This window comes from Chionomys nivalis, chromosome 16 (genome assembly GCF_950005125.1).
Source record: "Chionomys nivalis chromosome 16, mChiNiv1.1, whole genome shotgun sequence".
Taxonomy (NCBI): Eukaryota; Metazoa; Chordata; class Mammalia; order Rodentia; family Cricetidae; genus Chionomys; species Chionomys nivalis.
Genome location: NC_080101.1, coordinates 12,014,962 through 12,078,373, shown reverse-complemented (window position 1 = coordinate 12,078,373; position 63,412 = coordinate 12,014,962). Strand labels below are relative to the sequence as shown.

At 42.1% G+C, this 63,412-nt stretch overlaps 2 protein-coding genes and 1 pseudogene across 2 annotated transcripts; 1 reads left to right on the top strand and 2 right to left on the bottom strand.

Annotated features, from left to right (window-relative positions):
• Positions 1–2,864: 2,864 nt before the first annotated feature.
• Lypla1 (lysophospholipase 1) lies at positions 2,865–29,814 on the bottom strand. Its single transcript, XM_057791125.1, has 9 exons — positions 29,626–29,814; positions 29,096–29,127; positions 15,228–15,293; positions 13,706–13,753; positions 13,011–13,081; positions 10,530–10,603; positions 7,639–7,740; positions 6,269–6,445; positions 2,865–4,675 (listed from the first exon to the last, which is right to left on the bottom strand). Exons 1-9 carry the CDS (start codon positions 29,692–29,694, stop codon positions 4,622–4,624), a joined length of 693 nt encoding a protein of 230 aa, XP_057647108.1. The 5' UTR covers positions 29,695–29,814; the 3' UTR covers positions 2,865–4,621.
• Positions 29,815–32,850: 3,036 nt separating this feature from the next.
• On the bottom strand, positions 32,851–39,145 carry LOC130888249 (39S ribosomal protein L19, mitochondrial-like; annotated as a pseudogene).
• Positions 39,056–47,152, top strand: Mrpl15 (mitochondrial ribosomal protein L15). Its single transcript, XM_057790570.1, has 5 exons — positions 39,056–39,248; positions 40,533–40,687; positions 41,291–41,456; positions 43,791–43,914; positions 44,455–47,152. The coding sequence occupies exons 1-5, from the start codon at positions 39,144–39,146 to the stop codon at positions 44,790–44,792; spliced, it is 888 nt and encodes a 295-aa protein (XP_057646553.1). The 5' UTR covers positions 39,056–39,143; the 3' UTR covers positions 44,793–47,152.
• Positions 47,153–63,412: the final 16,260 nt, after the last annotated feature.

Sequence of the window (63,412 nt, the reverse complement as noted above, 5' to 3'; positions counted from 1 at the left end):
TTCTCTACTGAGATCTTTCATTGGAGTGGCTGATTTTCATCCCTCCTCTCCCAAATCTGAATTCTAATGCTGTTTCTAACATTCTCATAACATTGTCCCCAGACTCTTTCTTCAAGGTCCTGGGTGTAATCATCTTCTACTCTTCATCACTGTGCTCACTCTGGCAGGTTGTTGGTTTGGGACGCTCACTTCTCATAGGGCTAAACATACGGATGGAACTCAACACAAATCATCTTTAAATGTCTACTTCCACATGCCCTAGTGGCAGGGCTGACTCAGGGACATTCTCAATATTAATTTATGCTTATACATTGCTAATCCACATATGTATGTATTGTATATATTTGATATATTTATATCATATATAATATGTCATATGTTATGTTCACCTGTGTGCACCCCCAGAAGGATTATATTTTATAGTGGTAGATTATTTCCACATCTTTCCTCATCTGAGCCTAAAGTTAAATGTACCACTCGAGCTGTCTCATTAATTTTCCCCGGCTCTGGAGATTCCAGTTTCTTCATGGTACGTTGATTTGCATCATAATCTGACTCAGCGTTTTTAAGGTGCTTTGTAGTATAGGAAATATTTTTGTTTAAAACATAATTACCCTACAGGGGCACAGAGTGGAATGGTAATGAACATGGAATTAGGCAAGTTAATGTGAATCCCAACAAGTCTAGTCCTAGACATAGTTTACCTCTGCTGTTTCCTCTTTCAGTTTTAGGAACTTGTACAAGAGTAAAATGCTCTTTTGAGTATGGCAAGGATTGCATTTATCTATAACAAGTTCTACGTACAGCAACAACAGGCAAAATTCTGTTATTTATGACTACAATTAATTAAGCATGCACTGGATTTTTTTAAAATACAAAACTGATGAAACAGACAACACCTGAAGCTAGGGTTACTACTCAGCACGCTGTCTAGTACATATACAAGAACCTAGGTGTGATCCTAAACATCGCATGAACTGGGGATGGTGTCCCACACCTACAAGTCTCATATTTTGGAAACTGAGGCAGGAGGACTGCTGTGAATTCCAGGACAGCCAGGTCTAAATTACAAGATCCTACCCTGACTGACAAATGAAAACAACAGGGAGGTGGTTCTGCTTTGCAGGTTAAATCTGCAAGAGTAGATGTTAGAAATACCTGTTTTTATTACACACCTTTAAACAGTCCATCTTAGTAGGAAGACATGGCAGCATCAGTGGGCCTGGTGGCAAGAGTTGGAAGCTGAGAGGTCACATCTCAGCCATAAGCTTGAAGCAGAGAAAGCAAACTGGAAGTAGGACAAGGTTTTAAACTCTTAAAGCCTGACTGTAAGCCCCTCCCCCAACTGCTAGGTTCCACCCACAGAATACTTTATCTGCCTTAACTGCTGGACCCTGTCCCCACCCTACAGAATAAAAAGCTCAATATCCGGATGTGAAATCTCACCAGTCTACATCCTGAAAAGCTTCACGCCGTTCCCAAGAAACCGTAAGTCCTGTATCCTGGGTCAGTTTGCTGTTGTTTTTCCCCCAAGCAGAGGTACCCACCCTCCTGGTTTTTCCCACCCAATAAATCTCTTGTGTGAGGTTTCTTGTGCTAACTGACTTCGTGGTACTCCTTGGTTCCCTGCTATTAGTATACCTTTCTCTCCATCTGAGCTGCAGTGCTTACACTGACCACAGTGACGCCTTCTTCCAGCAAGCCTGCCCCTCCACAAACCTCCAGACAGCACCATCAACTGGAGACAGTGCCTATGGGGGACGCTTCTTATTCAAACCATCACAAAATCTCTTGCCACTAGGATTATGCCAAACTCAAACAAGCTGGTCAACTTTAAGTATTCAAAAGCAGAAACAGAAAGACTAACACAAAAGGATAGATCCCTGTACCAGCAAAAGTTAGAACTCAATAATGAAATACTGGGAAAAAAATACTTGGATAACTGACATAAGATACTTATTAAAAATTCCTTGCCGGGTGGTGGTGGCGCACGCCTTTAATCCCAGCACTTGGGAGGCAGAGGCAGGCGGATCTCTGTGAGTTCGAGACCAGCCTGGTCTACAAGAGCTAGTTCCAGGACAGGCTCCAAAACCACAGAGAAACCCTGTACCGAAAAAGCAAAATAAATAAATAAATAAATATTAAATAAAAATAAAAATTCCTAGTGATAACTACAAGAGATGGCTCAAGAGCACTGGCTGCTTTTCCAGAGGTCCTGAGTTCAATTCCCAGCAACCACACAGTGGCTCATAATCATCTATAATGAGATCTGGTGCCCCATCTGGTATACAGGCATACATGGAGGCAGAACACTATACATAATAAAGAAATCTTAAAAAGATGAAAACAATAAAGTCTCTTAAATAGTTTAAGACACTGAAAATGAAGTTTTTAGCAGATTAAAATTAAGTGAAATTTTCCCTCATGGTTAGTTCAATTCCAAGCTAATATCACATGAAAAATTTTTATCCCAGTGCATTTTCTCATGAATACATTTTTGTATCCTCCCTTTCAACATTGATGGCCATTCTGACACCTGTAATTCTAGCACTCGGGAGACAGAGGCAGGAGGATTGATAACTTTGAGGCCACACTGGGCTGGCTATAAGGGAGACCTTACCTTAAAAAACAATATAAAAGCTTGGGAAAACAAGCAGGTCATGGGAGTCCATCCTATAATATCAGCACTTGGGAGGCAAAGGCAGGTGAGTCCATGACTTCCAGACCAGCACGATTAATTACTCTGCTGTCACTGTGATACAACACCATGACCAAAAGCAACCGAGAGTTAGGCAAGTCCCTAAGAGCCTGGGCTTTGTACTAAGACTCTGTCTTAAAACATGAAACAATGCTTCATAAAACAATCCAAGAAAGCCAGAATTAAGTTTTATTTCACATTAATAGAAACTATGAAAAACATGACATTTTCCCACATTACAGCATAAGAATTCAATGAAATATTTCTTACCACAAATAAAATTTTACTGATGGTACAGCTGAAGCAAGTTTATGTTCTTAAAGCAAAATAGTAAATGATTGAAATTGTTTTAAATCTAGACATAAGTGTATGGCTTCATTATTAACATCCTATCTAGTCCATACCAAATGATCTCCATAGTAGTTAGCACCTGTTTATAATGATGCTTCTGAGCATGGTCGTGGTCAGTTGGAAACAGCAGGAAAAGTAACAGTTCAGAAATGACCATAATTTTTGCAACATATTCAACTGTTTATATATAGATATATATAGATTCTAATCAGTCTTTATTACCCATAAATTAATTTAATTTTCACCAGTATTCTGGACATGTTGATGATTTAAAACCAAATGATTGCTATTTTAAGGTTTGCACAGGAGACTAACTCTCAAAAACTAAGATGAAAATTCAAATTAGTTTGTTACCAGATAAAAATAAGTTTCTGATTGCTCATCTTGAACAGTATTTGGTTTCAAGCATAACATATGTACAGAAAATGTAAACTTTAAACTTCGCTATAACATGTAACTGTTTTAGAAATTAGACTTCAAAGCTGGTCTTAAATACTTATTTCTGAACATGCCAAGATATTATTTACCCTTTAACTTTTTTACAGAAAGATAAAAACCACAGAATTATTAGGACAGAAGATTCTGGCAACTCTACAGTCTAAAGATGGACTAAGGTGCAGTTATTTGAGTATGTAAGACTAAGTAATGTTTGATTTTTTTTCAGATTACTTAGATTTGAAATACTGTATGTCTGTGATTCAGAGTGTCAGATTATAGTATATATCGACAGGTTTTTATGGCAGAGGCAATATTGGTCTTCTATAAAAAAAAACAAGGAACAAAAACTTTTTTGTTTCTTGAGAGGAGAAAAATTAAGTAGAAGGAAAAGAACAGCCTGGTTCCCCAATAAAAAGGCCATTAATTGAGAAGAGCAGTATTACTTTCCTGACACTTGCTAGCATTGTCCCTGGTATCAGGGAGAATGTAATACCATCTAATTCTTTTTTTTTTTTTGGTTTTTCGAGACAGGATTTCTCTGTGGTTTTGGAGCCTGTCCTGGAACTAGCTCTTGTAGACCAGGCTGGTCTCGAACTCACAGAGATCCGCCTGCCTCTGCCTCCCGAGTGCTGGGATTAAAGGCGTGCGCCACCACCACCCGGCTAACCATCTAATTCTTATGTGTTCCAGTCACATATACGTGAATACACCTATAAAATACAGACCCTGCACGGCGACTAAACAGTGTGGAGTGGAGCCATGGTCACTCACAGCATAACAAGTCACATACAGATATCTCAGCAGCTTGTTAGACCTCAACAGATTTTTCAGGAGCACACTAGTCATTTTCAAATGACGTAATAAAACTCTGGTTGTGGTATTTTATTTTGCTAGCTGCATCTCTTCATCTACTTTAATCCCAGTATATTCTGGATTGTATAAAACAGATGTATGTATAGAAACTTAAAAGGATCATTTCCCATGAGGGAGACATCATTTAGTCTGGATCATTGGTATATATTTGAAAAACATTTTAATACTGCAAACATTAGAAGCTTTACGATCAGGCAAGGGAAGGGTTCATACTCTACTACAGTGCTGCTGGTGAGCGTCTACACAAGGCTCTTAGTGACGTCAATCAACTGGAGGTAGGAGTTTATCAATGAACTGCTTGACATCCATCATTTCCTATTTGGAAAAAAAATGATTTAATAAACAGCTACATAAGTCAGAAATTACAATTCCAAGATGCCAGTAATAAAACCCATGTAGGTGAGGATGTTTTACTATTACAAGTAAAAGGGCATATAAGAAAAATGAGGCTCCAAATGAAATTTGGGAATATTTCTTAGGATTATTATTATACACGCAAATAAAACACTGGGGAGTCAGGAAGTTCAGAATGACAATACCTATACAGAGAAGTTTAGTACTGTCTACTTACTAACAGTGGAGCATCAGGGAGTTTCCTTGTTGAAATGAATCCCTTTCATAAAGAATTACATACAGCTACTCATTTGAAAGAATGTATGTATGGAAACCACCTATGTCTAAACTCATTTTCTTCGTTTTCTCAAGTCCCTGGCCCTCACTGGTCAACCAGCTTAGCTATGTAGTGAACTTCCAACCTTGTAGTGCATCACTGAGAAGAGGTAGGGCATGAGAGAGGTCTATTTTGAGCACTCTAAAGCCCTACCTCATAGTTCCTTTAATATTGCACACCCATCCTCTCACCCATGCTGATCAGCCTCAGTCAAAGGTCCTCATATGCCAGCACACTCATTTTTATGTGTTTTACTCAAGATGTTTAGCGTCTTCAGCTACTCCTAAGTCTCCAGGGTTCTGTGACTCCCTACTCTTCTAGATTCAACATCTCCTTTCAGGGTGTGGGCAATGGAGGGCTGTCTAGGATCCCAAGCATGTTGGCCTTTTTTTTTTTTTTTTTTTGGTTTTTCGAGACAGGGTTTCTCTGTGGCTTTGGAGCCTGTCCTGGAACTAGCTCTGTAGACCAGGCTGGTCTCGAACTCACAGAGATCCGCCTGCCTCTGCCTCCCGAGTGCTGGGATTAAAGGCGTGCGGCACCATCGCCCGGCCATGTTGGCCTTTTTGTGTACATCATATTACTACCCACTTCCTTTGTACCTAAAGCAAATGATTTAACTGTGCTCAATGGTTATACAACAGCGTTAGCTTGGACTACCCCAGCGATTGGCTATTCAAATTTTATTCTAGGCCATTACAAGCACCACCAAACCCATCCAGGTCTTTCTCTAAGTAACTATATCTCCTACTTCATCAAGAAGACAAAGGGCATGTAAGCTCCCAAGAGCCCTGCTCTCTCTCTCTCAACATCTCCTACTAATACTCACCTAATCCTGTTCTATCTTGATTCAAATGGTTTTCTCTTTTAAGGTAACACAATCCAACTATGGCCCCAGATGATCATATGATCTGTTATCCCTTCAGCAAATATCTTTACCTACTCATAGATGTCTTTCTTCCATTTCATTAAAGAAGGCTCTCACTTTTTATAACTTAAATTTTACTAAATAAAAAGGTATACTTATAAATTGGCCTTTGGATTATATACAATGCTCATTTGTAAAAGGTAACAGATTTTTAAAATTCAGTTGAATAAGCTACCATTGAAAACTGTGTTAAATTGATTCAATTTTGAATTCATTTTAAATCACCAAAATCCAAGTGTTATTTATTTGTATTGAAAATACAACATGGAAGATATGGAAGTAGTGGCTATTGTCACTGCTTCCAGACACCTACCTGCTGACATGAGCTGTGCATCATGCCTTCATAGATTTTGAAGGTTACATTGGATGGATTTACCAATGCTTTTAGTTTCTCAACAGTAAGAGAACCAAACATTAGGGGAACTAAAGGGTCACAATCTCCATGGCACTGTAGAATAGAAATGTCTCTATTAGCACTATTGATAGGACCCTGCAAAACAAATATAAAAGGAATGTTATTTATCAAATATATAAAACACTGTTCCAGACTCCTAAAAAGTACAGATATACATGCATATGCTATTTACTCATAAGGCAGTCAAGGATTTTAGTCAAGTAAACCCTCTATCCTTACATTCTTCTAACATCTTTAATTTAAGCTTTTAGGAGATACATGATTATTTTGTCATGTACTGTAATACACGTTTCCAATGAATCAGTTTCTTTAATTACATATTGATTCATCTTTTATTTTCAGTATGTTTACATGAGAGGTAATCAATAACTATTAGCACACATTAGGTTAAGTCATGTTCTCCTCAACTTAATTAACTGAATTAAGAATTAGCAATCTATTATACACTCAAAAGTTACTACATCACAAAAAGACTGAACTCTAGAATAGAAAAGGAGTTTGGCAAATTAGTACACCTGCAATCCCAGAACTTGGGAGGCTGAGATAAGAGGATCAGAGATTTATGGTCAGCCTGGTCTATATACCGTCTCAGGAAAAAACATAAGAGCTACTTGAACACAGCAGTAATGAACTTGACTAAATGTTCAAGGCTCAGTGATTAATTCCCAGTACCGAAAACAAAACATAAAGTAAAATAGAATCTGAGAATAATCTCCATATCTCTGATAGTACACAACATATTATGCCACTGTTAAAATAATTTACAGTTTTATAGTAAAATTCTGCAAATGACTATACTAAAAATTTTAGTTAAAAATGTGTATGTGAATATGTATCTTAAGATGTATCAAATAACTAAATGTAAGACAGACAATAAGCTTCTTAGTCTGCGTATGTAAACCACAGGAAGGATATACAGATCAAGTGTAGTACTACACCACAAAGGACTAAAGAAATACTTTAAAAATAAGTTACTGTTGTAAGCCGTGAACTTTGGGTAGTAATGTGTTTCAGTGTAGGCTCACTAACTGGAGCAAAGGTACCGCTATAGTGTGCGATGTCTACTGTAAGGGAGGCTGTGTGTAAAGCAGAAAGGAGGAATAAGAGAACTTATTTCCCACTCAATTTTATTTCCCACTCAATTTTCTATAAACCTAAAACTCTAAAAAAGATAAAAAGCTGATTAAAAGAAAAGATGACTTGCTCCTAAACATTGTCTGCTATCTCCTAAGATCTATAATCTCGTTTATTCGCCCCACACAAGCTACCTGTGGAAATGAAGCCCGAAGTGGAAGCCAACAACTGAGCGCAGTGACGCCGGCCAGTTTCTGTTGTGTAGTAAGAGCAGTATACAAAGATAAAGCGCCTCCCTGGAACAGAAGCAGGGAGTTAAATGGAGCATATGAGAGAATTTTTTAAAATATTTATTTATTTATTATATATACAATATTCTGTCTGTGTGTATGTCTGCAGGCCAGAAGAGGACACCAGACCTCATTACAGATGGTTGTGAGCCACCATGTGGTTGCCGGGAATTGAACTCAGGACCTTTGGAAGAGCAGGCAATGCTCTTAACCACTGAGCCATCTCTCCAGCCCCAAGAGAATTCTTATTACTAATGTTTATAAGAATATATACTAAAAAAAAAAAAAAAGAATATATACTATGTGAAATCAAACCAGGTTAAGATGGGCATGGTGGCACACTTGGGAGGCAGAGGCAGGTGGATCTCTAAATTTGAGGCCAGCCTGGTTTATATAGAGAGAGTTCCAGGACAGTCAGGGCTATACAGAGAAACCTTGTCTTGAAAAACCTAAGGGGAAAAGAAAACCAAATCAAGTAAAGAATGAAAATATATTATCATGTCGTGATATTTTAACAAATAAAGCTTGCCTGAAGATCAGAGTGCAGAGCTGAGCCACTAGAGGTCAGGGAGTGGTGGCACACACCTTTAATCCCAGGTCTTGGGAGACAGGCAGAGGGGGATATCTGTTAGTTCAAGGCCTCCCTGGGCTACAAAAGATTGAATCTGTCTAAAAGAGAAACAGCTCACACAAAGGTAATCCCAGCACTTGGGATCACACGCTTTTAATCCCAGCATTTGGGATTACACACTTTAATCCCGGTACTAAGGAGGCGGAGACAGGAGTGATACGGCTACTCAGTTGCAGTCTGAGGATGAAGTCTGAGGAGACAATCTGAGAACAGAATTGCTTCTTTGGTCTGAGCATTGGTAGAAGTAAAAGAACGCTCTAGTGGCTGGACACTTTGCTTCTCGAATCTTCAGCATTAACCCCTATATCTGACTCTTTTTATTATTAATACCAACTGGAATCCATGCTATATACTCATGATAGATAAATCTCTACCTCCAAGAAAACCCACTAATACAAGATCTCCACTTGCAGCATGGCTGAAGAACCGTCTGAATTTAATGTTCTCATTTTCCTCTCTGAATAGTATTAGATATAAACTCCAAGTGAGATTTAAACTATTTTTCCAAAACAGGAATTTAAGATAATACAGATAGAATACCAGATATCTTTAGAGATTTGCCCACCTAACGCAGAACATGCCACGTGCTAGGAACAATAATTCTGTCATCCATCTAAATGCCACCACCCTGTTCAGGCCTGTACCACATGGGGACATGAGAGACTTTCTGGTCCCAGGTAGAGATGTTCTTTCTCTCAGGACTGTGGGACTGAAATTAAGTTACTTTCAGGCTATCTCCATATGGTCGGAAATGCTTAATTAAAGTATAATGTGCACATTAATTTTTGGCGGCCTTATGCTTGTGTGAGTATGTATGTTTTGTATTATTTAAACAAAAACCACATATCAATAATCCTTTTTAAAAGTTTTTTGTTTTGGTTTTTAAAATAGTTTGTCTGTGTACCTCTGGCCATGCTGGAACTTGCTCTGTAGACTAGAGAGAACTCAGAGATCAGACTGCCTCTGCCTTCCAAGTGCTGAGATTAAAGGCATGCATTGCTGTTTTGTCTACATGTATGTCTGTGTGAAGGTGTCAGATTCCTGGAGGTAGAGTTGCAGGCAGTTGTGACCTGCCATATGGGTGCTGGGAACTGAACCTGGGTCCTCTAGAAGAGCATGTGCTCTTAACTGCTGTGCTAACTCTTCAGCTCCCATCAATAACACCCTTTCATGTACTATATTAACCACATTGCCATATATAGCATATTCGATTGAGTTTTATTGTCTCAACTGATTCCAGAATTCTGACATTTCTCACAGTTACTGACTGAGGAAACTAGAAGCTAGAGCATTCTGGGAACAGGTTACTTGGAAACTGGTTAGGTAGAAACCTAAGTTCAAGGTGGGGATGTAGCTCAGTGATAAAGAGCTTATTCAGCTTGTGTTAGGACCTGGGGCAATCACTAGTACCATGACACAAACAAGACGGATGTAAGGTCAACATAAGAGCTGGGCATGGAGAAAATATCAGACTGAAGAACAAACCCCAAGTAATACCACACTCATATCTGAGAAGCCTAGGCACTTACCCTGTTCCCTTACAGTCCTGTTTCACTAAAAGAAGCCTAATTAGTGTATTGTGTTTACTTTAAGAAAATATATTCTAGCCGGGCAGTGGTGATGTACACCTTTGATCCCAGCAGATCTCTGTCCAGCAGATGCAGGTAAATCTCTGAGTTTGAGGCCAGCCTGATCTACAGAGTAAGTTCTAGGACAGCCAGGGCTACACAGAGAAACCCTGTCTCAAAAAACAAAACAAATAATAATAGTACATTCTAGGTTCCAACACTCGCCAAGACAGGGTTTCTCTGTAGCTTTGACTCCTGTCCTGGAACTTGCTCTGTAAACCAGGATGGCCTCGAACTTAAGAGAGATCCGCCTGCCTCTGCGTTCTTGAGTGCTGGGATTAAAGGCGGGCGCCACACCAGGCTGTTCAAAGGCAATGTAAAAAAAAAAAAATGACTGTGATAGGAAACTAGAAAATAAACAAATAAATGAAAGTGCATGAGGCAGAAGTTCTGTCCAGTCCAATCCAACTGTTACTCAGCACTGTATCATCTAAGATTCCCTTAACAGCTCTAAACAAGGGGCTCTTCCAAAGGAACACAACTGAAGGTAGACTTGTAGATTAATATGCTGATAGTATGAACACGCCCAAACTCACCTGAGAAAATCCTCCCAAAATAATTCTGTTAGAGGGAATGCCATTCTTCACCTCTTGCTCTATTAAAGCTTTTACTAAAAACAAGAAAAATATCATCAACAATATTAAGTCTACTGAGGTAACTAAAGATCCAAGAAAAATAGCAGACACAGGGTATATTAAAGACAAAGGAATGAAACCTTGAAGCACCCTTTTTAACACAGTGGCATTGTCTCCAGACGTGACTCCTCAGTGCAGAGCTCAACACTTCTACGGCTTCCTGCTACAGACTTTCTCGTACAGAGACCTCTATGTCCTTCTGTGTATGGTTACTTCTAGTGTACATTCTATATTTTTGTCCAACAAACTAAACAGAAATGAGGTACAATTTGTCATTTTGAAACAGAATACATTTAAAGATTATGTAATTTGTAGTTTGCAGTGTCTAACACCATTAGTCATGGTTTTAAAAAGGGCTGTATTACTTTTTCCTGTAATTCAAATGACTACAATTCTGTTTAAATAGAAACAGTAAATGATGGAGGAGTCATTTGAAATTCTGTGTGTACCTGTGTGTGTCTGGTAAAAGAGAAAAGGCAGTCCAACCAGTGTGAACAGTGTAAGACACCACGAAGTGAAAAACTATTATAGAGACAAATGATTGGAGGGACAGAGACAGGTCAGCTGTCAGCAAGGAGGAGGCAGCTGCGGGAATTTTAACTTCATCCAGACCAGGACCCTGAGATTATTTAGCTTTAATTTCTGGATTTCACAACTGAAGTATAATCCACATGATATAAAACAAAAATGTCTTAACAAAGCAGGGAAAACAGCCACTTTTAGGGCAGTGGGTTTCAAACTCGCTCACATTCTACCTAAGAGCATGATGCCCTCCCAGAAGGCAATCTGATGGTATCAGCAGCCTGTCTGTTTTTTCTACCCTTGTCTTCCTAGCCGGCTCTCACCTTCATTCCCTTTAGCATTCATTTTGGGGGGAAGTAATAGCCACCTCTATTGTTAAAAGAGAATCTTTTACTCAGGGGCAGGGTAACCAGGACACTTATACCCAAATAACACACTTATACCCAAATAAATATTTTTCTCATTTAATCTTTTTTTTTTTTTTTTTTTTTTTTTTGGTTTTTCGAGACAGGGTTTCTCTGTGGCTTTGGAGCCTGTCCTGGAACTAGCTCTTGTAGACCAGGCTGGCCTCGAACTCACAGAGATCCGCCTGCCTCTGCCTCCCGAGTGCTGGGATTAAAGGCGTGCGCCACCATCGCCCGGCTCTCATTTAATCTTAAGACAAAACCTTAGCTCTAGGATTCTGGCATTAATACATTCTGATCATCTAAAGAGTCACTGGTCAGATTTCATATCCCCTGATAGTTACTGTGTTTCGGATGTATTTTATCTCAAAGATTTCAAGTTATTTTTATAAAGAATAAAAGGATTTCTCTGTTTTTTTTTTTTTTTTTTTTTTTTTTTTTTCCATTTTGGAAAACTTCAAATATACAGATAGAAAGAGCAGCCCATGTATACTGCTCTAAGACTGCAATCACCAATTCTCAGCTGGGCTGGTTCCTTCTCATGTCACCTACAAACAGAAGTCACCACACTGACTAGTCTAAAGCCACTGTCAATCACTGCATTACATGAAAACCAAAGATACTCTAACTCCAACATGCACATAAAAGAAAGGTTTCTTAAAAACTACATCTCTCAGTAAGTTAATCTGCTTTCACTCACAAAACAGTGCTTATAAAGGAGAATGGAATAATAACTTCACAGGACCATTTGTTAAGTGAGCCAGTCTATAAGAAATGACCAGCTGGTAAGAAGCTAAGTGATAAATCAGTGGTCTCTATCAATATTTCACTAATATTAACCACTCCTATCGCTTTTAGTGGTAGGTATCTTTATGTCATTATCATTACTTCAAGTCTCTTTAATAACTATATACAACTATTAAAGTACTATTTTCTGCATTGCCTAAGCATATTTGTTTTGTGACAGGGTTTGCTGTGCAATCCAGGCTGGATGTCTCTCACAGCAATCCTCTTACCTCAGCCTTCCAAAGCTGGGATTATAGATGGGCACCACAGTGCGTAGTTTTGCTCATGCCAATCAAAACCACCTTTCAAACAAATGCTGCTCCTTTCCATTTGCATGGCTGCCACTGACTATAGATAAGAGAGCATATGAAGGTGTGGTGGCAAAGGAGAGTTATAAGAATGGAGACAGTATGCTTGTCTAGTATTTGTGAGGCCCTAGGCTAGTCCCTAGCATGGCAAAGGGAGGAAGGGAGGGGGAAGAGGAAGAGGAAGGTGGGAAGCAAGGGAAAGGGACGAAGAGATTAGTTCCTGAAAACACCTAATTACGTTACACTGAGTCAAAATTTAAGTATTGAAATACTAAAAACAACATTTCATCAAACTTCAACTACTAAATCCACTAAAAACACTCATGAATGTGTTTACCTTTATAAACACGTTTGGTACTCACCATTTTCTGCTGCCTGTTTAATTCCAGATTCATCCTCCTGAGAATCTGGTGAAAGTCCAATAATATCAAACCTACAAAATAAGGCCAAAAGAAAAGAACTATTAAATTCTAAAAGCCCATAGCTGGCAGATACATTTACTAACTTCAAGTTAGTCTGTGGAGAAATGGGCCTCACTAACTCTTCTTTCTGGCTGTGAAGGGCATGGCAGGCATCTTGAGAGGGCTGCAAGGGAAACGGCATCCAACCTGCCAGTCAGGAAGGCAAGCAGTGGGCAGAACTAAGACGCTGTGGTGTAATCAATGTGCATGTCTCATGATTCAAATGTATGAATAATGTACCCAACAAACACCAGCAAGACAGATTTCTCTTTATTATTCACTCTTGGTTTTCTACCTTTTGTATAGCTTCTTAAGTTAACTCACAGTTATAAAAGTATCGATACTGGAATAAAAGTTAAGCTTAGATGTTCTCTTGCAATGCTTTTCTGAAAAGAGTAAATGTTTGTTTGTTTGTTCGTCGAGATAGGGTTTCCCCATGTAGCCCTGGCTGTACTGGAACTCACTCTGTAGACCAGACTGGCTTCTAACTCATAGAGATTTGCCTGCCTCTGCCTCTTAGGTGCTAGGACTGAAGGGATGCCCCAGCACTGCCTGGTGACTCACAGGTTCTTATGAGTAAGTAAACTCTTACTTACCAGGAAGGCATTGCCATATTCATATTTAATGTAACAGGCATGATGGGTCTGTGTGGGAAAGAAACACAGCACATCAGGATACCAGAGTCAAGGGGCATACATGGCTTTAACATGCAGTGCATCTCGCGTCTCCACCTGCGCAGCTCTGTTCCCTTTGTCCCACAGCCGCTCTCTGAAGACAGAGCAGCTGTTGCAGAGGACTAACTTGGTTCAGGACTAAGCAAGTACTTTTTGTCTCAATGGTCTTAATGGGAAATATATATATGAGACTCTTGAAAGAGCAACTTATTGCTAACTACTGTACCATTAATCTCCATATACCCAGATTACATTTTGCTTTTTCCCTCGTTACATGCTTGCTTGATTAAGAGACTTATAAATAAATGTAAATTCTACCCTAGTGTTCATTATGTCCAACTCAAATCTGGAATGAGCAATCAAAAAAGTCTGGTACTAGAGGAAAGAAACATGAATATACTCTTAATTACCAACACCAACCTCCTCCTGATTCATAAATCAAACCAATTCAACATTTTAGGAAAACATAATCTTCCCAAGATTAGTATACAGCCTTAGAGCAATTCAATCTAGGGACAAATATATTGGAAATGCAAATAATCAAAATTCTGTCCCTTGCTTGGGCTGGCCACACTAGCCCAAGCATTCAGCTGCAGACTACACAGTCAGACTCTGCTGCCAGACAAGGAACTCTCAGACTGTACTCTCCTTTCCATGGTCATCTCAGTTGTCATTTCTGAGGAGTAAGCACTAACCTACTGGCATGGCCCAACGCTTTTAGCTTCCCCCTGGATGTTCTTAGTAACCTTTTACCTCAAATTAGCCAAGCTTATTGATTTTCTGAGTTGTTCAAAATTTGCGAGGTCTCTAACAGCAGTAAACACTTTCAGAGCAGGTAGAGACCTTGTCCAGAGAGTCTATCACATTGCCTCTGATTAATAAAATCTGAGTGTTTTCAATTGAATGAAAATTTCTCACAAATATAGCAGGTAGCCTGTTTATAGATGACATATGGTCCCTTTGGAACTCTGCAGGTATTTAGATATCTAAAAGAATTTTGTGGCTTTAAGTTCATCTGACCTCTAGAAGAATTATCTCAAATTTCAAAAAAAAAAGGATTTTTTTTTAAAATTTTTTACCATCTCCGTAATTTTTTTTAAAGATTTATTTATTTATTAAGCATCCAATGTACTGCTGGCAAAGAAGGCACCAGGTCTCATTACAGATGGTTGTGAGCCACCATGTGGTTGCTGGGAATTGAACTCGGGACCTCTGGCAGAGCAGCCAGTGCTCTTACCCTCTAAGCCATCTCTCCAGCCCCCCAAAAAAGGATTTTGATTTCAACTTAACCAAGAGAATATTCTAATTTTAAGGAGTGTTACTTGTCCTTTTTACCTAAGAGAGAAACAATTATATTCGAATATTTTTTCTGGAAAAGCAAAGCTATTACAATTTGTTCCAAATTCTGAAGAAAAAAGAAACCCTAAATATTAGAAATACTCACGCATGTGGACAGATGTATTTGATGTGGGAACTTCTGATACCTGCAAAGGCTTCTGCCCATCCATGCCTGGTAGAAAATTATTAAAATCATCCTATTAATGACTGTTTTAAATTCTAGTAAACTGATACAGAACAGTACTTAAAAACAGGTCAAAGGTTAGCTTCTTAAAGTACTGAAGAGTGAGGGGATTGTGCTATTTAGCATCACTGCTGACCTGGGAGCAATGGCCGTCCCATTTGCTTACACAGAGAAATATGCTCTCGTGAGTTCTGACTGTCAACAGATGCTGCTGTTAGATTATACAATTTGATACATAAAAAACTTTTAAAAACTCCAGGAAAGTAGCTTTATACAAAATTAACACTAAAGTTCATAGCCTTCCTATGTACAAATGATTAATATACTCAGAAAGAAATCAGGGAAACAGTACCTTTCACAACTGCCTCAAATTATATATATTCTAAATATTCAAAATAGTTATTTTAATATATTGACATGTTTTAAAACTGAAAGAAATGAAAGACCTGTATAATAACAATTTTAAGACGCCAAAGAAGGAAACTGAAGAAGATACCAGAAGATGGAATAATAACCTCCCATACCCATAAGTTGGTAGAAGTAACACTGTGAAATGGTCATCTTATCAAAAGCAATCTACAGATTAAATGCAATTCCCAACAAAATCCCAACACACACATACACACACATGCCGTTTAGAATACCCAGAGGTTAGGGAATTGGGGAGGGGTTCCTCCAAGGAAAGGAATATAGAATATTGAGTTATGAAGGGGAAATTAGAGCAGGAGGCTCAAATGTGGGATGGCAATGCAGGGTAGAGGGAATATGGTGAGGGTTAACAGCTCTGAAAACCCATATGGAGACCTTCCTAAAACAAGTACATATAGAAAAGGAATTTAAATTGATGTACATTATAATGGGGGACAACACCCCAACTAGTCACAATATGCTACCAAATAAAACCTCCAACAACATGAATGGTTACATCTTTTTGAGGTGTTGGCCAAAAGGGTCCTAGAGACTGCCCTCTTGCAATGCTACTGGATTTCCTCTACAACTTGATGGGAAGACCTTATTGTTGAAGACAACAAATTCATTAAACGTGGAGAAATCGAGCAGGTGCCCAGCTGGAAGTGTAGCCAACTTTCTTGGACCGCCAGTCCCCAAATAATGAGATAGACACTTATTACTCCATTTTTGTTCTGTGTGCTACCTCATCTACATACTGTCTATCCTGCTTTCCTGCTTCCTCCAAGTCTGGCTGGTCCCCAGCTGCCTGGCTCCCCTTAGCCCACCTGTCTCTCCTCTGCCTACCTATTGGCCATTCAGCTTTTTATAAGAGCAATCAGGTGGCGTAGGCAGGCGAGGTAAAACACCTATTTAAACAAATGCCACAAAAACAAAAGCAACGCAAATTTACATAATTAAACAAATGCGGCATAAACAAATGCAACACATCTTTACAGAGGGAAACAATTATTCTAAATACAAACAAATACAACACATCTTTACATAAGTAAATATTGTATTCTACAACATAGAAGCTTCATTCGCACTGATTGATGTTAATAGTGGTGACTGTGAGAAAACCCCAAGTAAACAAGAGTTTCTTCAGTGTTTTCCTGCCCCTCCCAGGTGAGGACAGGAGAGCATTTACTTCAGGTCACTCATCACTATTGTCATTTGTTAATATGCCTCTATGGCAGGACGGGATTTTGCTACATGTGGCTTACCTGCCACGTGTGGCTTGTCCTTGTGACTGAATACTCTAGTCACGTGGCTCTTCTTAACCCTCAGTATAAATTGTCTGATGCTCTGAATAAAGATGGCGATTGTGCTTCAAGAAAGTGAAGACAATCTACAGAACTAAAAATTATGTGCACATTGTTTAATAATACCCATCTACAATATATATAGAACAGTTATAGCCAAGTGACCACTCAATTTACAAATGGGCAAAGGACATTCTACAAAGTAAGTATTAAAACAGTCAATAAATACAAGGACACACGCTCGCCGTCATTAGTCATTAAGGAAAGAAACACAAGTCAAAACCACACTCAGGCCTGTCATCCCAGGAGGCTGAGGCAGGAAGAGCATGGAGTTCAAAGGTAGCCTGTGCTGCAGTTAGACCCTGTCATGAAACCCACACATATGCAGCAAGCACTCAGTGAGATTCATACCCACTAAGATGGCTGTAAACCTGGGGGTGCTATTTGTTGAGACAGTGTCACACTCTGTAACTGGATGGTTTGGTATTCACTAAGTAGCCCAAGCTGTCCTCAGACTCATGGCCATCGTCCTGCCTCAGCCTCTGAGTACTGGGTTTACACGGGCATGTGAAACAAAGTACACAGTAGGAACCTTTCTGCAATGTTGATATGTGCCTGCCTTCCAGATTATCTGACCAAGCAGACATTATCTGGTAATCAAGGCAATCCTTGACTCTAAGCGTTAAGCAGAGAGGTCTTTCTTCTTTTTTTAAAAAAAAAAAAAAATTTTTAAAGATTTATTTATTATGTATACAGTATTCTCAGTATTCTAAGTATTATGCCTGCAGGCCAGAAGAGGGCACCAGATCTCATTACAGATGGTTGTGAGCCACCATGTGGTTGCTGGTAATTGAACTCAGAACCTTTGGAAGAGCAGTCAGTGCTCTTAACCACGAAGCCATCTCTCCAGCCCCAGAGAGGTGGGTCTTTCAAGCCATCTGACCGAATATTTAAAATATAATGTAGATTTTCCCAGCTTCTTTATGTAGGCATTTATTGCTATGAACTTTCCTCTTAACATTGCTTTTGTTGTGTCCCATAAGTTTGGGTATGTTGTATGGTCATTTTCACTGATTTTTAGAAAGACTTTAACTTCTTTATTTCTTCCTTGACCCAATGGTAGTTCAAGTAAGCACTGTTCAACTTCCATGTGTTTGTGTGCTTTCTGAAATTAGTGTTGGTGTTGAATTCCAACTTTAAGCCGTGGTGATCTGATAAGATACATGGGTTATTCCAATTCTTTTGTATCTGTTGAGGTTTGCTTTGTTACCAAGTATGTGGTCACTTTTTGAGAAGGTTCCATGGGGTGCTGAGAAGAAGATATATTCTTCTATGTTTGAGTGAGGTATCCCAGACGCAGAAAGACAAATATAATATATATTCACTCATAAGTGCTTTCTAAACATAAAGCAAAGAAAAACCAACCTACAGTCCATAACCCCAGACAGCCTAGACAACAAAGAGGACGCTAGGAGAGACATATATGGATCTACATAGGAAGGAGAAAAAGACAAGATCTCCTGAGTAAATTGGGAGGGAGCATGGAGGTCACAGGAGAGAGTAGAAGGGGAGGGAAATAAAGGGAGAGAAGTAGAGAAAAGTATATAGCTCAATGAAAACAATAAACTAAAACTTGCACATAAAAACACATCATGTAGAACTGGAGAGATGGCACTAACTTGCTTCTCCGGGGGACTGGGTTTGGTTCCCAGAACCCACATGATGGCTCAAAACAGTTCTTAACTCTAGTTCCAGGGGACTGGATTACCCTCTTCTGACCTCCACAGGTACCAGACATGCACATGTAAACTGATAAAACTCTCATATACATAAAATAAATCTGAAACAAAATAAAATACAAAACCTTCTGAGTCACCTCAGTACTCAACTAAGTCAAGAGAGACTATGACTTTATAACCAACCTGGGTTACCTTGTTTCAAAAAACTGAAATTATTGGAATTAAGTACATAAAACCTAAATTACACACAAACTCTGTTACCCCTGTAAAAGGTAACAGTCCAGCTCACTGCCAACTCTGCTTCAGTTTCATTTTCAATTTCTAAGCATATCATTAGTGTATTATTTGGGGATTTGTTTTAATGACCTCAGGGATAACGATTAGCCATAAATACCATGATATGATTTCAGTTAATTAGAGTTCTGGGAATGGACAGTCACCAAAAACCATGTTTATAAATCAATTGTCCACTAATTATAAAGAGTCCAAATGAAACACAGGTTCAGTTATCTTCCTCAGAGTATTACTGCAAGCTTACCTGGGTAGCATACACAGGTAATGATTATTGAATGGCTAAGAAGCTTGACGCCAACAGAACTACACAGGGAATGAAGTCCAACCCAGAATAGATATTATGGCAACTAGGAAAATAGCATTCAGACAAAAAAATAACTTTAATTTTACAATGCTTTTTAATATATAATATCTTGGCTATTTTTCCCATGGTCTACACTGCAGGCTTTAACCTTTTGACCTTTTGTGGCTTGTATATTTGTTCAAATTCAATGATGAAGAATAAACAAGCTGGAATCATGGGGCTGGGAATACAGCACAGTTAGCAGAGTGCTCACCTAATTTAGAGAACACTCTATGTTCAACTGCAAGCACTGCACAGACCAGGCAGGACAGTGTACACTTGTAATCCCAGCACTGGAGAGATGGAGACGGGAGGATTGGTTCAAGGTCATCCCGGGGCTATAAGAGGCAGCCTGATAACTGGATATCAACATATAGAAAGATGAAAATAGACCCATATCTATCACCATGTACAAAACTCAAGTCTAAATGGATCAAAGACCTCAACATAAAGCCAGCCACACTGAACCTTATAGAAGAAAAAGTGGGAAGTACACTTGAACGCACTGGCACAGGAGACCACTTCCTAAATATAACCCCAGCAACACAGACACTAAGAGAAACAATTAATAAATGGGACCTCCTGAAACTGAAAAGCTTCTGTAAAGCAAAGGACACGGTCAACAAGACAAAACGACAGCCTACAAAATGGGAAAAGATCTTCACTAACCTTACCACATCAGGCAGAGGTCTGATCTCCAAAATATACAAAGAACTCAAGAAATTAAGACACCAAAAGATCACATAATCCAATAAAAAATGGAGTACAGACCTAAACAGAGAACTCTCAACAGAGGAATCTAAAATGGCTGAAAGACATTTAAGGAAATGTTCAACATCCTTAGTCATCAGAAAAATGCAAATCAAAACAACTCTGAGATTCCATCTTACACCTGTAAGAATGGCCAAGATCAAAAACACTGATGACAACTTATGCTGGAGAGGTTGTGGGGAAAAGGGAACACTTCTGCATTGCTGGTGGGAATGCAAGCTGGTACAGCCCCTTTGTATGTCAGTGTGGCGATTTCTCAGAAATTAGGAAATTAGGAAACAACCTTCCTCAAGACCCAACAATACCACTTTTGGGTATATATCCAAAGGATACTCAACCGTGCCACAAGGACATGTGCTCAACTATGTTCATAGCAGCTTTGTTTGTCATAGCCAGAACCTGAAAACAACCTAAATGCCCCTCAATCCAAGAATAGATAAGAAAAATGTGGTACATTTACACAATGGAGTACTACACAGCAGAAAAAAATGACAGCTTGAATTTTGCAGGAAAATGGACGGAGCTAGAAAACATTATTTTGAGTGAGGTAACCCAGACACAGAAAGACAATTATCACATGTACTCACTCATAGGTGGTTTTTAAACATAAAAAAAGAAAGCCAGCCTACAAACCACAATCCCAGAGACAATAATGAGGACACTAAGAGAGACTTACATAGATATAATCCACATGGGAAGTAGAAAGTATAAAAAGACAAGATCTCCTGAGTAAATTGAGAGCATGGGGACATTGGGGGAGGACTGAAGGGGGAGGGAAGAGGCAGGGAGGGGAGCAGAGAAAAATGTAGAGCTCAATAAATATCAGTAAAAAAAAAATTATACAGAAAAAAAAAGGCAGCCTGGGCTAAGTGAAACCCTATCTCAAAAAACCAAAATAAAACAAAACAAAAAACCCAGCACTAGCCGGGCGATGGTGGCGCAAGCCTTTAATCCCAGCACTCGGGAGGCAGAGGCAGGCGGATCTCTGTGAGTTCGAGACCAGCCTGGTCTACAGAGCTAGTTCCAGGACAGGCTCCAAAGCCACAGAGAAACCCTGTCTCGAAAAACAAACAAAAAAAAAAACAAAAAAAAAAAACCAAACAAACAAAAAAAAAACCCAGCACTAGAATGTACCTCTTTTTGAGTTGCTAGCCAGTAAGGTCTCATAGCCTCTCAAACATTACAGGTTATTGCCACTGTTCTTGGTGAGCAGAGCCTGACAGGAAGAACCTAATGCTGAAGACATCACACACTTGAGTCACAAACTTGGAGGCTTTACCTCTCTGGTTAGATTTCAGTGAGAAGGTACTATGTATTCAATCTCACCCAGCCGTGAACACTGCAAGCTGCAATAATGACTTGCTTGGCAAGATATGTCTACTGCAGAGTAGAGGCATGAGTTATGGAAGTAACCAGCCACTTTCTGATTGTATTTAAGACAATCAGATGAAAGGCACAAGATGAAACCCATATCTAGGAGTAACTGGGGGAGGGGGATAAATATGATAAAAATACATTGTATCAGATTCTCAACGAATTAGTAAAATATTTTGGAAAAGCTGGGGTCAACTGTACTTAGAAAAGCAAAGCACAAGAGCCTGAGAATGAAGAAACTGGACTTCAAAGACCTTTTGATTTTTTCTCCAGCTCTCAAGTCTGGGGTAAAAGAGCCTGTTGAAGAGTTATCTTTCAATTAATCAATGACAATAATTAATTGCAATATTAATTCATGAAAATCTTAACTATTAAAGGTTTTACCTCTATTATCCAAAGTATAATCCAACAATTTTAATGCTATTTACTAATTGCTATTTCAGGCTTTTTTCTTCTAAGAGATGTTACTATTATTAATTGGTGTTTTAGCCACATAAGCCACTGTTTTTCCCAACATCTCTAGCCCAATAGAACAACCCCTAAAAATATTTTTTTATAATAAATGTTTAAAAAATATCTAGGACAGAATTTCAAAAACTCTGTATATAATGAAAGGATTAGAATTTGGACAGTGTTTCCAGATCTACAATGTAGTTTAAGAAAACAGATATAAATATACTGCCACAAAAAAATTCAAATGTAAGTACTACAAAGAAGCTATAAAGAATGTCAAGGAGCTGAAGAGATGGCTCAGCAGTTAAGAATACTGTCTGTTTTTCCAGAGGACCTAGAATTCCCAGCACCCACATGGCAGCTCATTCCTGCAACTCCAGGTCCAGAGAATGTGGCACCATTACACAGGCATGCATGCAGGCAAAACACCAGCACACATAAAAATAAATAAACCTGAAAAAAAGAAGACAACACAGTCTAAAGATCAGTAACAGAACACCTTCTGAGCATGAATGGTTCAATCTCTAAGACGTATAATCACCCACACACAAAAGAAATATAAAGAATCACGTCCTCCCCATGACATATGCTTGCTCACTCATACACAGTAGTGGGGTTTACAGCACTTATGATCAAATGATTTTTGACAAATGTCCTCAGACAAGTCCCTGAGAAGAGAAGAGTCTTCAGAGAGCTTAGACACAATGGAAAAGAGGTCCTAGCATTCATGACGGCCTGAACTGAAGCCCAGCACTGGAGGAATCAGCTTAGATAACTGCATGTTCACATACAAGACAATGCAGAGCAGTATCTCACTTGATACAATAGATACAAATTTAATTAAAAATGAACCTGAAACCTAACTGTAAGAAGTAAATTTGTAAAGAAGAAAAAGAAAGGAGGGAGTAAAATTCTACGACTTTGGATTAGGGGATGATTTCTAGATATAACATCAAAAGCACAAGCAGCCAAATAAATAAAATAAAAATATGCATTCTAGAATTCACCAGGATTAAACAGACAGTATGCTTTAAGTTTAAGCAAAAAGACAATCAGCAGAATGGGAAACAAAGTTTATAAATCACATTATCTGACAAGAGTCCAGTGTCCAAAATATAGAAAGGACTATTTTAAAATCTACGACAAACAGACAAAAACTTTAAGAAACAGGCCAACAATTTGAATAGTATTTCTCCAGAGAAAATGCAGATGGCAACAAGCCACACGAAGTCCTGCACACCATCAGCCATTAAGAAATGCAAATTAAAACCCACAATTAGAAACCACTGAATGGCTAGAATAAAAACAGAAGCCCAGTTGTTAAGAACGCTTGCACAGCATTTGTTTGAGCCCAGAACAACATTAAACTTGGACATGGAGTACGTTCAATCCCGCACACCCTCAGGAAGATCAAACTTTCAAGGCCATCCTCTGCACAGCAAGCTAGGCCAGCCTGGGCTATACAAGACCTGTCTCAAAGTCTCAAAAAGGAGGAGAAGGGCCGGGCGATGGTGGCGCACGCCTTTAATCCCAGCACTCGGGAGGCAGAGGCAGACGGATCTCTGTGAGTTCGAGACCAGCCTGGTCTACAGAGCTAGTTCCAGGACAGGCTCCAAAACCACAGAGAAACCCTGTCTTGAAAAACCCCAAAAAAAAAAAAAAAAAAAAAAAAAAAAGAATTACATTAACAATGTTCAGTCCATTAGCATAGGATAAATACTCCTTTACCCTATCCTGGTGAGTTCAAAGTGTTGTTCCTAATTTACTTTCTGTCCTGACTTGTATTACCAACCCAAACCTATCTTTTGATATCTTTCAACCTTATATTTTTATATTACATCTTACTTTACATTCACTTTACATTTCTTTGGTGAGATCCTATTACACAGTTGTGACTTAGAAAATTCTACATTTTTTTCTTTTTTTTCTTTTTTTTTTTTTTTTTTCGAGACAGGATTTCTCTGTGGTTTTGGAGCCTGTCCTGGAACTAGCTCTTGTAGACCAGGCTGGTCTCGAACTCCCAGAGATCCGCCTGCCTCTGCCTCCCGAGTGCTGGGATTAAAGGCGTGCGCCACCATCGCCAGGCCCTAACAGCATCAAGGTCATGAAAGGCAAAAAAGAACTAATCCAGATAAAGACTGAGGGACATAAATAAATGTTACCCGTAATCCTGGACTGGATCAAATCAACTGGAGGAAATATGAATGTAGTTGGGAGATTAGATGGTGACATTATCAGCACTGATGGCTATACTGTTATCGTGTGGGAATGTCCTTGTCCATAAAATTACGCACTGAGGCCGGCAGACAGCTCCGAGGGCAAAGAGGACACTTGCCATCAAGCTTGATGACCTTTGCCCTGGGATCTACATGGCAGCAGGAGAGAACCAAGTCTCAACAGCAGCACTGTCCTTTGTCTGCCACATGCATACCCTCCATAAATAAAAATATAATACACTTTGTGAAATACAAGTATAAAGGACTAATAAGGCAATATGGCTGCAACTCCTTTTTTGTTTGTTTGTTGAGACAGGATTTCTCTGTGTAGCCCTGGCTGTCCTGGAACTGCATCTACCACCTGAGTACTGGGATTAGGAGTGTGCCACTATGCCTGGCTAACTTTTTAACTTTTTTTCTTTGAGACAAGCCTCATGCAGTCCAGACCAACCTCAAATTCTCCAAGCTCACTGTGTCATGATAGTTTATGACTGGACTTCACACAGGAATACGCTACCTTGCTGGGTTCCGTGAAGTATCAGTCATCAAGCCCAGAACTGCCTGCATGTTAGGAAGCACTCTACCAACTGAACCATACACCTTTGCAACTTATTCCTAAAGAGTTTAGAAACATTCACAACTGGGTAATCTGGCTGAAAGATATATGAAGCCATAAGTGCTACTTCAGAAACTTTTGTGTGTGAAAATTATTTTAAAAGAAAAGGTTAAGCTAAGTTAAAACCCAACTGTAATGGAATATAATCTGTTAAATTAGTCTTTGTCCACACACATATGTGCAGGAGCAAACCAACTGCTAAAAACATTGGGTGAAAGTTGGATGAAGAACCATCTTCATAGTCTCCAAGTATTTTCACGCACATCCCTTGCTCTTCTGTTTTAATAGTTCTATGAATAACTCAAGCTGCTACCAACTCACTAAGATCCTGTAGACATGTGTCACCACTCCAGGCCAGGACTGGCTTTTTAATTAAAAGGAGAAAATCAATGCAGAAAGGAAACCTGGAAAAGACCACCTTAATAAGTACAAGTGACCTATTAAGAATTAGGGGACAGGGACAGGCATCAGGCCCCACACATTTAACCGCAGCACTTTGGGGGGGCAGAGGCAGGTGGATCTCTGTGAGTCCGAAGCCAACCTTGTCTATAGAGCAAGTTCCAGGATAGCTAGGGCTATACAGATAAACTGTCTCAAAATAACAGCAACAAAAAGAATAATAGGACGAATGGCATCACTCTTTTCAAAAACAGAAACATTCTGCCACATAGAGACAGATTTGCCAACCAAATGCATGTGTGACAGCGAATTGGATTGCATTCCTTGGGCAACCCGGCAGAACCTGCACATATGCTGCATTAGATGACGTTAAATGCCCTGAATTTGATAACTGTTCCGTGGTTATATAAGATATTGTCCTTACATAAAGAAAGCATTCAGTTTATATATAGCTTTTAAGAGTTATGTGGCATATAGGGCACACAACAATCCCATCTGCGATTTACCCGCACACCAGTATAGCAAGCGTATGTATGTCAGTAAGGAAGAGATTAGTAAACCTAGATAAAGTGGATAACAGATCTATGTTATTCTTGAAACTTCTGTAAGATTGGAAATATTTCAAAACTAAAGTTTTTAAATGCTATGAAAATAAAAAGACTGTATCTGGGTTGTAGAATTTCAATGCATTTCATTCCCTCTTTAAAAATATTAATGTTCTGACTCTTTTGCCATACAATTGTAGCATTTTCAAATTACAAAAGCTATTTTTATAGAAAACTGATTGCATGAAATACAGAACAGGATTCCCTCAACATTCATTTTAAGTTATTACACATTATACATGTAAGCATATCAAATGACTTCTGTTACAGGTTACAGAATATCAAATGACTTCTGTTACACCAATTGCTGCTTCTAGACTGGCTGGTTCTGAGTTTCACCATATATTCATGGAATTAATTCAGTTAACAGTTCCTTAGTGATAGTTCATAAGGTATTTCCATAGTTCGATATTTTTTACTTTATATAAACAACTGTAAGAAGAAACCACTCATTCCCTGCCACAGAAGCTTCTGGTATTTCTTTTTTGTTTTGTTTGTTTGTTTGTATTTTTGAGACAGGGTTTTTCTGTAGCTTTGGAGCCTGTCCTGGAGCTAGCTCTTGTAGGCTAGGCTAGCCTTGACCTCAAAGATCTGCCTGCCTCTGTCTCCCAAGTGCTGGGATCAAAGGCGTGCGCCACCACCGCCTGGCGGGCTTCTGGTACTTCTAACCTGATTTTGTTCCTTCACACTTCCACTCCAGCTCAGGGATCTGGCCACACTGGATCTGCTGAGCACCTGCTTACACGAAACTTTTTTTCTCGTTTTGCTGCACTTGGTCCACAAGACCAAGCTGTGAACAAAGTAAAAGAACGAGACAAGACAAAACAAAAAGCACCCCAGAAGTTTGGCCATTTAAAATCCTTTTAGTTGAGAGGCATAGCGGAACAAACCTCTAATCCTAGCACTCTATGAGGCAAATCTCTTGAGACTGAAGCCAGGCCCACATGGTCTACACAGGGAGTTCCAGGACAGCAAGAGCCACATAGAGAAACCCTGTCTCCAAAAGCAAAACAAAACAAAAAACCCTAAAAATCTATTTAGTAAAGCAAGAGTGGTGGGTAGGTGTGTGTGTGTGTGTGCGCACGTATGTGTTTAAAGCAGTCTCACTACATAGTCTTAGTTGGCCTTGAGCTCACTATATAGACCAGGACTGTCCTCAAACTCACAAATGCTGGAGTTAGAGGCTGGTCCACAAATTTGTCATTTTTATCAGAGTCATATAACATTTTCAGTAACCTCATATTAGACTAGTACAAATAGCAGAACACGAAAAATAAATCACTTTTAAGAACTAGGAATGGGACTGAAGAGATAGTAAAATGTTTGTCTTCCTTGTAAGCATGAGCATGTTAGTTCAACCCCAGAAACCATGCAAAAAAAGAAAAAAAAATTAAAAAAAAAAGAAAAAAGAAAACACAGGGGCGAGAGTGATAGTTCAGTGGTTAAGAGCACTTGCTACTCTTGTTCTTGCAGAGGACCTGGGTTAGGTTCTCAGCACCCACACAATCTCTGACAACAGCCACAACTTTAGTTATGGGTCATCTGATAGCACCAGAAACACACACAGTGCACCTACATACAGGCAGGCAGAGCACTTATAACATTCAAGGCTGTCCTCCAGCCTCCACATACATGCACACACACACACACACAAACACAGACTCTCTCTCTCTCTCTCTCACACACACACACATACACACACACACACACACACACAAACACAGTCTCTCTCTCTCTCTCTCTCTCTCTCTCTCTCTCTCACACACACACACACACACTGTAATTTAAAAAATCTAACCCTTGCTGGGAGGTGGTAGCACACCTTTATTCCCAGCACTCAGGAGGCAGGGGCAGGTGGATCTCTGAGTTTGAGGTCAGCCTGGTCTATAGAGTGAATTCCAGAATAGCCAGGGTTACACAGAAAAATCCAGTCTCAAAAAACAAAATAAAAATCTAGCTAATGCCGGGCGGTGGTGGCGCACGCCTTTAATCCCAGCACTCAGGAGGCAGAGGCAGGCGGATCCCTGTGAGTTCGAGACCAGCCTGGTCTACAAGAGCTAGTTCCAGGACAGGCTCCAAAACCACAGAGAAACCCTGTCTCGAAAAACCAAAAAAAAAAATCTAGCTAATACATCTAATCTCTAAAGTTAGGAGGGTGAGACACAATTAGTACCTTAAAGGGACAACTAGTCTAGCTCAATGCCTCCCTCCCTCCCTCCCTCATTCATTCATTCATTCATTCATTCATTCAGAGGCAAGGTCTCACTATGTTGCCCAGGTTGATCTCAAACTCCAGGGTTCAAGAAACTGCCTGTCTCAACCTCCTGAGTATTTGGAACAATAGGCCTAATAAGTCCTTGCAAAAAACATTTAATAATATTTTATCTTTGGAGCTATTTTTAACCAGTTTAAAAAAAATTAATTTTTTTTATGCACACAGGTGTTTTGCCTGCATGTCTGTGCGCCACATGTGTGCAGAGCGACCAGCTCTCTTGGAACTTGAGTTACAGATGGTTGTAAGCCACCATGTGGGTGTTCAAAATTGAACCCAGTTCCTTTGGAAGAGCAACCTGCGCTCTTAACCACTGAGACACCTCCCTAGTTTCAACTTTAATTTTTGACAACAGTCCCATGTAACCCAAGTTTCAGTCAGATCATCGCTGAATTATACACGAGAAAACCTCTCAGCAGAAAAAAAGAATGACTAACAGAAAATCATAACCTAAAGTTAGTGCAGCATGGACCGATGATAAGTGACCAAGGTAAAGCATCTGTGCGGCACATACAACGCCCTGGGTGTGGTCTCCAGAACCACAAGAACAAAGCAAAATCTGTTTGATAAGCCTCCAAATTAATTTTGGAGTTGCTGCTTCTGCCTTTTCTTTTTTGATTTTCTTTTTTAAGGGATCATCCACTCTCTGATCTGGGCGTCCATATGCTTCGTGTGACTGTTATTTCTCTTAACAGACTCAATTAGTCCTTCTCAACCTGCTCTGAAACTTTAATTCCCCTGGAAAGCTCTCGATTGCACACTGCCTCTCTGCACACTCCACTCCTCTCTGACATCCAATACCCATCCAAAGAGCAGTTAATTTTTAACATGTTCCAGAGACAAGCTCAAAGACTCGAGGGAGGAAGTCTGGGGGGTCTCCTCGCCGGGCTATGGGAAACACGACTGGCAACTTTCAGTCTTCGTCAGCATGCAACCTTTGATCTGTAAACAGCTGCATGACCCCATCTCATTCTTGTTACTAATAACGGTACCTACCCAGTATCTCCCAATCCGTGAAGAAAAATAACCTAAAAGAGAAGAAGACAAAATAAGCCCACACTGAACTGTTAACACACTGTAGCTTTGGCTTAGTTACAAAAGCGAATGAAGGGCCTAAAAACTTAACAACGGAACATTGTTCCGCGAGCTAATCAATTTCTATACGCCTTCCTTTTCATTCCTAAAATAATGCGGCATTTTAGCGCTGAACGGCAAATCACAGTCTGATCAAGATAGTCGTCTCCCTAAAGTCAAGTCACGAAAGCCTGACACACACAGCCGAATTCTTCCATCACGAAAGTTTCCGGGAGCAAAAGTTAATCTGAGCTCCCGCGGCACAGACACACACGCCGGGCGGCTGTTTCAGCACCAGCCCTTGGCACTGCTTCTGGGGTGAGGAGTGTGCGGCAGGCAGGCTGGGGTTCCCAGCCCCGACCCGGGAGAGCCCGCGGGGCGGCGCGGGAGCACCCACGCGCGGCGGCCTGGCTCCCCGCAGCGCCCCTGGGCCCCCAGCCCCCGTCACTCACCGCGGCGGTGGCCTTCCGGGCAGCGGGCACGACGACGGGCAGCGGGGCCGACATGTTGTTACCGCACATCCACCGGCTGGCGGACAGCGCGTCGGAAGCGGAAGGGAGTTCGGGCGCCCCGGCGGCCGAAGGGCGTGCAAGCCGAATCCCTGCCCGCCCCTCCGGGCGCGCGCTCGGGCGCGTGCGCGCCCACGCGCCGCCCCCTCCCCTTGCTCTGCGCGCTCGACCCCGCCTCGGCGCCGAGCCCACGCCCCGCCTCGGCTGCGCGTGCGCGTCACAATGCAGCTGCCGGCACCGAGCAAGAACCAAATGGGGCCCCCTGTTTCTACACACAGTCTCGGCGAGCAGTGGGTGGCCGGATCGAGGCCAGGCGGGGAGAGCTCGCTGTGAGCGAATCCCCTATCGCCAGACAGGTCAGCGTCATTAACTAGAGGTCGGAGCCCGTTTAAGCCTGAACCATGGTTTTGCAGGAGTTGCATATTTAGTTTAGTGCATTTAGTGATTGAGTTGAGAAGGTTCAAAGACAGACTTCTAAGGCCAAAATGCCTTGACCTTCAGAAGCCTACAATTCAGTGAGGAAACCAAAAACACAGTTTTTTTTTTTTTTTTTTAGGAATCATTCTTTAAGACTGGGAAGGGATTGATGAACCAAACACTTAAAGACCGTCCACTTTGTTACATTGTTCATACAAGCCACACCCACTCCCTCCCCCATCCGCTGAGGCAGGCTGATCTTCAACTTCTTGCCTGAGTTTGCTCTCTTTTCCTCTCAGAGAGGCAGCTTCGCTTCTGTCTCTCTCCCCACTTCTCCACTCCCCCCCCCTTTTTCTCTCTCTCTGTCCTCTTCTCCTTCTCCCCCTCTCCTCTAAGTAATAAATATCCAATTCTATTCTGTACGATGTGTTTGTCCATGTGCCTCCTACCTGCTGCCTGCTCACACTGCTGGGCTCGCTGGGACCAACCCAGCCTGCCTGCCATGTGTCTCCCTGCCTGGGACCAGCCACCGCTTGGGACCTGCAGCCATCTCTGTCTGGTACTGGCTGCTCCCAGGACCCGCTGCCTGCCGCCACATGGCCCCCGCTACCACCATTTGGTGACCTACAGCATTTCTGCTACCTACTGCCACCGGGCATTTTTAAAAAAATCATAACACAATTAAATTACACAGGATTACACAGAACAATCTCAGTCCTGAGGGATTTTTGCCCTGAATTTTAATGGTGAAAATTATGTAGATTCTCAAAAGATGTTAAATTAACAATAATTTCTCCAAAATGATAGGTAGTGGAACGCACAAGACTTACTTCACCATATATTTTTGGTATTTCAAGACAAGGTTTCTCTGTGCAGCCCTGGCTGTCCTGGAACTGGGTTTGTAGACTTGTCTCAAACTGCTGTAGATCCACCTGCCTCTGCCTCCCAAGTGCTAGGACTAAAGGCATGTGACCCTACACCCTGCAATGCCTCCCTGTATTTAAGTCAAGTTGTTGGGTCTTTTCTCTGTGACTGTAAGAGAATGCACAACTAACTACCTAGCTCTCCGTATGAACATAAAATGACCCAATCACTGTTTGGTGAGTTTCTCTAGGATGAAATATGTAGAATTCCAGAGCCTTTCAGTATCCCAGTAGAGAGAATGAGGACAGCTCAGGTTGGGGTGCCTGTCATCTCTCTCTTCCTATCACAAAGTTCCTGCGTGGTGTCTGGGGCTTTCCATCCTCCAGCGACCTTATTTCTGTTCTTCTGAATGCTTCCTTCCTTCCCTAGGTAAGAAAATGAAGTAAGTATGAAAAGACTGCTAAAGGAAAACAACTTAGAATTATTCAGATATGATTGTACAAAGAAAATGTAAAGTCACCAATAAGAAAATTCAGTAATATAACTATACCAGGTCAGTGCACATCCAGAAAAGTATATTTATAGATATAAGCAATACTAGTTAGTTATGTAACAATACAAAACAGTCACAATAGAGACTTAAAAATATAAGAAAGGTTTTTTAAAGCACATTATTGAATATGACCGACAAGATGTTGTGCATGTTTGGGGATAAGTACATACCTGTGAAACCATGATTATCAGCCTCGTAAGCATCATCATCACTTGTAGCTGGATTGTTCTATGAGCTACCAACCAGCTCCCAAATAATGACGCGGAGACTTATTAATTATGAAAGCTTGGCCTTTGGCTTGGACTTGTTCCACCAGCTCTTATAACTTAATTTAATCTGTTTCTATTCATCTACCTTTTTCCTCAGGACTTTTTGCTTTCTTTTATTCTGTATGTTCTGCTTTCCTGCTACTTCTGTAGGTGTATGGCTGGCTGTCCCCTGGTGGCTCCCTCTCCCTCTGTCCCTCTCAAGCCTACATTCCTCCTCCTACTTACTCTCGTTGCCTGGAAATCCCATCTATACCTCCTGCCTAGGTTGGCCTTTTAGATTTTTATCACTTTAGGCTTTACCAGTTCACTCAGGTCCCTTAGGCAGGCAAGGTAAACAAATACAACAGATCTCTACATAGTTACACTACTATCCTACAACATAAATACAACAGACTCTACATAGTTACACTACTATCCTACAACATAAATACAACAGACTCTACATAGTTACACTACTATCCTACAACATAAATACAACAGATCTCTACATAGTTACACTACTATCCTACAACATAAATACAACAGATCTCTACATAGTTACACTACTATCCTACAACATAAATACAACAGATCTCTACATAGTTACACTACTATCCTACAACATAAATACAACAGATCTCTACATAGTTACACTACTATCCTACAACATAAATACAACAGATCTCTACATAGTTACACTAATATCCTACAACATAAATACAACAGATCTCTACATAGTTACACTACTATCCCACAGCATAAACAAATGCAGCAGTTCTTTACATAGTTGAACTAATATTCCACAGTTACCCTCAAAAGTCTCCTCCCACCCTTTCCATTATTGCTGTGTGTTTTGTTTTCATTTTATTTAGAATGCTACATAAAATTTAGCTTCCTAGTAAGTTTTTAAAGAAATATAGTGTGTACAATTGAGGGTCCATACATGCTAGGGTATGCATGTAGAAGGCAAAGGGCAGCTTTCAGAAATCAGTTCTCTCCTTTCACCCCGGGGCTCCAGAACTGAACTCGGTCCATCAGGCCTGAGCAGCAAGCAAAACCTGCTGAGCCGTCTCACCATTCCCAAGATCAAGACGTCTTTGATGCTTCTATTTCTTCCCATAATACAGCTTCGATTTTTGAAGTGTCATTTTCTCTTATCATATCAAACTCAAGCCATGGCTGGCTCCACTTCTGGGCTTCTTTCATTTGCTCCTCAGTTAAAGCAAGAGCAAATCTGATCCCTTTAATGTTGAAGTATGGACGTTCCCAGCATTTGGATCACGGCTTTGGCTTCATTTTAACTTTGAGCTTGTTAACAGGCACTTCCTGTCAGGACTTGTGTGGGACCTGCTTCATGTTAACATCAAAGGTGCTGAGCTCCAGGAAGGTGTCTTGTAAATACAGCAGGCAGTCCAGCCGCTTCTCCAACTTCACCACCTGGATCTCGTGAATTCAAGGATTATACAATTCAAAACAAATCTGCATACCTTGTCCTTCAATTGTGTTTCTAAGGGTGAAAGTAGCCCCAAGCCCTTTTCCAGACCACTGGATGCAAATCCCCAGGAACTGGCTGGTTTTTCCACTGGCATATGGGTCAGCTGTGTTGACACGCAGTATGTTTCTGACGTAGTACTCTGGGATGTGAAGCACCTTTCTCCTGTCGAGCATATCTTTTCTTTCTAGCTGAAATTTCAGAGGGTTTGTTCTGCCTCTTGGAGGAATGAATTCAGGACTCAGGAACCTTCTCTGTTCCTCCGGGGTTTGGCGCCAGTCCACCTTGACAGGTTTCAGAGGTGACTTGAACCCACTGGGCTCGGAAGGTCCGGTGCTCTGAAGCCAGCTGGGTTCTGTGCTGACACAGAAGACATCAGATGCGAGTGTAGCAAGCCGCGGCCTGGCCGTTCGGAAGCTCCGGGCCAGGTTCAGGGACACCATACAGCCTTCTGCCAAGGAGGCCGCCGTGTCTACACACCCTTCTTAGTAATTTTAAGTATCTTCTTGGTGCTCTTGTCAAGTCAGTTGACTTTACATACATTGGTTTACTTTTGGTCTATGTGTTTGTCTTCATTCCATAAAGAAAATTCCTTTGGAATTTTGATAGGGAGTGTATTGATCCTGTAGGTCTTTTCACATAATGTAAGCTCTTTAACAATATTAAGTTTCCAATCCATGAGCATAGATATCTTTCCATTTATTCATTTGTGTCTGCTTTCATTAATGTTATCAGCTTACAGATATTTAATCTCAGGCTAGATTTACTTCTTTTTTTTTAAATTTCTTGACATGTGTATATTTGTTGTATGTGTGCATGCTTGTGCCATGGCACACATATGACTGTCCAAAGACAAACTGTGGGACTTGGTTCTTTCCTTTCACTATATGGGTTCTGGGATTGAACTTAGGTTGTTAGTCTTGGCAGCAAGAGCCTTTCCCACTGAGCCATCCTGCTGGCCCTATTTCATGCTATTAAAAATAGGATTGTTTTCCTAAATTCTTTCTGGTATTTTTCTGTTAGCATATATCAATACAACTAGTTTTTGTATATTAACTTTATATTTTGCAGATTTTCTGAATTCGTTACATGGTTCTAACAGTTTTTGATGAAGACTCTAAAGTTTTCTCATAATGACATCTGCAGAGGAATTTTACTTTGCATAAGCAAAATTTTAATGTATAAAACCCATATTAAGGAAAGTATCAAGTTACCTAGGTAAAGAAAAGACAACTGAATAGAAGCATCCAATATTATTAGATTACCAGTTTTCTCAGACTTAATCTACCAAGTAATTGCCATTAAAATACCCATATATTTTATTTTAATAACAATTTTATTTAAAATTTTAGTAATATGACTTTTAAATTTTATAATTATGAAAGTCACCAAGATGGTAAAATAATCATGAGAAGATCCTCAAGGGTCTTGAAGAAGAAATAGAGAATCTAGAAACAGCAGCTTCAGAGTGGCCACTCAAGAAGCAACTGTAAAAGTGTTGTCTGTACTGTTTCCATGGCAGCAGCTTCCTGTGTCTTTTCTTCACAGTCTAAGGTGTTTCAAAAATATGTTGAGATCTTTCTTTGTTGCTCCAAAGTGCCTCCATGCCTCCAACACTCATCTTCAAAACCCTGGCATTGTTGAGATGTCTTGTGGTCTTAGAAAACATATTCTTGGAGTTGATACCACTGTTGACCTCAAAGATGCTAAGTGTTTTAAGTGTTGATATGATATTGCCAGATACAAAGGACTGAAGTTGTTCAAGCAAAAGAAATGTTAGAGCTTTTTCTTTAGACTTAAAGGGCCTCTCTGAACTTAGAACCAGATACTATTGTTTTTGTATTTGGGAATGATTCAGGGGGTATTGTAAAGAAAACAGAAACCATTATGGACATACCAGTTAGCAAGGAACAATTGGATGATATTTTACTATCTGATTCAAATGTATATACTTTAGAAAGAATATTTGAAGAAGAAAATTTTGCCTTGTTGGGGATTACAAATTGCTCCTGAAAAAAAAATACAAAGAGGAGATTTTATTAATTATTTTGGCTATAAAATAGGTTTTCAAAAAATTAGACCCCAAAAGGTGCAAATTAGGAGAAATTGATTGCAGACTCTTAATGACAGGTTTCTAGGCATCTGAGTTTGGGTCCAGGTACTACTTTCTGGGTTTGTCTTTGCTGACTGGGTGTTTGCTCCTTGGTTTCTGTTTTTACTCTGTATTTTCAGAGAGTGTGTTGGCTGTGTGCTGCTAGTTCTGATGGCCTGCATAGATGGTGTTTTTATGGGGAATGCCTGCTGGTATTAAAGGCTCAGGAGAGGGGAGGCCAAGGAGGATGGTCTGTTACAGAGCTTAGGGCAACTCTGGGGATTGGATCTGGGGAACAGAGAGAGTGGGGAAGGTGCAAGAGCAGCCTTCCTGGTCTTCTGATCTTCTGGTAGGCATGGCCTGTCACAAAATGTACTTTTCATTTACAATGTATTTGATATAGATATGCTATAGAGATTTACATTGATATGGATCTTGGTTTATTGATACAAATTTAAGGTTAGTTTTGTTATATGTATATATATATATATATTTCTGCTCTTGATTGGGGTATTGTGATTGTGTAGTTCATTTAAAAATGTAACGTAAAGAAGGGCGGAATGAGGAGACACCATGGATCTGACACTGGAGATGTGCTGGAACTTGTCTGGTAGGCCACGACCTCGAGGTGATGCACAGATTAACAGAGATGGGTTAAATTAAGATGTAAGAGTTAGTCAATAAGAAGTTAGAGCTAATGGGCCAAGCAGTGATTTAATTAATACAGTGTCTGTGTGGTTACTTTGGTTCTGGGCGGCCAGGACAAACAAGCAGGCTCCTCCTACACTTTCATGTTTAAAGAACAACAAAATAATTTAGGTAAAATTTTTAAATGATTAGTGTGTGTCAACAATCTAGTTAGAAGTAAAGGAAATATATTATGTCAAACTTGCATCTGAATGTAAACTGTTAATAGTTACTTCTAAATGCCTGCTATAAGAAAACTTAAAACCTAGTTGATTAATTTGAGCTTCTTGTTTTCAGGACTGTTAAAATGTTTGATTTATAATTGGATAGTTAAGGTAGAATGTATGTGTTCACTGTCTCACATTCAGCTTCCTTTGTTTTCAGTGGAAGCTACTTTATTTTGTTAAAAATAAGTATTTTCCATATATATATATATATATATATATATATTGGTTTTTCGAGACAGGGTTTCTCTGTGGCTTTGGAGCCGTGTCCTAGAACTAGCTCTGTAGACCAGGCTGGTCTTGAACTCACAGAGATCTGCCTGCCTCTGCCTCCCGAGTGCTGGAATTAAAGGCGTACGCCACCATCGCCTGGCGTATTTTCCATATTTTGTCAAAAAAAAAAAAACCCACAGTACCCATCATGTAAGAAAGGGAGGCTGAGATAGAAAAGTTAAAGTTAATGAAGTATTTTTTCTAAAGTAGGTTAAAATGTTTTTTTTAGATGAAAAGTATAAATTACTTCTGTTCTAAAGTAACAGGTTATTCTCTAGTGGAAATAGGCAAATGAGGACAAAGCTAGAAGGTAAAATATACACTGTAAAAATGCTGCAGAAGGTGGGCATGGTGGCACACAACTTTGATCTCAGAATTCTGGAAGCAGTGACAAGGGGTATCTCTATGAGGTCAAAGCCAGCCTGGTCTACATACAAAGTTCCAAGCAAGCCAGAGCTACCCAGTAGGACCCTGTTTTAAAAAAATAAAAATACATATCAGTCATTTGTGAGCCTTCATTTAAGAATTATCTGTTCAGTTTATTAACCCATTCATTGCTTGGCAGGCTTCCCTGTGTTTAATTTGTAGTTGTTTGTAGTCTAAATGGTAAAGATTTTTCTCCTATTTCATAGGCTGCCTTTTCACTTTGATGATAGCTTCTGCTTGGCTGGAACCCCTGCTCACCCCTGCACAAGATGGGAAACCCCATCTGCCCCACTTTCTCCAATCTGGCCCATTCTGAGAAAACTCTGAACTGAGGAATGGCACCAAGAGCGCAGTTCCATATTTCTGGCATCTGATGATACAACCAGCCTTCCTGACAGGACCAGCCCACCCAAGTGCCTGCCAGGGGCTTGGCTTTTAACCATTCTGGGGCATTCCCAGGACCTGGCTATCACTCCTTGTCTGCAAAACTGCTCTGCCTTAGCTCCGGTGTGACTTCCCTGACCCTGTTCTTTGGGACTGGTGAACCTTTCCTGGGGCAATGCTCCATAAACCTGCATTTATCTGTTTTAATCTGGTCTGGTCTGGACTTTTTGAATCACCAGATACCTTTCAGTTTCTTCTGTTTAATTTTGTTTCTTAATTCTTAGGTTTATATTCTGTGCTACTCGTGAAAGACCAGGTTAAATCCAGACCCACCAGCAGGAAGAATAGAGCTAAAAATCCAGGTTAGCCGGTTCCATGACTCTGTTCCAGGAGCTGGCTGACCACAAAGTTAGATTATAATCTTGAGAACGATCTCGAGAAACGGGGGAGTTCCCCCCTTGAGATTATCACTGGTGTTTTCGGAATCTTCCAATGACGCCCTTCCTACCCCCTTTGGGTTGTGGTTTCTTCCCTTAAATACCCCTTCTCCCAGCTACTTGGGGTCAAACTCCTCTACCCCTATGTGGGGTATGAGTCTCGCCCAAGCGAGCTGGTTCCTGTCAATAAACCTCATGTGATTACAGCAAGGATGGTCTCTTGTGAGTTCTTGGGGGGTCGTGTTATCCCGAGACTTGAGTGAGAGTCTCCCAACTCCAGGGGTCTTTAACAATCAACCTGGGAGCAATATTTAGATTTGACTTCCTCAGCTAGTGCCTTGCTCATTGTTTAAAGGCATGGAAATAACTTGTTTATGTAGCTGTTTTACAGTTGATTTGGAGGTTGGGAAGAGGGCTTAGCGGTGTAGTATTTACTACTTTTTCAGAGGACCTGCATTTGGTTTGGGGCAACCACCTATACTCCAATTCCAGAAGACAGGAAGTCCTGTTCTGGCCTCTGCCAGTTCTCAAAGTTACACATACACATGAAAACAAAAACAAATACCCCCCAAAGCCTTTTACAGTAACTTCAAAAAGGTGATTAGATTTAGAAACAACTGCCCATTACACCTTAGCAATATAATTGCTAGTAAGAGCTAGCAGGAGCAAATCTTCTGCAAGATAGTGAAATGGCAAAATAATACCAAAAGAAACACATTCTTTTCTATATTACTTGTATTAAGACAAACATTTAAAATCATTTAGTTTTGGAGTCAAATATGTTTGGCAATGTAAGATCACTAACTTTGAATCCTGGCTTTGCTGCTTGTTGTGAGAGCGAGTCAATCTGATTGGCTTGAATCCCGGAAAGCTAACTCAACCGGATTTCTGGTACAAAGGCACTCAGTATGGCCCCGTCACTAACTGTGATATATCGCTCAAGTTAGCAATTCAGTAACAGTCAGGAAAGGAAGATGAGGCAGACATTGTAATAGTTGTATTGCCAAAGCCCCAAAGCTAGAAACTGCTAACATTATTTTGGATTACTCTTCGCTCCATGAGACGCCACTTTAAAAAGCCCAAAGACAAATTTCAACTCAAAAGACCCTCTAATACACAGCGTCCCTAGTCCTTTCAGGGTGTAAGCGAACGTATTTCGTTCAGAACGTGGTACCGAAGCCTAAGAATTGAGGACACTCCAAACACTCAAAACAGCTCAGTTTCCCACTAAACCCGGAAGCCGGAAGCGAGGTTCCGGATTCCGCGGGCGCCGGCGCGCTGCCGCGCGACAGGGACGGGACGAGGCCGTAAAGCCACGCCGAGCCGCACTGCCTCCCGGGGCGCCCTTGGGAAGACCGTGGGTCATGGCTGGCGGGGCGCGGGGCTGCGGGGCCAGCCTGGACCTGCTCCGGTCCCTGCCGCGAGTGAGCCTGGCCAACCTGAAGCCCAACCCCGACTCCAGAAAACGGGTAAACGGATGGCGGCGATGCGGGGAGTCGTGGGACTGCGTTGCGACCCGGGGTGAAGGACGCGTGTGGGTTTCCCGGGCTCCGACCATTCCCGCGTGCGCCCCGAATTACCAAGGCTCGCACTTAAATGCACAAAGATGCCAAGTGTGCAGAGCGGCACACTCTCGGAGCTCCAGAGCGATTTGCCCAAAATTGCGCCTAAACCGAAGCCCTTTAGTAAAGTGCCTGTGACTTCAGCTGTCTCGCGTGCAGCCCGCGGCACGACTAGAAAAGCTGTTGTCCGTCGGCTTTTATTGTCACTCATTTTGTTGCTTTGGGGAGGTGACAAAGTAAATTTGTTATGGAGTTAGAAAACATCGAAAGACCACCCGACGCTATCCAGTTCTCAGACACATTTTTTATTTTAAGCAGCAGCTATCGGTTCCCGTGATCAGATTTCGAACTGAGACCCAGCTTAAAGGGAGGTGGGATTTAAAGCCCTCCTTTAAGAGCTTTTCTGCGTTTCTATAGGAGCATTTCTGTGGGACCTACGCCTTCGTGAGATACTGCCTCACTCCTCGCTAAGTAGGGAGTTTACGGAAACCAAAGCAAGCGGTTAATCTATTTTACAACAGTTTTACAATTCTGGGGAGGGAGACGAGGAGTCCAAGTTGCCACGAGTTTATCTTTTAGGAATTTAGAATGGGTGTGTAGCACAAAATGGAGTTTTCCTTAGCCATATGTGATACAGTTACACATTTACGATTAATTAAAAATAAAACAATATCGCTCAAGTCTTGGCTGCTTAGTTCTAGGATATTTTTCAATCCTGCCGCTTTTCTACTGAGGCTAAATTTAGGCCCTGGGCATGCTTAGTCAAGCCCACTACCCCTAACCCCTTTCCTGCTTTTTAAATCATTTATTCAGAGACACAGTAAGTTGGGAGTGCTGCCCTTAAACTTGTGTCGCTCAGGCAGGCCTTGAACTTTGAATCCTCCTGCCTCAGCGTTCCAAGTAGTTGTCACTGCAGGCCAGCACAAGCTGACTAGCCTGGGAGCTAGCTCGTTGTAGAGCTTGTTTCTCCCATCCTTAGAACTTGGCTCTGCGTTTTGGTTATTAGAATTAGCTACGTTCAGTGAGTGGTGTGGCGTGCAAAGATGATTGAGTAGCCTGAGCTGCGCTGGGCACACGGTACCTGAACTAGGACTGCTTGGCTGCATATAGGGCGTCATAAAGGAGTATGTGTGAGGGGAAACAGTTGTCAGAAATGTATCTGAAGGTCTTGCCACTCACTTTTCCTTATAGGAAAGACGTCCAAGAGACCGGAGGAGAGGGAGGAAATGTGGCAGAGGCCACAAAGGAGAAAGGCAGAGAGGAACTCGGCCCCGGCTGGGTTTCGAGGGAGGGCAGACTCCATTTTACATCCGGATCCCAAAATACGGATTTAATGAAGGACATAGGTAAGGGTGTTTTGCTTTGGAAGTATAGATCCCTAATTTCCACCAAGAATTGCATAAATAAATAGTTTGGTAGATACTTACTTAAATTTGTGATACTGTTCCTCTGAATAATTTTCAGTAATGAAACTTAATCTAGATTTTGTGTGTGTGTGTGTATATGTGTGAATGCATGCGTGCTCTTAGGCAAGCATATAAGCCCAGTTGTTCTGCTGGATCAACAAAACAGGGATAATGCTTGCTGTCATGATTCCTTAAATGATTGGCAATTTAAAGGACTTGTGTATCTTTCCATATCTTTATATATATGGACATACATAATATGTATATGGCATATTGTAATGACTATTATTCTATGGTCTGTCATTTTGGGTTAAACTTTTGTGAGTAATTTCCTTGTGTGCATGGATGAAATAAATGTTTAGAGAGGTAAATTGTTTTTAGTGCAACAAAGGAAGCACTGGCATTTTGTGCGTTTGTATTGTTCTCATAAGTTTATTTTAAACCGTCAGAAATTATGAAGGCAAACACAGAGCAAAGCTTATTGATTTGAAGAGGTTTCAGGAAGATGACTTGGTGTTTTCTGACTTATGTTTCTGTTTGCAGTTTCAGGCATCAGTATCAGCCTTTGAGTCTCAGGAGACTGCAGTATCTCATTGATTTAGGGCGAGTTGATCCAACTCAGCCTATCGACTTAACCCAGCTTGTCAACGGCAGAGGCGTGACCATCCAGCCACTTAAGAGGGATTATGGGGTCCAGCTGGTTGAAGAGGTAACTCCATTTGTTGTTGTTGGGCTTTGGGTATTATGTAGACACTCTGCCCTACTAGTCCCTGGTGCTCCACTCTGCTCACGCGGATGCTTCACTGTGGGCGTTACCACACTGTGTAAACCGTTTGCTTCTTTTCCTGTAGATATCCGGTAAAGATTCGTTCATAAGTTAGCCATAGTGGGAAGTTAGTAATAATCTGCTACAGTTGTTAGTAACCTTAACTGTGACTCTATTAATGGAGAGCTTCCGTCTCTCCACTTCAGGTTCACACTTCATAGCTCCTCGTTGTTATACCCGAATTGTCTGCATCGTTGCTCTTGTATGCTGGGGTCACCATTAATTAAGTTAAGGGGTAACTGTGCAGCATTGTGATACTATGGCAGGCTGGTGGGTGGGTAGCAGATAGAATGTGAATATGGCTTAGAAAGGTGTAAATCACGTCTGGGAGGGTTGGGGCGAAGCAGCATGAGGCCTCCCAATGCTCCAACAGTTTAAAACCTAAATGTACGGGAGATGCGCTTTCCAGCTTGCACAGGGTCTTGGCTTGATTCCTCGCTCTGCAGAAACAGTAACTAAAACTGAAGGTAAAACTGAGGGACTGCTTAACCCTTACCCCTTCTTGAGGGCTGGAGAGATAGACCAGTGGTAAAGAACATTTACTGTTCATCTAGTGGACCTGGGTTCGAGTCCCAGCATCCGTATGATCGTTCACAGCATCTGTACCTCCAGTCCCAGGAGATCCACCACCCTTTGCTGGCCTTGTTGGGAACTGCATGCACATGGTACAAAGACATTAATGCAGACCAAACACACATACACATAGAATAAATACAAACCAACAATATAGTTCATACTAGCTGTGGTTATAGAAAGCTGATGTACGTTCAGGGCACATTTCTGTCTTCTGCTACTTTGGATCAGTACAGCTTTCTCCCTCATTTCTGAGATTTTCACCTGTCAACATAGAAAGTCATTAGGAAAATCCTTAAAAGAATTTTTCAAATGTTTTGATTTTCAAGACAGGTTTCGCTGTGTAGCTCTGACTGGAACTCACTCAGTAGACCAGACTGACCTTGAACTCACAGATCTGCCAGCCTCTGCCTCCTGAGTGCTGGGATAAAATAAGAATGCTTTGAGCAGAAAAAGGCTAGATTTCTTTGTTTTAGGTGTATGAGTGTTTTGCTTTATGTATGTGCACCGTATGTGTCTCTGGTGCCTACAGAGTTAAGAAGAGGACATTAGATCCCCTGGAACTGGACTTAACAGATGGCTGTGAGCCACCATGTGGGTGCTGGAAACCAAACCCCAAACCCCAGAAGAGCAGCAAGTGTTCTTAATCTCTCAGCCCTCTCTCCAGCCCCAGAAAGATCTTTCTGGAATTATTTTTGTTGTTTGAGGCAAGGTAGCTCTGGCAGGCTGCCCTGGAACTAACTCACTGTGTAGACCAGGCTGGCCCTTGTCTCTTGAGTGCTGAGATGACAGGCATGTGCCACTACATCTGTCCATCTACCCCACACTTTCTAAAACAGTTTAAGTGTATTGCGAGGTGACAAGAGCCTGTCAGTAGCTCAAGGGTAGCCTGTGGCCCTGTTCCCACTTAGAAGCACACTTTATCCCTGCCTTTTTCTGCCCATAGCATTCTTCTTTCTGTTGTTTTTATGTATATGAGTGTTTTTCCTGAATGTACCTACCGTATGTGTGCCTGATGCCAGCTGATGCTTTGGGTTCACTAAAACTGGAGTTCCAGGTACTAGGAGCTACCGTATGGAAACAGAGCCATAAAATTGTCCTCCATCCTCTACATGCATGCTGTGGTCTCACACATACCTCCCCCCCCATACACACAGAGAAATTACTTTGAAATACATTTTTTTGAAAAAACACAGATGGTGCTGGGAATGTAACTGACTGAGAGAAGAGGAGACCTTAAGAGTTCCATCCTCGGCATGGGAAAAAGAAAAATTCCAACTCAAAGGTTCTGTCTAGACTCAGAGTTGGTATCCGAACTTCATGTCTTGAGTTACTCAGAAGCCTGTATGCCTCGTTGTTCCCATCTGCATTTGGTACAGTAATATTCCTGGCTAGGATTAAATCGTGTACTGCTAATGGAGCATGGGGAATGGCTACTTCCCTCGATACCTACTAAAGGCAGAAAATGGAAATAAGACAGTCAATCCTATTGTAGGGCTTGAGAATTGGTGAGGCATAGGTACAGAGGTCGTTAGAGATGGAATTGCAGGTACTTTGGAGCGGGGAGCACAGCTGAAAACACCCAGTGCTGATTTGCCTTCCGCTAAGCTCTTTACTAACAGGCTTTGTTATTACTCATGACAGGGTGCTGATATTTTTCAAGCAAAAGTGAATATTGAGGTGCAGTTGGCTTCAGAATTAGCCATTGCTGCAATTGAAAAAAATGGCGGTGTCGTTACTACAGCCTTCTATGACCCAAGAAGTCTGGGTAAGTCTGTTCTGTGGTCGGTTTCTTCTTTATCTCATATTGCCTGCTGTTTGTTTGCCAGTATTGTTTTTAGTGCTCTGTCCTGCTCACAGCTGCCCTCTTTAGACCGTCTTGAGTGCTGTGGTCATGGACTCCACTGTTCAGAGGGGTGCTAGCTCATCTGAAGTGTTTACAAGCCTTCCCTTCCTCCCTCCCTCTACCCCTTTCCTTTCTTTTTCAAAGTATACTATTAAATGTGACTTTTTTCAGCCTAACTTAGATAGCTCAGTAGCAAGACCACCTGCTCTGTAAGTCTGACCTGAGTTTGGTTCCATGGTGGAAGGAGAGAGCCAGTTCCTGAAGCCATCATCAGCTCTCCCCGTGCAGCACAGCACATGGGAGACTAAGAAGAAGACGGAAATGTATAGAGTTGTTTCCATCTTTCTGCTTAACCTGTCTAACTAAAAAGTTCTTGGAGTTCAGTTCTTATTTCAGTAAATGTAAAAATTAATTTAAAACTATTTAACAGTATTTATAGCTCTTTTTAAAAATTCTCTTTAGAAATTCTGTGCAAGCCTGCTCTGTTCTTTCTACGGGGACAGCCCATTCCAAAGCGAATGCTCCCTCCTGAGGCCCTGGTGCCCTATTACACGGATGCGAAGAACCGGGGGTACCTGGCTGACCCCGCCAAGTTTCCTGAAGCAAGACTTGAACTCGCGATGAAGTATGGCTACGTTCTTCCTGATATCACAAAAGATGAACTCTTCAGAATGCTCAGCGCTCGGAAGGATCCAAGGCAGATTTTCTTTGGTCTTGCTCCTGGTTGGGTGGTGAATATGGCAGATAAGAAAGTTCTGAAGCCTACAGATGAGAATCTCCTCAAGTATTACAGCTCCTGAACTCTCTTCCAGCAAAGCAGACATGGTGAGACAGGCTGAGAAGAGGCTCTTGTGGGTCTCAAATCCTCGGGGTTGTTAATAGCTGTCAGTGTGGTCAGATCTGAAACTGAATCACAGGCAGCAAAATCTGCACAGAACTGAACCTTTATGGGTGTTTGTCTCAACAATTCAAAAGGTGACGGTCCTTAGAAAAAGGTCATTAAAAAATTACTTAAAATCACCTCTTTACCACCCTTTTTGTTTGTTTGTTTTGAGGCAGGGTTTCTCTGTGTAGCCCTGACTGTCGTGGAACTCACTCTGTAGAAGAGGCTGGCCTCGAACTCACAGAGATCCGCCTGCCTGTCTCTGCCTCCCAAGAGCTGGGATTAAAGGTGTGTACCACCATTGCTCAGCCTAATTTTAACTACTCTAAAACATCTTCCTGTCCATCTTTTCATGGTCTTTCTTACCTGTTTTGTCAGAATGAAGGACAAATGTATAGGGTTGATTAGTAGGCCTGGGAGCAGGTGCTACAGAGCTAAGGCAGTAGCCCCAGGGAAGCTTTGCTACCACTCCTTAGGATTGTGAGTCCCCAGCAGGGATGGAGATGCTCAGAATGAGGCTGACAGCTGGTGAGTTACTACAAAGGCGCATATCAGCAGTGGAGGCAGAGAAAGGAAGATCACAAATGAATTAATTTTCTCAGCAGTGGTAAATATAGATAGTGGTCAAGCCATTAGCATTTTTCTTGAAGATAGTGTTCCAGTTGATAAAAATTTATTTCAGACCTCAAGACATTTCAGTTAAGTTTAGAAAATTACTCAAAGATTATATAAGTCACATAAGCAAATGGAAATAAGGACAGTATTGAGTTCAGTGCTTTACATAACTATTAGTAAATTGATTAGTTCATCAATCTCTTTTGGATTTGGGGTCCTCACTAAGTCCGTGGCTAGCCTAAAACTCTGTATGTAAACCAAACTGGCCTCAAACTCAGTTCCACCTGCCTCTGCCTTCCAAGTGCTGGGATTAAAGGTGCGTGCCACCACTGCCTGACAATATGTGTCTGCTTTTAGAAATATTTTACCGTAAAGCTAGTTTATTTTATGCTTCCAGTATTAGGTATCTTTTTTTGTTTTGTTTTGTTTTTTTGTTTTTTTCCAGACAGGGTTTCTCTGTGGCTTTGGAGCCTGTCCTGGAACTAGCTCTGTAGACCAGGCTGGTCTCGAACTCCCAGAGATCCGCCTGCCTCTGCCTCCCAAGTGCTGGGATTAAAGGCGTGCGCCACCATCGCCCGGCTCAGTATTAGGTATCTTAAAGTATACATTTGAGGGCTGGAGAGATGGCTCAGGGATTAAGAGCACTGGTTGCTCTTCCAGAGGTCCTGAGTTCAGTTCCCAGCCACCACATGGTGGCTCACAACCATCTAAAGTGAGATCTGGCGCCCTCTTCTGGCCTACAGGCGTACATACAGGCAGAACACTATACATTAATACATCTTATAAAAAGATACATGTGGATAGTTTAAGGGGAAAGTGAGAATAGTCCACAGTGGAGACTGGGAAGAATACAGGTACAAAGAATATGTGCTTTAATTGTCAGCAGTGAGTCCCTATGGGTTAAGAGTGGGTTTATTTTGGGCTGGATATCAGCTGTTCACAACCAAAACTTCAAGAATTGAGTACATTTTATTTTTACATCTGGAAAAAAATTCTTAAAATGTCATATCAGAACAAAAGTTCTTGTTTTGAACATGAGGTAGTATTGAAGTATTTTAGTTTTGTAGCTCAACATAGCTTCAAACTTGTCATGTAGTGGAGGGCAGCGTGGAACTCCCGCCTGTACCTCTTTAGTGCTGGGGTTACAGAATGTCTGCCTCCACACCCGGCTGTTGAGGTTTAACAGGACCAAAAGTCCACATTCTGCTGCTGCTGCACCCCTGCTTCACCTCCTTAAACCAAAGTGCAGTGCCAGTCTGTAAAGCAGCGAGTGTGTAACAGCTACACTGCAGTGTCTTTCCCACCCTCCTGTGCACCAGCTCTTCACGCCGGGTGACACCACCTTCCGCTGCCTCCAGCTGCAGCAGCTCAGTGACACAGATGCTTCCTTGACCTGGAGAGAATTTTGACCTCAGCCTATCGGCATAGAAATAAATTGCCTGAGATGTAAAGACCTCCTGTGTCGTAGCTGTGTGTGTAGTAAAGGATCCCGCTTGCCATGCTGGGCCCTAGGTGAGTTACTGCCTCATCATATTGTCCATGGCTTTCCTTTGGTGATGCCGTTTACAGTTGTGGGCCTCAGCCACTGCGTCCACAGGAAGTGGGAGAGGATGTTAGTCACCTCACGGGAGAACACTGCTGCCTTCCATCCCAGATGTCCTGCGAGGGTCCTTGGACTCTTCCCCCATCTCTCCAAGCAGAATGACTAACCTCCCTCTCGACATTCATCGGAGAGCCGACAGCTCACTCGGGCTTTCTTCATTTTGGTTGTCTTTGTGGCCTACAGGTGGAAGGAAATCGGGATAGGGTGGTAAAGGGAAGAGTAAAAACAGGAAGCAGATGTCTGGTGATGCAGAGTGTTTATTTGGTGACGGGGACTTTGTCGCAAACAGCTGTATCCGGGTTGTGATACTGTAACCTCACAGCTCTTTCTCTGCCAAAGCAGCACGTTCCGTAAGATTCGGCCGGAATGCTCTGGGGATGCTCTGGCCCCTGTGCCGTTTAAAGGGCACCTAGGAGAGGGCCAATAGAAAGTGGTAGCTGTAAGTGTCGATATCCCGTGAGAATCTATCTTTAAAAGCAGTAGGTTTCAATTTATAGCAGTCCTTTCCTGGAATGTGGTTTCATCTCTTCTCACATGCGTTTTTGGTGGCCAAGCCCAAAAATCCTTGAGTTAATTTGTGCCTTAAAATGATTTTTAGGACTAGGCGTAATTGTGCCTGCCATTAATCCCAGCACCCAAAAGGCAGGGATAGGTGGATCTCTGAGTTCAAGGCCAGCCTGGTCTACAAAGTGAGGCTGTCTCCAGAAGCCAAAACAAACAAAACCCAAATGAAAATACCCCAAAACCACTTCTAGGGGTGGGTACTGTGTGCATTCAACTCTAGAACCCACGTGAACCGTATGAACAGCATGCATGGGCATCAGAGGGTAGTGAGTGGACTCTGCAGGCTCCCTGGCAACCAGATTAGCCAAGTAGAGAGCTTCAGGTTCAGTAATAAATAAGAGACCTTGTGTCAAAAAGTGGGGACAGTGGGCTAGAGTTTAGTGGGGGCAGCAGTTAGCTCTTGCCAATGTAGAGGACCCAAGTGCAATTCCCAGCCCCCACATGGTGACAACCACCTCTATCTCCAATTCCAGGGGATACAGTGTCCTTCTGCCTTCTCTGGGCACCAGGCACACATACACGTAAGCAAGACACACACATAAAAAAGCCATTGAGAGAAGACGTGAACAGCATCTGGTCTGTGTGCCTGCATCTGCCCCCTACCCCTACCCCATTTCTAAACTTAGAGGGGAAAAATTGCTATGACGTCTGAGATCCTGGTCTTTTTTAAAAATTTAAGTCACTATTCTTTGGAAAGAAGAGGGCCCCTTATAGGAAGGGAAGTGTCAAATGGGAACGGTGCTGCTTGCTTCCCCTTGGGGAGAGGAGAGTGGGCTCTGATGTTAATGTAAGTCCCATAGGGTCTTCTGGAGACCTTGCTGCAGGCAGACCGTGTCACAGTATAGCTCTCCTCTCGTGTCTGGACCTGCAGAGCCGTCTGGATGGAATGTGACTAGGGCTTAAAGCAGGACTGGATATGGGATTTAGCATGTGGTTTTTCTCTGCCTCATTTCACCATCTGAGAAATGGAAGGTAAAATACAAATTAGGTTTATATAAAATCCAAATTATCTTAGGGTTTTTACTGCTATAATAAACGCCATGCCCAAATGGTTGGGAAGGAGGGAGTCTCACACTTCCACAGCGCTGTTCATCACAGAAGGCAGTCAGGAACTCAAACAGGGCTGCAACCCCGAGACAGAGTTGATGCAGAGGCCATGGAGGGGAGCTGTTTACTGGCTTGCTCCTCACGGCTTGCTCAGGCTGCCCCACCCCCTGAATACAGAGGGTTTCTCTGTAATTTTGGAGCCTGTCCTGGAACTCATTCTGTGGACCAGGCTGGCCTCAAACTCACAGAAATCAGCCTGTCTCTGCCTCCCGAGTGCAAAGTGCTGGGATTAAAGGCATGCGCCACCACTGTCCAGCCAGCCTGTTTCCTTATAGAACCCAGGACCACCAGCCCTGGGGAGGCCTCACCGACCATGGACTGGACCTCCCCCATCAATCACTAAGGAAATACCCCACAGGCTGGATCTTATGGAGGCATTTTCATAATTGAGATTCCTTCATGGCAGATGACTCTTAAGACAAGCTGACATAAAATTGGAACAATTATTAGACTTGAAAGCAGTGTTTGTAAAGCACGGAACACGTGACCTGCCTCATAAAGCCTTCTCAAGTGTTGGTGTGTGTGGAACATTATTTTAAGGTGTGTTACCTTTCCTACTGCTTTTGTTTACAATGCAAAATTCATGTTCCACTTGTTTGATTAAATAAAATTCACCTGTGGTCGGGAAGCTGCGTCAGCAACTAGCTGACAGGAAGTGGTAGGGAGGAACCAGGTATAGCCAGGTTTCTGACAGGAAGTGGTAGGGAGGAGCCAGGTATAGCCAGGTTTCTTAAGTGGCGGCTGGTCAGAAGGACGGGTGGGCTTTCGCCAGATGCGAGCAAGGAAAGTTAGCTACTTGAGATTCAGCCTCTCTGAGCAGGCAGGATTTCACCTCAACCTTGAATCCTGAGCTCTACAGAGGGACAGAGATCTAAAGTTTCCCTTGGTGACTTTGAGAGAGCCGGTGGGTGCGTGAGGGAACAGAATTCCCCGCTGGCTGTGGCCCTTGTGGCGGAACCGCTGGGGTCTGTGGAGCTGCAGTTGCTGAAGGGGCGGCCACTGAACTGGGTGAAAGTCAACACTGGTGAATTAGTGTCTTCTGGTGCTTAGACAGCTGCTACCCTAGGGATGCTGCTTCCTTTCCTCTTAAGATGTACATATACATATACATATAGCCTTGTTTGGCCTTTTCTAAGTCTTGCTTGAATCTCACTGGTGAGAAGGGCAGTGATATTTTGTTAATGTTTTAACAAATACAGCTTGCCTGAAGATGAGAGTGCAGAGCTAAGGCATGAGACACCAGGCAGTGGTGGTGCACACCTTTAATCCTGCCACTGTGGCCTGTGAGCCAACGCGGGAACCTTCGGTTGCATTCTAAACTCTTTGGGCAAAACCTGACTGATTAGTTCCAGATTTCTCCTTTGATTGTGGCTACCGGCCTGGATTAGCAATTGAGAATGAAATGTTGCCTTGCCTTCTGCTTAGACAAACTCTGGCAAGAGGACAGCAGGAGTTACCTTTGAAATGCTTTCAAATGAAAACTTCAAAAAGAAGTAACTTTTGAGACGCTTTCCAACTCAGTTTTCTCGGGAAGACTGAGTCTCACAAGATGATACCGTTTCAAAGTAGGCAAGACTGCCCCCTGGTGGCCAAATGTGAGCATGCTTCAGGGAGTTTCCAGGTTCGATGAATGGTATTACATTTAAATTCGTGAGTTTCTACATGCAACAGTCCTCAAGTGCACACACAGGACACAGTGCCAGAGACACTGAAATTAGAAAAGCAGTTACAACAGAGGCACAGACGCTCGGAGAACCAAACCACTAAAACACAATATGCAGAATCCGAAGGAATGGACCCTATGCGCCGGCGTGCCTTTATGTTTGTTCAAAGGCATTCCTGGGTCTCGTCGAACAAACCCAAGTTCTGTATTAGTAACAGATGGTGACCACAAAGCATGAAGGACTTTCCTTGCTCCCCCAGAAACGATTGATCCCATCTTCTCTAATTTAGATGTTGATGTTCTCAAGTTTCCTGGGCAGATATTATAGTAACCACCAGCAAGTTAAGGAAGGAAACACAGCTGACAGGCTCTTCCTTCTTGGTCTACTGTGCATACAGGATGAAGTCTCAGAGAGTGGACGCTCACAAGCCAGTGTTGGACATGGGAGCAAAGTTGTTTTATTAAGGGAGAGTTTTGAAGGCGTTGGTCCTTGGTACACAAGCCCGGTTAGCAGGACTGCTGACTTCCAGCAAGCTTGCCAGCAGAATGGCGTGAGCAGAGGCGCTTCTTTCTTAGGGCTGGTGCTGAGCATGCAAGGAGAGACATGTGGACCGCCGTGCTTTCTTAGGGCTGGTGCTGAGTGTGCAAGGAGAGACATGTGAACCGCCGAGCTGATGGAAGGGATTCCATCAAATATGGAGACTGTTTAGCTTGCTCAGCTTAAGGAAAAAGTCTTTTTGCATGGTCTAAACTGGACATGAACTTGATCCTGTCTCAACTTCTGGAGGGCTAGGATTACAAGTAAGTCTGGCTGACATCCACCAGCAAATCAGACAGGACGAGTGAGATGGCTCAGGTGTTTTCAGTGAAGTCTACTGATCTGAGTTCAATTCCTGGAACCCAAGCAAAAGGTGAAAGCAGAGACCAACTCCATGTGCCAAGGCACTTCTCCCACACCAGGCAGACACAATAACCCATTAAAAAGAGTTCAAAGGGCTTGCTCAGGGGAGAATGATGTACAGTTGTGGAGGCGATGCCAAGTCTCTGCTGCTGGAGTCTCCCTGGGAACTGACACAGCTGGAGGTGAGACTCAGTACCCACGTGCCCCTGTTACCATTCCTAGAGAGTTCAGTCACCTCCCTAGACCAACAGGCTGGACATTCGTTGTGATTTGATCTGTTCCACCACTAAGAGACAAAACAGAATCCGGACTTTAGGGCTGTTTCAAAAGTGAGGGAGGAATCTGGGGATGGTAGGTTACACACATCCTAATCTCAGCATTTGGAAGGCAGAGGCAGTGGTTCTCTGCGGGTTCAAGGTCAGCCTGGTCCACAGCGTGAGTTCCAGGACAGCTAGAGTTAGGTAGGGAGATCCTGTCTCAAAAACAAACACATAGATTAAAAAAAAATAAGGCTGGGAATGAAAGAGTAAGTGAATCAATTCTTAGATTCTGTGATTGAAAGATTATAGGTTAAGCATTCACAGAGGGGTGGCTGGGCTTTCCTAATAGTTAATTCAACATTCTTGATTCATTTAGATCAATCTAATGGAGAAAGGCAGAAAATGAATTTGAATTACTTTTTCTTTCTTTCTCTTCCTTTTTTTCCCCTCCATCCACCCCTCCCCCCCCCACACACAAGACATGGTTTCACTGTGTAGCCTTGGCTGTCCAGGAACAGTACTCTAGACCAGGCTGGCTTCGGACTCACAGAGACTCTCTTGCTTCTGCCTCCCAATTGCTGGGATTAAATGCGTGTACCACCACCCAACTGTGGAATTGCTTTTTAAAATATGTGGTGCTGGGATTCAATTCACAGCTCACAGCCTCACACATGTTAGGGAAAAGCTCTACCCCTGAAACATACTGTCAAAGATCCGTAATGTCTAAAATTAAATATTGATAAAATTTCCTGACTCTATAGCTAGACTCATTGAATTTTGCCCTATGCGTATTAGATTAAACCCTCCCAACTCAGGGTGGTCGTGGAACCAGCAATGGCCTCCCCTGGGATCTCGTTTATATATTTTGTTGGGCACATGGGAATTGCACCTATGCTGAACTGTGGACTCTACAGCCTTGGACGTTGGAAAACACTGAAATAAGATGCACACCTGCCTTTGTTCAAATGGACCTGTGGTCAACATGACTACCCTGCCAAGCAGAAAGCCTAGAGGGCCAAGACTGAGAGACACTCAAACTCCTGAATAATAATAATCTTACTTTAACAAGATCTCATAATGATTTCCACACACAATCTTTAATTAAAGATTGAAAAGCTCTGTTAAGAGACACCATGCCTTTAACTAAAGTGTATGAAAACAAAAACATGCTAATTCTACTGCAGTATTGCATATGACCACCAGGTGGCAATATTTCCTAAAATTTCATATACTTAGGCTGTTTTGCCTCTGCTGTGTTTCTATGCTTTGTTTCTTTGTTTTATTTGTTTGTTTATTTTTAGAGACAGGATTTCTCTGTGTAGCCCTGACTGTCCTGGAACTCACTCTGTAAACCAGGCTAACTCAGACTGCTTCTACCTCCTGAGTGCTGGGATTAAAGGTGTGCACCACCATGCCTGATTGTAGTTGTTTTTATAATTAACCTTTTCAAGTTGACAAAACATTTTGCTTTTTAAAGAAAGAGAAAAAAGATCTAAAGAATGTGACATATAGTAAGCAATTTTTCCCTAATACAATATGGAGAAAAAGGTTCAAAAATTTCTCCATTAAAATGAAAATCATTAAAACAAACAACACAAAACCAACCACAGCAAAGCCCTGAAACAACAGATTGTTCTACAAGTCCAGGTAAACATTTGAAAATAATATCACACAATTTTTATTATAGATGGGGATGAAGCTGCAACAAAAGAAATAAGACAAACCGAGAAGCCCTTGCTTTAGTTTGTGTGTGTGAGTGATTTCAGGAAGCACTCGCTAAAGAGATGTGAAAAATACAAGGATGGCGTCACTTTATAACGATATAAATAAACCGCTGAACCTTCAGCCTATTAAACATCACCATCAAAGACATCCAGTCAAGGTCACCGGCAAAAGTGAACTTCCTGCTTCTTTCCTTTAGAATAAACAAAGAAATCTATAAATTGAGACTTCGGGCCTACAGCTCCAGGGAGCGCCAAGCCAAGAGTCACAACCGGAAGTACTGTGACAAGCTCCTCAAGCCTTCCTCCTGTGCCTCGGGCTAATCACTGTTGTCCTGGTCTTTGCCCAGAAGTAAGATGCCAAGGACTCTCCCTCGCCAGGTTTTAGTGGCAGTTTTCTGAACTGTGTCAAGCCAAATGTCCTTATTTCTACCAGCCCGTGGGCCTCCCTCCGTCCTCGGGGAGGAACTTGGGGTTCCTGTTTCAAGTTCCCTAGGATTGTGGGTGGATGGAACACTTAGGGGGAGAAATGAGAAATCCAGAGAGGGGCCGCTCAGCAGGAAGAGGCACGTCCATGTTAAACCTGGCATCAAAGCTCCAGGTGTTGGTGAGGATGGAGCCGCTCTCCTGCGATGCTTCCGGGACTGTGTTTTGCACAGCCTCTCTGTACTATTGGACAGTGTTTTCAACAATTCCAAACCCTTCCATCCTTTGGCCCAAAGCCAGGTTCTAAGCTCCATGTGAAGTTGCAACCCTGGAATCTGGCATCAATGCCTTGGCTTCTGCACACCCGCCTCCTGGGGCACATGGGAACGACGCCTGTGTCACGCTGTCTCTGCAGCCTGGCCCTTGCCACACTGAGATTTCAAAGCAGTCTTTAGGTCACGCTTTAGAAATTCCAAGTTCCTTCTGGTTGTTTCGGTCTCATCTGCAGAAGCAAGACGCTAGAGGGGATGCCAGTGTTTGGGAAGCATTGAAATGACATGAACACGCGAGACTGCTGTGCCTCTAAGGCTTTTCATTTTCCGAAGTCGTGGACCCGTGGTAAGCGTGGTCACCCTGCCGAGCTCAAGCAAACGTGGAATTAAAGTGTACTGCCAGGACTGGGCTACAGAGGCACATCGAGCCTGCCTATGACAACTCAGATGCGGATTGCTGGAAGGAACAACACCAGCGCTGAGAGAGAGCTCGTGCTGCTGGCTGAGCAGCACCAACTCTTCCTGAAGACTTCATCGATTCGCTGTAAACAAATGTTCAGCTTTCAAAAACGAGAAGAAAAAAAATATGGGAGCAATATCAGACAGAAGGTGAAGGGAAACACGATGTTTGGGTTAAAAACATCTTATTCAAAGAGGTATTCAACAAAGACAGTGACATAAAGATTTCCATCTGCAACACCCACACTCGGCAGAGCCGGGCCGAACCACACTTCGGCTGCTTTCTGATGACTCGGGTAGGACCGGGGAGAGCATGCCCTGCTCTTTGTTCGACTTCCTATTCTGGGGAGCCGCCTGCCTGCCTCTCCAGGGTGTGAAAAGTGTAACAGTATCAAGATGAGAACTAGAACGCAGTGTTCCAAGTCCTATCACAACACAAAAGAAAACCAATGAGGCTACTTCTGGCTCCTAAGGACAGGGTGTAATAGCTACGCTAACTTGTTAGAGCTGGAGAAAGTTACTTAGCCAGTCTCACTGAACCATAAGGAATGCCGCCTGTGTGTGGTAACTCATTGAGCAAGGCTGGGGCTCGGCTCTGTGTCTCTGGACATGGTCAGCCACCAAGAGGAGATTTCACTGTCAAGAAAAGAGCAGATCTTAGGGCTCTTGGCAAGAGCTGAAGAAAAGTCAACCGCATCTCTGCCCACTCATCTTGGCCTTCTTGAGTTCTAAGTTACTTTTTTTTTTTTTTTTTTTTTTTTTTGGTTTTTCGAGACAGGGTTTCTCTGTGGTTTTGGAGCCTGTCCTGGAACTAGCTCTTGTAGACCAGGCTGGTCTCGAACTCACAGAGATCCGCCTGCCTCTGCCTCCCAAGTGCTGGGATTAAAGGCGTGCGCCACCACCACCCGGCTCTTAGTTACTTTTGACAGCTTTTGTACAGTGCTGGCACATTGAACTTACAGACCACACAGTCTCCAAAACTAAACAGCAAAATCTCAACTCCGTTTATTACAGGCGAAACCAAAGAACTGAGCGGAGACACGGCTCTGAGGTTAAGAGCACTAGCGACTCTTCCAGAAGACCTCGGTTCAGCTTTCAGCACTCACACCTGGCGGCTCAGAGCAGCCTGTAACTCCTTCTCAAGGGAATATGACACCCGCTTCTGGTCTCAGTGGGCACTGATTACACACGCACACACACATTTACACACAAACTAAAAAACCTGGGAGAGATAGTGCACACCTTTAATCCAGAACCAGGGAGGCAGAGATAGGCGCTCGTCTGTGAGTTTTCGGGCCAGCCTGGTCTACAGAGTTAGTTCGAGGACAGCCATAGCTATGTAGTGAGACCCTGCCTCAAACAATTTTTCTCTAAAGAAAATCAAATTACTGACTTTTAATGACTGCCAATATGATAGGCCTAGTCCTTCGTAGGAGCTTTAAATGCTCTCAGCCCCACTGCAGGCTTCTCAGGCTGTTTGGAGCTCCTGTCCATCACTGGCTTGTCCCTGAGGAGCATCTTGTAATGAGTCTAGTGGGTAGATGGCCACTTGCCAGGGAAGGGAGAACTCAGCTGTCTTCCTGTTAGCATAGAGGACACCCACAAATATTTGCCGCTTCAGGTGAAAGCAAAACTAGAAGACCCCCAGAGGCCATTTGGGCAGGATGCGGCTGTGTTGTAAAAGCTCCTAGACATCACAGGTGGATTCAAGCAAGCAATACCTCATGTGGAGGCTGCTAAGGCTCCAGGAAACTCAGGGAGAAATGTAGCTTATTCTCTTGGTTGCGGGGGCGGGGGGGGGGGTGCGGGTAAGGTTACTCTGTAACCCCAGCTGCCCTGGAATTGCTATGTAGACCCCGCTGGGTTCAAACTCACAGAGGCCTGCCTCTGCCTCCTGAGTTGTTGGGGTTAACGGGATGTACCACTTTCTCCAGCATGGTGATGGTGTCACACATTTGAAAATGCTGCCTGGTAGTAGAGATGGCCAGAGAGCAGCATCCTTGCCTGTGGACAGCTGAGTGGAAGAAGGTGTGTTGATAGACGGGTAGGAAGAGGTAGACACTGATTGGAGAAGCATTCTCTCTCCATGCTTCTTTTACCAACCCCATCCCTTCTGTTTTCCTTGCAGGGGAGCCTTGCTCTACTGCCAGGCTCACAGCGCTCTTTAGACATCAGCTTCCTAAGTAGCTGAGACCAAAGGTTGTATCGCCACACTCTTAACTCTCTTCTTCTTTTCCTTCTCTTTCACCTTTCCCCTCCCCTCCCCTCCTCCTCATCTCACTCCATGCTCTGGATGGACTAGAACTCACTATCAAACCTGCAGAGATCCATCTGCCTCCTGAGTGCTGGAAGCAAAGGCATGTGCCACCACTGCCAGCCATTAATTTACATTTGAAGATAGGTTTGAACATTCCTAAGGCAGAAGTCTGCAGTACGACACACTACAAAACAGGAAACTCTCGGAATGATGACATGATGTCAGACTCCACACTTGAAAAATTGCTTCATATATAATGTCATTTAAAATATTATATAAATATAATTATCGTAAATGTAAGTGCTTAAGTACAGATGTGCTTAGACTTCCATTTCCTCCCTCGGCTCTCTCATTCAGTATATGAAAGGATCCCCAAATCTGACAATACCGTGAAATTCTAAGCTCTTTGGGTAAGGGACACTTGACTTTTTTTCTTCCATTTGTTTAAGTGTGATATATCTATAACTAAATTAAACCTAATTAGCATTTTATTCTGTCTTGGTGATGCAGACTGGTCATCCTAGGTACTTGGGACACTGAGGCAGAAGAAGTGAAAATTCAAGGTCAGCCTAGGAAACTGGGAACTTATTTCAAAATAAAAGGTAAAAGGATGGTTGCAGGTGTGTGTAGTTCAGTGGTGGAGCTCTTGCCTAGCAGGCAGAAGGTCGTAAGTTCAATTCCAAATATCAGTCTCAGTGTATGGCGGGATTTTAATGTTTTAATACAAAACAAAAAATTAAAGTCAAAGTGTCAATTGGCAGTGTCTTCTTCATGTGTCACAGGACATGAATATAATCTAAAATTGACAGTGTGTTATTTGTTTTACTTTATTTATTCAAGATAGGGTCTTGCCATGCAGCTCAGCCTGACCTTGAACTCATTAACTAGTCCAGGCTGGTCTGGAACTCTGCCTTCTTGCCTTCTCTTCCCGAGGGCTGAGCTCCATCCATGAGCCTCCATGCCTGGCTCAAGGTGCCTATAATCTTACAATCAACAGTGTTTTAGGCTGGCCAACATGTAGCATTTAAAAAGTTGATTCTACATTGTCCCCATGACAGCTGGAAGTAATTCTAGAAGACAATGTCCCCTCTCCCAACAAAGTTTGTCCTCAGGGTTAGGGGTCATCAATTAGGGGTTGATTATAATTGGTATAGGGTTGAGGGCTGGGGTAGAAATTATGTAGGCTCAGGAATCTCTTTGATAAAAAAGAGGAAAATTGGATGGGATAATAGATTAGTGTGAGCTTCTCACACTAATAATAATAGTGAGTAATAGAGTGAATACCTGTGAGCTATTATTTATAGACAATTTACATTGGTATAGATTCTTGTATATTGATACAAATTTAAATTATATTGAATATGTTCCTATTTCTGTCTACAATATTTGTATACCTAAGCAAAGTTATTTTGTCATATTGTATGCTTAAGACATTTTGTATATTGATAAAATTTTAGGATATATTTATAATATTGCATTATATATTTCTACCTCTGATAAAGATTCTTATACATTGTTTACATTTTGAGGTCATTGTCCTCATCTGTTGCACAGTTGTTTAAAGATTATTTAATATTCTAAGATGAGGTCTTAGTCTTTAAGCTATATAGGTATAGGAATTATATGTCACTAGACATCCACGTTTGCCATACTCATAGTTAGACTAATCGGGTTCTTTAGATACATAGAGATTGTATTTTGCATGGATAGGTAATCCTCAACCACTTCCAAGAACTGTAGAATATTTAAATAACTTAGGCTTCTGTTTATATGAGACACGATTGCTCCTGGCAGCACTGATCTATTCCCGAGACAACGCTGAGCACTGAAGACACTCCACTTGGAGCATATTTTCTTCTTGGAAAAACTGGCCTTTGGGCAAGGAACCGCCCATGCCTTGACCACTGACAAAATGCATGGTGTCCAGCCAGGGCAAGGAGGACACAAGAAAAAAGACTGCCAAATTTGCCACGACCGGGTAAGACAGTTTTGAAAAATTTCCTGCTTCTGAAAATGGTCTGTCAATTGTTCTAGGCCTTAGTCAAAGTTGGTTTCTCCAACGTTGCAAATGAGACTTTGGGTGATTGCCCAGGGAGCCAGTTGTCTCTGTCATTTGTTGCACATTTTGGAAGTTGCTTGATTGCCCTTCCTGCTTACTCAAGTAATATTGTTTCCCTTCTCAGGTCTTTGATGGGGTTGAAGACTAGATAGTTGTAGTTACTTTCCTCTCATGACTTGGCCAAATTATTTATAATACAAAACTCCTTAGGATAGGATAATTATTGAAACATTTATCACATGTTTCTTGTTTGATATTGTTTATGCTGGTTGTAATTCTAATTTTTATACTTGATATTTGTTCTTATTGTATATAATTTTATATTGGGCTTAGAACTCTCTTATTTAAACTAAAGAGGGAGGTGCGATAGGAACTCCTTCAGCCAGTAGTCTTTAAGTTACCTGCCCACTTAGTATAAGGGGCATGGCCTCGTATATTATAAATACCAATATAAAGTGCCTGCTCACTCTCTCCTCCTTCTGCTGGATTCAATTCCTGTTTCCCCGTTTGTGCAGAGGACTGTGATCTGTAAGTCTACCCCTAAATAAAAAAAACCCTTTATTATACTAAAAAAAAAAGTTGGTTCTACAGTCAGAGAAACACCCTCGTTAAGGCTGACTAGCTAATAGGCCACGGAGTCGGGACATGATAAAACAGGGGGACCTCAGTTCCTGGGTCGGAAGGGTCCTGTGTATGCACCGTATGGGGCTTCATACTGTGTGTTGGCTAGATTTCCCGCCCTTCCTTGCGCTTGGTTCCTCAGCCCCCCCCCCCCCCCCCAGGGCATCCGAGAGATTCAGAGCATGCTCTCCTCTTTAGTGGCTGGCGTCCACTTCTGTTTCGAGGAAGACTCCAGGTTGTGTGAGATGGAGGACACTCACCGTCAGCACGGTGAGAACGAATGAGCTCTGAGGGCCGAGGAAGAGACCTGGGGGCCTGATGGGCACTCCTACAGTGCCGGGGCTCACGTGTCTTCTGCATGTGTCGTGAAGATGCTCTCGAGGCTCACGTGTCTTCTGCGTGCCCCTGGTCGCCGCTCCTCAGCCAAGTAGGTGCTGCTGTGGAGATTGAAGGTTTAGGTCCTTACAGTACCGGACTCACCTTTAGCGCTCTGAAGTGTTTTGTACTAATCAAGACACTTGCAAGTTTATTATTATAATTATTTGTTTAATCCACCTTCCCCATCATGCCACGTTCACAGGTCTTTTTACATCTGGCATTAAGTAAGTGCCCAGACATCATCTTGATTTGAAGTTTTCCAGCCTGGAGGATCCTTGAGCTGTACTCTTATTTTACAAATGATGCTGAACGGTCTGGGTACGGAAAGACTATGTACCCTGTTCTCCCTTGGCCAGAAAGGGGCTGCTCCAGCACTCCGAGTCTCGGGGTTCCCACTCCCATCTCGAGGCCAGCATCTCTATGTCTCATATGTTCTTCCAAGAGAGACTCTGGAGCCGCTTTATCATACCCAGAAGCAGGACTTCTGAGGTTATTCACAATGCTTTGGCCATGACTAGAGACTGACTGGATGCTGAGCAATGGATGGACGCACGCTTTCTGGGAGGGAAGGGAAGTGAGGTTCAGTAGCAGCTCAGGAGGCGGGCCCAGCCCACCACACAGGGGAGGGGTAAGCTTGTGAGTAGACACCAGAGTGCTGCAGTATCCAGACCCGTGTGCCTGTGCTTTCTGCCTTCCTGCCTTCTGTCATGGAGACATCTGACTGGTAGAGCTCCAGAGTGGAGCATCGAAAACCCAGGATGTGGTGCGGACTTGGATGTGGGAGTGGTCCGGCAGTGGTAAGGTACTGCTTGTTTCGTCGCTACGGTGGGGGCTCCCAGCTGGCTGCCCTGCGCTAGGAACATGCTCCCTTCTATACAAACAGGGTCACAGGCGTCACGGTGCAGACCAGCTACAGTCTCCCTTCTGGCGTCTCGCCCGATTGACTGTTTCGAGCATGGGTTTTAGAGGGGCCGCTGCAGAACTGTCGGCTTCCATCCTCAGGATACTCAAGGGCTTCGTGCTCACTCCAGCCTTCATCCTGCCCTGGGAAGTGGGAATCAGTGCCTGTGGATGGGACCCCAACTACATCTTGAAAGTCTTGCTGAGCATGTTGAGGCTCTGGGTTTGATTCCCAGCAGCACCAAAATAAATCCTTTGTCTTTTTTTTTTTTTAAATGTTTATTTTATTTATTTATTTTTGGTATTTTGAGACAGGGTTTTTCTGTGTAGCTTTGGTTCCTGTCCTGGAACTTAAAAAATTATTTTAAGGTTTGTTTTCTTTTTTCTCTCTTCTTTCTCCCCACTTTTTATAGCCAGGTGATCCTTGAACTCACAGAATCTGTCTTGCTTCGGTCTCTTGAATGCTGGGATTACAGGTGATTCACCAGGCTTTGCTGATTGGTTTGCATAAGATTTACCTATCCAGAACCCCAAAGTGGGTCCAGTTAGAACAAGAAGACAGTCTTTTACAAATGGCTTTATTTCTTTCTTTGGACACTTGGTTGGTGTCAAGATGACAAGAGGCTGGTAGGTGTGGAATCTCTGCGGGAAGTCTCCGACATGACTGTATTGAGAATGTTTATTGTAGAGAGGGAACTTTTGCCCTGTGAAGTCACCTCCTCCGAGTCACCAGTGATATTCTATCGCAGGAAATTCCTGGTGGTCCACAAAAGCTGTCTCTGGAGCACAGCTGCAGGGACAGAAATCATTGCTGAAAGAGAGAATCCAGGGACCCTAGGAAAACAGCTGAGCACCTGGGCCCTGGGTGATGCACACTGGAGAACTCTGAACAATGTCAAAATGATTCAAGGGACCAAGTCAATAGAATTCTCATATAGTACATTCCATCAGTGGGCACTATAGGCTGTCCCTCGTGTCCTAACAAGGTTGTAGAAAATCGCTGATTTTTATTTTTTCTTGGGGAGATTATGTTTTGATACATAATTAAAAAATTATTTAGCATGGTGTAGTGGTGCATGCCTTTAATCCCAGTACTTGGACCAACCAATGGAATGGAATCGAATACCCGGACATCAATCCACACATCTATGAACACCTGATTTTTGACAAAGAAGCTAAAAATATAAAATGGAAAAAAGAAATCATATTCAACAATTGGTGCTGACATAACTGGATATCAACATGTAGAAGAATGAAAATAGATCCATATCTATCACCATGCACAAAACTCAAGTTCAAATGGATCAAAGACTTCAGCATGAAGCCAACCACACTGAACCTCAAAGAAGAGAAAGTGGGAAGTACACTTGAATGCATTGACACAAGAGACCACTTCCTAAATATAACCTCAGTAGCACAAACACTGAGAACAACAATTAATAAGTGGGACCTCCTGAAACTGAAAAGCTTCTGTAAATCAAAGGACAAGGTCAACAAGATAAAACGACAGCCTACAGATTGGAAAAAGATCTTCATCAACCCCACATTGGATAGAGGACTAGTCTCCAAATTATACAAAGAACTCAAGAAACTTGACATCAAAAGAACAAATAATCCAATAAAAAAAAAACTGGGGGACAGATCTGAAAAGTGAATTCTCAACAGACAAATTTCAAATGGCTGAAAGACACTTAAGGAAATGCTCAACATCCTTAGTCATCAGAGAAATGCAAATCAAAACAAGAGATTCCATCTTACACCTGTCAGAATGGCCAAGATCAAAAGCACTGATGACAGCTTATGCTGGTGAGAATGTGAGGTAAAGGGAACACTCCTACATTGCTGGTGAGAGTGCAAACTGGTACAGCTTCTTTCAAAATCAGTATGACAATTTCTCAGAAAATTAGGAAACAATCTACCTCAAGACTCAGAAATACCACTTTTGGGTATATACCCAAAGGATGCTCAATCATACCACAAGGACATGTGCTCAACTATGTTTATAGCAGCATTATTAATAATAGCCAGAACCTGGAAACAACCTAGATGCCCCTCAACTGAAGAAATGGATAAAGAAAATGTGGTACATTTACACAATGGAGCACTACTTAGCAGTAAAAAATAATGACATCTTGAAATTTGCAGGCAAATGAATGGATGTAGAAAAAAACATATTGAGTGAGGTTATCCACACTCAGAAAGATAAATATAATATGTGCTCACTCATAATCAACTTTTATACAAGAAGTAAAGAAAAACCAACCTTCAATCCACAACCCCAGAGAACCTAGACAACAATGAGGACCCTAAGGGAGACATACATGGATCTACATAGGAAGGAGAAAAAGACAAGATCTCCTGAGTAAATTGGGAGCATGGGGGTCACCGGAGGGGGTATAGGGGAGGGGGAGGAAGGGAGAGGAGCAGAGAAAAAACATATTGCGCAATAAAAACCATAAAATATTTAAATTAAAAATTAAAAAATGGGTATATAACAAACCTGTGATCTGTAGGGAATGTTGATGTTACAAACTTTATTCTTTTGTATAAAACTATGGAAATACTTGGCGTCAGGAAATAAAAATAAAATAAATTTTAAGTGGTAAACAAAAAATGTTTGATGGTAATATTCCAAGATATGTTCCTTATGGTCACAAACAGCTTCAGAGTAGGTGCAGTTGCTATAATGCTATAATGCTATAATGTTGGAACTAATTGATGTTTATCATAG

Coding starts and splice junctions, on each gene's coding strand:
- Mrpl15 (XM_057790570.1), top strand. CDS start 39,144: ATGGCTGGCGGGGCGCGGGGCTGCGGGGCCAGCCTGGACCTGCTCCGG. Junction 40,688..41,290: donor GGATTTAATGAAGGACATAG/GTAAGGGTGTTT, acceptor TTCTGTTTGCAG/TTTCAGGCATCAGTATCAGC. Junction 41,457..43,790: donor GGGTCCAGCTGGTTGAAGAG/GTAACTCCATTT, acceptor TACTCATGACAG/GGTGCTGATATTTTTCAAGC.
- Lypla1 (XM_057791125.1), bottom strand. CDS start 29,694: ATGTGCGGTAACAACATGTCGGCCCCGCTGCCCGTCGTCGTGCCCGCT. Junction 13,754..15,227: donor AAATACATCTGTCCACATGC/GTGAGTATTTCT, acceptor TTTCCCACACAG/ACCCATCATGCCTGTTACAT. Junction 6,446..7,638: donor TTCGGGCTTCATTTCCACAG/GTAGCTTGTGTG, acceptor TTTGTTTTGCAG/GGTCCTATCAATAGTGCTAA.